Genomic DNA, 60,973 nt, shown 5'->3' on the forward strand with positions numbered 1-60,973 from the left:
AAAAAATGCATGAAAACAAAAAGAATTGCCTTAGAAAATTCACATGCAATAGGACATGCAACTGTAAAATGCGACGAATAGATAGATAGATAGATAGATAGATAGATAGATAGATAGATAGATGATAGATAGATAGATAGATAGATAGATAGATAGATAGATAGATAGATAGATAGATAGATAGATAGATAGATAGATAGATAGATAGATAGATAGATAGATAGATAGATAGATAGATAGATAGATAGATAGATAGATAGATAGATAGATAGATAGATAGATGATAGATAGATAGATAGATAGATAGATAGATGCATGCCAAGTATGAGATGTTAGCGTGCTCTGGTTGCTCTTGTCCTGTTGAGCACATTACACACAGTCCAGGTGGAGCATATGGTCCTTGTTTAAGATGCCCTGCTACTTTATATATCTGAGCTAAAGTCTGTGAACACTTGAGCATCTTTTCTTTGCACCTCAGAGTGAGTCTCCACTTCTTGTCTTTCTCTTTTACAGACAGATACTGCTTGGCCGTTACATACAGCTCTTCAACCTGTCAGTCAGCTAAACTGTCTCTTAAACTTGGAAATGACTGACAGGGGCGTACATTTAAAATCATAAAGGTAACATTAACATTACAGTTTATTCAGCCTCAGAGAGTTTGACAGAAATACGACGTCTTCAAAACTCACTCCCACATTCCGTCTGTGGAATATTGAAGGAATGTTTCATGCATTCCATGTACATTCTCCCCTCCAGACCCGCAGACTTTGAACAGAGTAGGTATGTCTGTGTTTTAAGGAGAACCGACGAATGAGTTCAGGCTAAAGGGAAACAAGAAGGTCACCGGGTCAAGGTTAAATAAAATGACCACCTTAAAAGTCAATAGCAAGTCCTACTTTTTTGGCAGAGGCAAATAAATCTTCCTGCTAGGATTAATACATATTAATCCTATAATATAATAAGTTTTATTTGGGAAAATGTGAAAATCTGGTTTTGCATATCAACTTGCACCGTAAAATATTTTTTCCAGTCCTAAAAAAATCTATAAACACAAGTTAAAATACACTGCAAAGCAAAAATTCTGTATTTATAAAAAATGTAAACGTATTTATAATAAATCTGTATTTGATCTATTGTTCTCCTATTTTGAAAATGTGAGAGTAAATTATTCTATTCCTATTCCAATTCCTCATCCTTAAAACAAGAGAAAATATCCTTTGAAACAAAGCTATTTTATTTTATTATAGAGAATTCATCTTGAAATATTCTTTTTTTGGGAAATGTTTATTTTTTTATAAAATGACAGGTTTTTAGGCATTGAAAAAGGTTTCACTCCTATAGCGAGCAATGACTTCAGTTGTTCGTTTTGATGCTTTTTCAGCCTTTCTGGATCTTGACAGACCGAGGTCACAATAAGCGTTCATTTCATGGAGAAGAGCTGCGCATTTCTCCAAAACATCTTATTTTGTTTCGTCCTGAATTGGAACAACATGAGGGTGAGTAAATAATGACGCAGTTTTCGTTTCTGGATGGACTTTCCTGTTAAATTAATGCATGCATTACGGCAGTCCTATGTAAAACATGATCTCTGTCAAAGAGAAAAGCGATTTGACTCCTTGCAGATGTTAAAATCTAAAAACCGTTAAAATATCTGTATCTATATCTGTAAGTCTGTCTGTAAATCTCTGATTAGATTGAGTACCAGGCACTTCAAGGCCGTGGAGGAGAGCTTCCTGTCTCAGTACATCCATAACAGCCTCAAAGGAAAACAGAGAGACAATCCAACAAACGAGAACCAGCAGGGAAGCGGGCTCCCCGATATCACGGCGGACCCAAGGCTGACGGCGAGCTTTGAATCCAGCCGAGTTACGCTGATTGGACGAGAGCTCGACGGAGATGTGTAGTGCCACTGCCTCGTGGCGTGCCTCTGCATCTTACCCACCGCATCTGGTGCGTATTTAGCGGGATGTCATGAGCGCAGCGGCGCCTATCCCCCCTCCGTGCTCTTTCAGCCCGCTTATCAAACACAGAGCCGATTCGAGAGTTCACAACCTCGGGTTCGAGATATCAGCCTGCGCGTGTGCGGGACGCAAGGTTTTAGGTGCTCTCGAATGGCGCAAAATGAACATGGTATCAGATGGTAACATCATGCTACATTCACATATACCTGATATATATCTGAAACATCACATGATTGATAAATATTGCTTTGGCATATACCTCGCTAATGAATGTTTACCATATTCATGCACCATCACTTATAAAAACATACCATTACAATACATATATTACTTTTTAAACAATATAACATGTTATTACTTTTTTTGTATTTTTGGGTTGCACGTAGTAGTAGACATTATTCTAATTATAAGTAACTTTGCAACTACATATAAACTAATTCTCATTGATTTGTAACTACATGTCTACTAACTCTCAGAGTAGACTGTTAGGGTAGGTTTAGGGTTAGTAGAATAAGTTGACATATACCTGCAAGGCTTCTTATAATCAGTTTGTTGTGTGTCGTGGGCCAATTAAAATAAAGTGTTAGAAGATATTAAAGAGACAGTCTACTTATACTATAATGACTTGCTAGTTGCAAAGTTACTTACTGTTAGGAGATTCTGTAAAGTGGAATTGCGAAATAAGTGGTACTTTTTTATGGGGACTGAGTAACATGATGTACGTACATTAAAGTATGATATGAAATATTATGAATATCCCCTTTCATTGTAATACCATAGTGATTTACTAATATGTTTATTGAATACCATGATAGTGCCACACGGCGCCTTGTTCAACAAAAAAACAATTGTTTCCATCATGGTACCACAATATTTTTTGCATTTTTCACGACTCGCGCGACTTATTATGTTTAATCATGGAGTTAAATCATTACCAAAAGTTTTTGTGTCAGTATGTCAATATTTATCAGTATTTAAACATAAATGCATTTGAAATGGAGAACTTGCGCAAGCAGTGAGGAGAAAACCGAAAGAAAGATCTAACTACATACAAATGGACTTCTAAAGCATGTTGTAAACAACCCTCTTAATAATATTTGGAAGGAACAGTAGCCCAATTACCCATGAAAGCTGTTTGTTTGTTCACATCTGCTCATTTTTCAGTCTAATTCCTGCATTTTTTGTGGAACATTTGCTGTTTGTTATAAGACAAGCCCATGAAAAACTGCAGATGGCGAGTCACAAGACGTATTTGATATATATATATATACGCTCACTCTTTCTACTCTTTTTTTCCACAGATCTTTAATGATACCCTCAACTTTATATGATAAAATAAACAAACCCGACCTCAAAGCTGCGGAGAACAGGAAGGAGATCTGCACGATCCAGGGCGCCACAACCACAGCAAACTGCAATCTGTATTCCGCTGTGTTTGGAAAAATAAACCCAGATCTTCTAAACCATCTAAATATAGAGGGACGAAATAGTCAGGCTAAGGATTGCGGGTTGACGGAAAGGTCAAAAGTGGAGTCCTGCCTCAGGTATGCGTCATTAAAGGTGGAATACACGCAATACGGCGTCCTGAAACGAGCGCAATTACTCAACAGCTGAAAGGTAAATTGGACAGATGTTGGTGGAGATCAGGTGACGTGGGCAGGGAGAGCATCAGGGTGTTAACCGTGAGTTTCCATGAGGCAGAGAGGAGGCCGGCTCTCTTTCAGAGGCAGTCTTTCAGGCAGATGTTACGGAACCTGTTCCTTGTCCAGATGCATTGGCAACTTTTGGCTCTCTTCTCCCTTGTTTGTCAGACGCTTATATTGACGTTAGCTGCGAGAAAACGAAGTGGTAAGATCATATCTGCTTTTCGACGACAATGCTTATTTGCAAAGTCATCAATTATACACAAAGTAGCAAATACTAGTTTATGGACATGTTGCATTCACAGAAAAAAAAGGTACGACATTTGTCACTGGGTGGTACCGTTTCAAAACCAACTAAAAAGGACCATTTTTGTTCTAGTATGTGCTCTTTAGATGTAAATGAGACATGAAAAGTGTACCGTTTTCTGAGAGTCCTTCATGATGTTCTTCAAATTCTTCTATATGCGCCATGGTAGTGAAATTCTTGTGCTTTTTGGTAATGGTAATTTCAAAATATGTACCAGTACCCAATCTCGCATGTTTACGTTACACAAATGTTGATTTGTTTCATGCAAAGTGTAGATCCGACTCTCATATCTGATTGGATGAGCCAGATTCAAACTGGTTTAAATTAGTGCTGGGCGACGATTAATCGCGATTAATCGCATTATATAATATTATATTTGTGTGTGTGCTGTGTAGATATAAAGACACATGCATACAGTATATATTTTGAAAATAGTGATATTCATATAATTAGTGTTATAAATAAATATATTTAATATATAAGCACATTTTTCTCATATATATATGTACATGCATTTGTTTGTATTTATACGTACACATGCATATGTTATGCACACGAAAACATTTAATTTGGATGCAAATAATTAACTGCGATTAATTGTTAGTTTAACCTGTGTTCCAAATATGAGAAAATGGTTGAACTGTGTTTGCTTCCTCTAAAAACTGACCGCATAGCCGTAGGTGAACACAAAGCATCGTCTCGTAAAAATTACTTCTTGTTTTATTGCACCAAGATGTCTGAAATGCATGAGTTGTAGTGCATCAGCCACATCAAGGGAGGATTTGTCTCGTTTCTGCACCTTTTCTTATTGCTGGAATTATCTGCCAACTTTAGTTTAACAAAGGAGGTACAGAGGTTTAACTTTTTTCTGATCTATTGTGTCATCTATTTATTTAATACTTAATTAAACTATTTTAAACCTACTATTAACTATATCTACTAACATTATTTAGTGTAATAAATGAATAATTGTGTTTTATTCTATTTAATAGAATTATAATGTATTTAATAATTAGGAAAAGATTAATTCATTCATGTAGACCTTTGTTCTGCAGATGACACACAAAGGTTGTGAGTTTTAAATCAATGTGATTTTTTTTTGTTGCGAATGCATTATTATTTTAAAGTAATGTGAGGATTTATACAATACTTGGCAACCACAATATTTTCACTTGCAGAGAATTATTTAGATTTTTTTTTGTGTGTATGTAGATTTATTGAAAGTGTTTTCAGCATTTAATGACAGTAATAAGTGTATAGAATTGTAATATCACACATTTCTGTTTTAGCTGATGTTATTTGGCATCCTGTTGAAATAAGATAATTATAAGAGATTCGTCAGCATCAGTTCAGTGCTGCTAAATATAGGATTTCGGTCATAAATTACTGTGATTGATTGCCATCTCCAGATTGCTGTTGGAGTTTTTTACGATCCCAAAATATATACTGTAACAAGACAATATGTTTAGTTTAATATTAATTGGTGCCAACCTAAAAGGAAATATGTTTATTGGGAAAATCACAGAGGTCGTTTAACTCAAACTTGGGGCTAAAAGCCATTTGGATGTATTTTGTAGATACAGAGGAAATAGTGATTAGCACTAACTTTGTCGCTATATTAAAAATACTTTTCATACAGCAAAATAGTCATTAGCTGCATAAATCTACACCGTTGATAAAAACCCCCAGAGACACAGGTTTGTCTTTACATGCAGTGACATGATGGAGCAGGAAGATTTTGAAGTGCACTAGACTGTTGTTAGGAAAGTGTTGGAGATGTTTGTTGCTGTTTAGTGCTTTTGGCACTTTTATATGTTAGGCATATTTTAGCTAAGACTGTATGAAAATTTTCCAAGTATCATTTGCTGTGGGGTGTTTATCCAGTGGTTTGTTTGCATTTAATTTTGGAACTTTATTTTAGTACTATTTAGTGCTATTTGTATAATATCACATGCTTGTTATTTCATATAAAATTCCATTTGCTATAGAACTGATGTCGACTCAATGAATGATCAAGTGTTAGACATCCATACCAGTATCAGCAATGTCACAGTGATGTTCTGAGCCTGCAATCAAAACGGAAAAACAAAAGTGAAAATGGTATTGCTTTTATCAAGTTTTGAAAGACAGTTATAAAGTCAATGCGTATGATGCTTTATCTGTAATGTGGCTTTAGAGGTGCACAAAGAGTGGATCGTATTTATGTGCATAGTTTCAGCAGAACGAGACTGAAATATATACCAGTTGGAAATAAATCTTGATGCACAGTGGCAAGATAAGTCGGTTTATTTACCACTGATTTTCCAGAATAGTCACAAGGCATTAGATCTAATTTATGCTGGCTGAGACTTTACTCTGCTTCAGTATGTGTTGCTTTAGGTATTGATTTTTTTTCCATCAAAAGAGTGACTAAAACACCTTCATGTTATGCTTGGAAGTAAATCAGAGATGGTTATATTCTGCATCTTTCTCTATCTATCTATCCATCTATCCATCTATCTATCTATCTATCTATCTATCTATCTATCTATCTATCTATCTATCTATCTATCTATCTATCTATCTATCTATCTATCTATCTAATGTAAAAAAATACAAAGTATCCTTGTTTTGTAAGACTTTTCTTAATATAACTAACCAATGGTGTGCTTACACAGTTCTCAATTCTCAATTCTATACTCCATCTCAGAGCATGTTCAGTCACGGTTGTAGAAGTATCCGGCCTTCGTTTCTCAATTGCATTTTCCCCATATTTTCTTCATTTCATTTGATTGACATCCGTGCAGAAAACAGGGAACAATATATTGATGAGAACTCAGCAGAAGCGTCTCTGCACGGTTCACCGACGTCGTTTTAGACAGTGGTGTCTCTCTTTGTTTCCCTAATGAAGGACATGAAGATAAGAACCATCTGGCAGTTTCCTCACATCTCCCCCCAGCGAACCCTCTCCAGTGGCTCAGCGTGACACAAACACACAGACAAGAGGCTTCGGTCTCCAGTCTCTCTGGCGTTGGTCAGATGTAGACATGCATGCACTCTGTACATTAACAACACATTTCATGAAAAGACTGTCTCGGAGAGTAAACAGTCATTTAGCAGATGCTTGCTTACTACGACAACCAAGTCGTGGAGCGGTCCAAGGGATATGTGTCTTGCTTTTAGATGGTGGCGGCTCATATCTCTTTCTTTGAAGGTATTGAACCAGTTACTTTATTTAATGGCCCTGACCTTTAACCACTGGGCCTCGAATGTTTTGTGGCACCCTAATGGTTTAAGATGTGGAGATGATAGAACAAAACATAACAAAAAGTGTCCGTAACCAAAATGCATAATATACTATTTAGTCATTTAAAAGTTTAAACAAAAAAAAAAAAAAATACAGAAATGTATATATTTTTAAGATTTACAATTTTTTTTTTTGCATGAAACAATTGTATTATTTAATATTAAATATTTTTAAAAATATCAATATATGTGGTATATTATATCATATATATTATATAATATACCATATATATTTAGTGCTTAATGCGCAATTAATCGCATCCAAAATAAAACACACACATACATTATGAAAGTATTTACATGTAAATGCATTTATATATTTATTTTCTTATATTTGATATTATACGAAAATATATTTAATATATACACATATTTATTTTAATTAAATATTTACATGCATGTGTTTGAATTTACATATGCAAGAATTATGTAAAGAAAAACTTATTTTGGATGTGATTAATCGGATTAATCATTTGACAGCACATATATATAGATATATAAATATATAAATATATATATATATATATATATATATATATATATATATATATATATATATATATATATATATATATATATATATATATACAGTTGTTATGATTTGCCTAAATTTGATTTTTACATTTTGAATTACTCATTCATTGCACCAAATGTACGTAAGCATGCAAATCTCGGCACCATAATACTAGGGTGTTGCTATGTGGTTTCTAGGGTAGTTGTTAGGTGGTTGCTCATGTCAGATGAGTCTCTCTGACAATCTGCTTTCTAGAGAAAATCTTAAATCTTGATTGCATCATTTATCACAATTATAATAATAATGCACGCATCAAAGTCCAAATCATCCGTTGCTAAAATGAACACTGCAGAGTTTAGTTTAGCCTTTTATTAAGAAGCACAGCCCGCAGAGATGACTTACAGGCTGCGTCCCTTAGCATGTTATCTCCAAACCCTCAGATGTCAGTGTAATGTGATATAAATCCCGACGTGCAGCCTTAGACACGCTCCCTTGCTATGCTACATTTCCTGTTTGCTAACTGCGATGAAATGCGTTTCAGAGAGCTGGCGACAGGACTGCAGGAGCTGCCTGGAGTGTTCGAAGGAAAATGGCTGCCTGCGCTGTTCTGAGCGCCTCTTCCTGTTCCTGAACAGAGATGGCATGAGCCACCACGGCTCTTGTGTTCACTCCTGTCCCTCCGGACACTTCGGCCTCCGAAGCAAAGATCTCAACCGCTGCATGAGTAAGTCCATCCTAGAAAATAGTTTGTTTATATCAGTTAATCTACATGGTCTCATGGCATAAACGCACCTGGTTGCACTTTTAAGCGAGACACAAGATGCGTAACAACAAGTACATGTTACTGTAGTTTCCAAAAGAAATGAACGCTAGAGGCAGTAAAACTCAGACACCTTTTTTTTGTAAAAGGAAGTTGAAATGACATGGTTGCATCAACAAATGTGTTTTTATATCAGTTTTGCATTCGTTAACACTATATTCCATATATATATATTTCCATATGATACACAATACATAACTATATCAACATAATAAACATGTGCCAGGGTTCACATATTGAACCTGCGTTTTAGTGCCACTCAGTGGACATTTCTCTTGATTATTAGTTCATTTGTTTATTTTAAATTAATTTCAAATCAATACTAATAGTATAACATTAATATTTTAACAATTTCTACTTATTATTAAATCATTTTTAAAAACATATATTTTACTATATATTTTTTTTTACATTCACATTGTCAAATGTGTAAGAAAATATAAGTAATATAAAATTGTACAACTCGTAACAATTGTGTAAAAAAGCCTGTGACAACACCACACACCTTATGTAATATCATAATCCTCATACGTATTTCTCCCAGAATGCAAAGCTCCGGAGTGTGAGAGGTGTTTCAACAAAGACTTCTGCACCAAGTGCAAGGGAGGATATCTGCTCTTCAAAGGCAAATGCTTCAAAAACTGTCCAGAGGGCACATTTCCTCAGTCCACAGACTGCGTTGGTAAGCACTTTGCTCATTTTCAGACCTTCTTTAAGATCTTATTACTCTGCTGAAAGAAACCTATCAGTCATGTTTTATTTGAAACGATTGCATCAAGATGTTTTCTCGTGTGTGGCGATGAAAAGTATGGGTTGCGTTTACCAGGGTATTTACATGCCATTAAGTTGATGTTGTGCAAATACTTAGGAATTATTGCCACTTGCTTACTCACACAGTAGCTTTGATACTAAGATTAAATCAAGTTGAATTGCATTCATTTATAGTGCTTCATGCAATACATTTATAACTTTTTACATTAAACTTTTACATTTACATTAAACTTTTCCCCCCGACATGGACTTAAAAATAAACAAGAAATATTTAATCTCACAATTTGGACTATTTTTCATGCAATTGCAGGTCTCACTTTATATTAGGTGGCCTTGACTACTATGCACTTACATCAAAAAAATAAGTACAATGCACTTAATTGTGTTCATATTGTACTGCAAAACACTTTTGCTCCTATTGAGTTGGGATACGGGTAAGGTTAGGGACTGGTTTGGTGGTATGGGTAGGTTTAAGGGTGGAGTTGTATTATAAATGTAAGTTAACATAACCTAATATAAAGTGGATCCTAAGTTTATATCTCTATTAGATTTTTTTATATCATGTTATAATTAAGTTTCCATGCAAAGCTGCTTCATAGTAATGAAAATGAAAATAGTAATATTAATGTTGAACAGTTCTTCATTAATAATCAGCTATGGATTGTGGTTCAGTAGTGTTGAGAAAAATCAGGAATAGCTCGCCCAAAAATGAAAGCTGTCAGTCAAAATAAAAGATATTTCACAGAGTAAGTAAAGTGTTGCCTATCTGTTTGTACCCCAGAAGGATGTGTGCTCGGTATCTTTGGGTTTTGGGGTGAATGGAGCCCATGCCAGCAAAACGGTCTGAGCTGTGGTGTCAGATGGGGGCAGCAGAGCAGGACCCGTGAGTTGTCCAGAAACATGCCTGGAGAGACAGAAGCGCTCTGCCCGCCTCAGACTGAGAGCAGAAAGTGCAGGATGAATAAAAAAGGTCCAAAAGGTGATTCCTATTTTTAATCGTTCATGCCAATTGCTGGATTCAGCTGATCACTTTAAACCCTCGCTTGTTTCCACATCAAGCCTCTTTCTATCATTTTTGTAGCCACTCACACTACACTCGCGTTAACCCAAACGCAAGATCCAAACATTGTCACTATAGAGAGCTGAAATGCTTCCTTGACTACATTTTTGTTTTGTTTTCATTTGATGCTCTACTGAAAATCTTTTTTTTGTAGCAATCTTCATTATCACTGACGGATCAAATGTCTGGTGGCATCAAGAAAATGAGGCGTGATATTTTCTGCCACCTTCAGTTACCCTTAATGACATCGATGTGTTGTGGAAAGACTGCATGACGTAGCTTGCTTTTCTGCCACTATAATACCATTGCTGTCATTTTCATATGAGAAAACACTTTGGAAAGACATGCTTCAAAAGTATTTAGGGGAAAACAAAAGCTATTTTTTTTACATGCTTAAATGTGCAATACAAAGAACACTGCGTATGAATAATGCAGTGCGCTCGGCTTGATATTAAATTTATGTTATGCTGGAAAAAAATTATATCAGTTGTGACTTTATAGCGACTCATAGGACTAAAAAAACATTTGAACTTGGATTAATAAGTGGCAAATAATATTAATATTATAAATAGTGATAGTGGTATAAAGCAAAATAATATTTATGAAATGTATAAAAATCTTAGTGCTATCAAACAAAGCTTTTGTTTACATCATAGGTATTTGTGTGTACTGTGTATATTTAAACACAGTATGGATATATATATATATATATATATATATATATATATATATATATATATATATATATATATAAATATATATATATATATAAAAATTAAATATATTTATACAATGCATGTAAATATATAAAAAAAAAATTAATGTATATTGCATGTAATATATATAAAAAATATATATATATATATATATATATATATATATATATATACTGGATGTGTGTTTATTTTTGTATAATTAATAAATATACACATTACACATACTTAAATTATGACAGCAATTCATTTTGACAGCATGAAAAAATAAGTTTATGCTACAATACTAAATAAAAGTTTAATGCAGTATTGTTTAAATTTTGGTTCAGTGTTAATTAATTAATACAATTTTAAATAAATGCTGTTCTTTTCAGAATACTGAGGGGGATAAGCCACATAAATATTATAGTTATATTTCTGAATTTTTTTCAGCCTTAATAATAATGATAATAATTTCCTGCGCAGAAAATCAGCTCATTAGGATCATTGGACACGGTCACTGAAGCCTGGAGTAATGATGATGAAAACAAAAAATCAAATAAAAAAATGTGTTATTAAAGTTATTATATTTACATTTAAATTACAATAATGTTTCACATCATTTCAGTTCATCACCATAGTATTTTTAATCAATGATGTATATATACAGATATTCTTACCAACCCTAAACGTTTTAAAGGGTAGTGTATATAATATAAATCCAGAGAAAACACATTAGTGAAGCAGAATTCAACAGAAAGTCTACTCAAAAACAGTATTTCTACAGTTACCATCCACATCAGATGTTCTCCATCAGTATCATTGTGGTTTATCTCTGAAGTTGACACCTCAAAGACTTACTGATGGTGTGACCAATGAGAACCCGATGAATTAATTTAGTCCTAGGATGTCCTCTAGATTAACACAAGATCATTTCCTTTCTTCTCATGTTTCCTGGTGTTCAAGTGTAGCCCTGAGAGTTAATGAAAGTCAGGCAGCACATCTCAGCACGGCTCACAGCAGTGTTTTCGGTTACGACCCTACAAGCGACCCTAACGTACCTGCCTGAATCTTGACACGCAGACCTCTGATCTTAACACGGAGACCGATGCCGGTTGCGGATGATTCAGGGCCGGGAATATCAACTTTTCACTGTCAAAGAAAATGAAAACGCTAGGAAGCTTTGATCGCAGCAGGTAAAAAGCAGGGCAGAGAATATCAGCAGATAAAAAAGACTGGAGAGCCAACCAAGAGGAGAAAAACAGGAAAAATGATGGCCAAAGTGGCATTCTTGCCAAAGTGTGGTGTTTTCCAAACCACAGACCCCATTCCTTAGGCCATAATAACTGTTTACTCCAGTTTTATGATGCTCTTATTATGTCTCCTTTAAAAAGACAAACATGGATTATGATTTGGTTTTAGCTAACAAAAATGTTGCATAAATACACTTAAGCACCCAACTCTGCACATTATTTGTTCCGCTTTTGCTCCAGAATATTTTCTTTTCGTCTCTTTTCTGAGGACGGCAGTACATACCACCCTGAAGCCCCTCTGTTGCTGATTTTGAATCTTAAAGTCAAACCAGACATGAACATTTGAAGTACTGTAAGGAACTCACTGAAGCATTCTCAGGTTATGAGCTGTCTTTTGCATGACAGTTAGAAATTGACCACTAAAACACACACACACACACACACACACACACACACACACACACACACACACACACACACACACAAAATCAGTATGTAGAATTAAAACGAAGGCATTGAAAGTCAACAGCTCCATTTTATATAAATGAATAAATTTGTTTTATTATTTTTAAATCATTGCAGTGCAGATTTAAAAAGAAAAATTAATTATTATTAAAAATAATTTATATTTATAGATATATATACATTTATGTTGACAGTGCTGCATTATTTTTGTTGATATTTTGTTGCACTATAGTGTTTAAAATTTGTAAGAATTTAATTCACTTATTTACTTATATAATTGTATTTTATTTTATTTTATGCCATTTAATTCGGATGTTTTTATATTTCTTTCTTTCTTTTTAAATAAATGACTGTCACCATATTCTAAGAAGAAAAACATATTTTAGTATTTTTAATTAAATGTAATAAAAATGTCACTCTGGCTAGATTATGGAGTTGACAGACATATTGAAGTGATTAAAATGTTTTTTTTAATACTTTACATCAATAATGAAGAATATGCATGGCTATACTGCCTACATTATTTAACTTAAATATGATTAACTGCTTTTTATGGTTTTATCTTTACAGAAAAAAGGAAAAATGTAAGGAGAGAAGAAAGAAGAAAGACACAGAAACTGCTGAAGCTCTTTGGAAACAAAACTGTCACAGAACTTCCATGACGAACTTAAAAAAAAAAAAATTATATATATATATATATATATATATATATATATATATATATATATATATATACACACACACACACACACACACACACACAGTATAACAGTTTTCATAAATTTTTATCAAAATTATTTTGTATAAATATTTGCAATATTTTTGCATCAATTTTTACAATTAATTTTTTTAAAGATTTGCATTAAGTTATTATTGTGATGTATACTAACCCTGTATTTATGCATTTATTTTATTGACAAGTTGGGAGGGTTTTCCCCAACACTACCCCCAGCACAGTGTGGCTTAACAAAGACAAGATCCATGCTGGACTATGACACTGTGCATTTCCATCTGATGAATAACAGACAAACAGCTTCATGTGGTTTGAGCTGCATCTCCACAGCTTTCTCAACATGCCTCAGGCTCTTCTGTGTTTTCTGACTACATACCCTATATTTGCACTTCTAATTGCATTAGGAATAACAATGTAAAGAACCGTGTAAAGAGATGCCAAGACTCCATTTATTTAGTCTCGAGCCATGTGATTGGCTGTGGACATGTCATGTGACCCAATGAGTGGCACAGATTTATTTAAAAAAAAAAAAAAAGTGATACATTTATATATATATATATATATATATATAGTAAATATATATAGTAAATTGCCATATTGTGCATACTTTGTATAAACAGTTTAAATTAAAGTATAACATTGCATTATTTTCTATTATTTTCATTGTCTCCTTTTTTTCTCTTTTGAAACTGATTATCGTCCCCCTGTGAAAAGCGAAATGTATTACAGCATGTTGCTTTTGATTTGAGAAGGATGAGAATGTTCTGATTTGAGCGTGATTTATTTGCGCTTGCCTCCTCAGTATTCTCTCAGGCCGCTGAAATGTATTTACTGGAAAAATCACAATTTTGCTCGCTAAAGCAATTAGACCCAGAGGGATTCGCTTTTTTTTTCTCAGGATGAGGAGTTATGAAATTTATACAGAAGAGAAAGGAATAATTGTTTTAAAAATGGTCTAAAAAAATAAATGTTGAGGTGTACTGCAGATGATTCGCTATCATACGACATTTTATTAAATAAATAATTTTTGATAAGAAACTGTATTCTTATAAAAATGTATCTATAAAAATTTAAATATTGCTTAAGCAGTTTGGCAAGTAAATGCCAATGCTGACTAATAAGACAATGGTATTTCTTACAATATTTTATAATTATTATTTTAAAGATTGTGACGGTTTTTTTCTTAAATAATAATTTAAAAGTGGGTACCTTTACAATAGTGATCCATAATTCTTTTAATATTTAATTTTCTTTGTTAAAGGACCATTAAGAACCCTGTAACAAATGTTAAATACACAAAATATTTTGATTTGTTTTAGTTTTGGTGTCAATAAACTAAGTAAAAATGCAAAAATGCTTTCTCTTATACATGATAATAACCATAAATGTGTGTTTCAGCTACTGAGATTATATATATATATATATATATATATATATATATATATATATATATATATATATATATATATATATTATTTATTTATTTTTTTATATAAATATATAATATATTTATACTTTGCTTCCGGTCTTTGATAGCAGCCCAAATCAACTGGGTTACTGTATTTTTGAAAGAAAACATTTCTTACTTTTTTGCATTAAATAAGAATTAAATAAAATGTTTGCGCATGTTTATGTCTAAAATAAAGTGACATTTTTTTCATAATAAATATTTTTATAATTATTATTATTGTTCTACACATAATTTAAACCACCATTACTGCACCAGCCTCTCTTCTGTCGTTCTTCCATTTCCATCCTCTAGATGGTAATGTTCACCTGAAATATAAGTCTACAGCTACACATTACAGCTACAGCATTAAGTGAGCCTTCTATTAAGAACGGACATCGCATGGGCTGTTTTCACGTCTCAACAGAGGCACACAGTTCAGAGGTCATCCGCTCAGCGCAGGGTCACCAGCTCTCAATGAAACTTCGCAACAAACCTTAAACATCTCAGTGGGGGTCCCAGAGAAAACATGCCAAATGCAATGTGAAGTGACACTTTATATGATGTGTTGTGAGCTTGATGCTGTGAGAACAGCATCCAACCTGACACATGTCTGCTCAAGAATGCAAACACACTACATATGATTGAAGCACCTCTGCTTGAACCGTAATTAGTGCTGTTTGCCAAGAGAAGCATCATTTTTGTAATCGCTAGTCAAAACTTTCATGCTACAAACATGCTACAGTCTGTAAGTCACGTTTAAACAGGTGTCTCCTTGTGCTTTAAGTAATCCAATCGGATGCCTTTAACACTGTAACCCTACACACTCCCACCGAGTGTTAACTTTCAACAGACAGTTCTATTAATAGTCCCCTCAATATAATGAACATGTTCTAATTTAGGTTTAGACATTGCTATATGATCGATTGCTGGGATATTTTGGGGACATTTCTGATCCCGTGATACCATTCACCTCGAAAACAAAAATATGTATTAATTATTGTAATGCATTTCATTAAAGTTAATACTGCAATGATAATAAATAATGAATTTTCTGGTGTCAGTCAATGGTCACATGACATTCAGGTCAAATATATATATATATATATATATATATATATATATATATATATATATATATATATATTTTTTTTTTTTTTTTTTTTTTTTTTATTGTAGTTTTATTTTGACAATTTTATTTAAAAATACGTTTTTACATTTAAAATGTTTAAATGTTAATCATCAGCATTTATATCCCACAGCATTCAAGCACTAGCTTGCTAACAACTGTGGTTTTCAGTCCCTTTTTTGATACATTCAAATTAGCACAAAAAATATTTATTCAGATTCATTCAGGTTCGTTTAATGACTTTTTTGTCGATTATATCGTTACTAGTGATGCAAAGTCCGATATAGGCTCAGTGAACGCACTCGCACACAGATGCAACAATGCAAAACCTCTATTGGACTATGGGAATATAGACATTCGCAAATTATCATCATTGCTCACCCTTGTGTTGCTTTTAGGGCAACATTCTAAAAAATGTTTTCCCACTGTCAAAATGCAAAGTGCGAAACAACCCCTGTGGGACAGTGTCAGCTTTGACCTGAACAGACATCAATTGCTCGCTGCCCTTTTTTCAGAGGTTAGGCCGTTTTGGTGTTTGTGTTTATACGCACATGTGAAAGAGAGAATGCTGCGGACGGCGTTCATGAACCGATTGTGCTGCAGTCTTTAAATTAAATTGTCTCCCTAGGGAGAGAGCGCTCTTAGCTGCAGGAAGTTTCCTACTCAAAAGGAGGATTAATGAGGGAAGTCTGAACACTGCGCAGACCCCAGACCCTTACAAACTCTGACCGTAGTTAAACATGCCCTCTCAAACCTCGCATGCTCTCCTTTCTCCGAAGAGACCGAGGCAAATTCGGTTTCTGTGTTGACTATGCTAACGTGAATCTGAAACGTTGTAGGTAGTCATTTAGCAGAGCTTTTTTTAAATTCAAAGTGACGTGTGCGAATTAAAAAAAAAAAATCTAACATCAAGCAGCAGCATGAGACTCAAAAATCAAACTTTAAAGGAATAGCTCACCTTAAAACCTTCTTAAAAATTAGATAAGTTTATTCATCAGAACAGATTTGGCAAAATTTTGCATTACATCACTGATCCTCTGCAGGCAGTGAATGGGTGCCGTCAGAATGGCAGTCTGATAAATGCGTTAAAGTAACCCACGCCACTCCAGTCCATCAGTTAACATCTAGTGAAGGGAAAAGCCGAATGTTTATAAGAAACAAATCCATCATTAAAGAGTTTTAACTTTGAATCATTACTTCTGGCCCAGACAAGTCCATAATCCATAATCACGCTTCCTCCTGTGAACGCTGACATTGGTTTTATATACGTTTCGTCACCGTCTCACTAGAGCAAAAGCAATATAAATCAGAATAAACTAAACAAATCCCTCTCTGGTGTTTTGTGGACTGGAACAGGGAATTACTTCAAAACCATGTTTAAATAGTCATCACACCCACCGCTCTGGTGAAATATTCCTCTAAATGTAAAATTATACTTTCCTTAGCATAAATATTAATCTTACTATTTATGCAAGCTATTTAACAGCCCCCTTGTCCTGCTGAGATTGTATTCTGCTATGCAAATAGTGTGTAATTTTGCTCATTTGTTTTGCATGATATTGTTGATAGTGTAATGAAAACCTTATACTATACGACACAAACATGGCATTCTCTGTAAATCACGCATTGACTGGTGGTCACATCTTTCTTCTCAACTGTCCTATTTTTCCCTGACGTCAATTTATAGTGTTTGTCAGGCTTCCTTTTTTTTTTTTTTTTTTACATTTTAGGGCCTCCTTTTGAATCACAGCATTAAAAAAGATGTTTTTGGCTACTGTATAAACATGCATTTACCTGTGTTCTTAAAGGTACAGTATGTTGTATTGTGCAGTCAACCCCTTTCCCTTAAAGGAAACAGTATTATAAATGTTTTACTCCACTTTAAATTGAACTGGCATGATTTCAGATGCTTTATTTATCATACTCAAATGCAATCGCCATCTACACTAAATATCAGAGAATCTAGGCTAATTAAAACAGCCAATAGTCTCGTTTTCTCATACAGCATATATATTAAAATGCTCCATGGTTTCACAATTTAATCGTAGCTGAACATGAGATGAGAGATATTAAACATGTTCTGCCTTTCCAGGACACTTTTATCTCATATGCTGATTACTATGACACGTTCATTGTTTTAAGATCAACTGAACATATGTAAGGGTAGCTTTTCCACATAAAATTAACGATTTGCTGAATGATATATTAAAGGACATATAATGTGTGCAACATCACGTATAAATTGCTGATAGAGCACTCCTCCAGATAAGATTGATTGCTTTTTCATTGAAACTGTTTATATTTTCTCTCTCGGTATATTTAGAAGGTCATTCCTTAAACCTTAAACACATTTCTCGCTGGCTTGCTTTTTGAGATTGCAAATCTGGTCCATGTTGCCAGCTCCAGTGGTCACTCCAAAGGAAACAAAGCTTGTAGGGAACGTGTTTACGAGTGGTTCTGATTTCGTAGAAACGGACTCCAATCTCGTAAGAAAAACAGAGATAAGATAGGATTTACGCAGACCTTAAACACAGCCAGAAATCCAAATGGCAACACTCGACAAGTAGTTTAAACACGCCGGCCTTAATTTGTTTAAGAGGACCTGATGGAATCGCAACAGGAACATGTTGATTGTTGGCTTTCGGAAGATAATTGCGATTCACAATCAAGTACCTACTGCTCGATAAAACGGCACCAAAGGCTAAAATAAACAAAATAATCTAAACGAGTTATTAAGAAGACGAGCCTGAGGTTACAATTAAATTACAACAAGTTTGCGTTGTCATGGGAACTGAGCGCTGTGTTTATGTGAAGAATCAAGCACGACACAAGCGTTTGCTGATGACCTTCTGAAGTTGCCCCTCTTAAAATGTTCAGAAACCAAGACATCCAGGCTAGAGTTCAAGCTCATTTCTTTCTAATGCATGTGTTATAGTAAAAATCTGGTTCTATACTAAAAAATAAACGATGAGAAAGACAATAAAAACAGTAAAATAACACTAAAAAATATCAGATGTTAGTGTCTTATTTCCGTTATATTCTCTTGATGAATAACACTTTTGTTTTGTTCTCCATTTTTCATGAACTCATAGATCTGAGACTTTTTCTATGTACCTGTTTCTCTCTAATACTGTTCACAAATTTGTCTAAATCTGTGTTAGTAGGCGCTTCTCCTTTGCAGAGATAATCCATTGACCTCTGAGACCAGCCACCTGGAAATCTGCTGCAACAATTGCTTTGCATTACCAAAGAATTTCTGCATCAACGGTCAGAAACCGCCTCTGGGAAGCTCATCTGCATGCTTAACCTAGATGCATGACCGACTTGAGTGGGTGAGATCCTGAGGCACATTGTTGTACCATTCACCCACGACCATCACCTCAGGTTGAAAGCTGAATAATGCATGGCCAGCCTAAGGAACACCTGTGCAATTATCATGCTGTCTAATCAGCATCTTGATATGCCACACCTGTGAGGAGGATGGGTTATCTTGGCAAAGGAGAAGTGCTCACTTCACAGATTTACAGATTTGTGAACAATATTTGAGAAACCGGTCTTTCGTGTACATAGAAAAAGTTTTAGATCTTTGAGATCTGCTCATGAAAAATGGAACTTAACTGAGGGTGTAATTCATGGGGTGGTTCGTTTATTACATTTTTACTTCTGACAATTGTATTTATGCTTAAAAAAGTTTTTCAGTAATCCAGAAGTAATGGAACACCCTATTGGGATGCAAACTTTGCAAAATACATAGTTACTCCAGTGCCTTTGGCACAAGTACTTCCTTAAACGTGCACGAGAAATTCTTGGCTCTCCATTCTGTTATAATGCGAGAACATTCACTAAAGGTTTACTCCACCGCAAAATGAAAATTTTGTCATTAATCACTTAATCACTTAATTAATCAACCCACATGTTGTTCCAAACCCGTAAAAGCTTTGTTTGACCTCGGAACACAATTTAAGATAAAAATTTTTGGAATAAAACCAGGAGTGTGACTGTCCCATTGACTACAAAGTAATGAACAATGTCAATGTCCAGAAAAGTATGAAAAACATTGTCTGAATACTCCACATGCCATCCATTTGGAACAACCATAATGTTATGAAGCTATATGAATGCTTTTTGTATGGAAATAAAACCAAAATAATGACTGTATTCAACAATCCGGCACATAAAATCATCGTAGCGCCATTTTGACCACACTCATAGTATATTTATTTTAGCGCCACACTTATAGCATCCACAGATCTGTGTCAGCACCAATGGAAGAACATGCATTTTACATGTGTTTATGCTTTAATTTGTACAAACAGCATATTTTACCATTGTAAGTGTTGACTGGATGTTCTCCAAAATGGTGCTTCAGTGTCGAATAAATTTGTAATTTTTGTTTTATTTCCGAACAAAAAGTATTCTCGTCGCTTCATAACATTAAGGTTTAACCAGATTGAGTATTCAGATGATGTTTTACATACTTCTCTGAATCTTGACAGTGCGTTTTACTTGGCAGTCAATGGGACAGTTGCAAGTCTCCTGGTTTTCATCCAAAATACCTTAAATTGTTAATTGCGAAGATGAACAAAACTTGGGGAAACATGGGGAAAGTTGACTAACGACAAAGCATTTATTTCAGTGTGGAGTATTTCTTCAAGGCTAAAGTGAGTTATAATTTTCAAGGACAAGAAATCTCAACGCATGTTTTAAGTTTTAGCATTAGGTTTCTCTTCTATCTCATATCTCACCTTATAAGTTGTCACATATAATCATTTGTGGAAAACCTGTCCAAAGCCAGTCTAACTGCAATGCCACCAAGCCTCTGAAGAAGTTTTAGGTCAAAACCAAGGCTAAGGCTTCCCCAAGAGTATTAGACCCCATACATGATTAAATAAGCATGAAAATGTGATTGAAAACACGTTCCAGTTCTCTGGCTGCAATCATCACCTTGACTTGCTGCAAGCACAGTGCTGAAGATAATGATTAAAAAGCAATCCAAAGCAATTAGCCATATAGCTACTCTGTTTCAAAATATATCAGCCAATTTGTCAAGATTTCATCATATCTGAATGAGTGGGCCAAATAGCGTCCAGTATATTGAACCTTCTGAGAACTGAGATATACATCAGGGTATTGGGTGAATAATTGTTTGGGTTTCCGTTGGCAGTGAAATTGGACTTGCATATAACGATAAGCGATCACAAAGTAGAGTTCAGCTTTAAGACATATTTACACATTTCAAGATCATCTTACCTAAACGTTTTACGGTTTACAGCTGTTCATTAAGCTAAATGTGTTTATATTCAGAGTGCATGAAGATTCATCACACTAGTTTTGACCTGATGATTTCAGTCTCATTGGTTCTCATGTTTTTAAGCAAATTGGGATCATATGGGTTTCAGAAGTCTTTGACAACAGAGCACAAGCCAAATGGGCTTACGCTTTATTGGCATTATCTTGCTTTTGTCGTTTTCGAGCTTGAAAGACTGCTGTGAAAAAGTCATATGGGTTTTGAAGGTGAGTAAATGATGACACAAATCTAAATTTTGAATGAAATCGCATCAAAGTTTGCTCAAGGAATAGCTCCAGAAATTTGCTTAAAATACAGCCCCTGGCTATTTAAGATGTATATGAGTTTGTCTCTTTGGAGGTATTTAGTATTACATGACTTGTTCACCAATGGATCCTCTGCAGTGAATGGGTGCCGTCAGAATGAGAGTAATAAATCCACATAACCCACAAGTAATTCACATTAGTTAATTCATCAATTAATGCTTGTGAAGCAAAAAGCTGCACATTTATAAGAAGCAAATCCATCATTAAAAGCTATCGAGTTTAAACCGTTGATTCTGGCCAAAATGTGGATGGAGCCAATAATCAATAAAAATTCTTCCTCCAGTGAGACAATCCATCCCCTGTTGTCCTTTTAGATAAAAAATCAAACATATTCACTTAGATCTATAAACAGTCCTTGATCTGTGCATATTGTATTTTAGTTGTATTTTTACCAGAAGCAATTTAAAGTTAAAAAATGATGATCATTAAATCATCCTTAATGATGATTTTCTTTATTATAAACATGCAGCATTTGCTTCGCAAGCTGTTCATTGATAGACTGGAGTGATGTTTTTATTATCTTATTCTGACGGCACCCATTCACTGCAGAGGATCCATTGGTGAGAAAGTCATGTAATGCTAAACGCCTCCAAATCTGTGCCAACAAAGAAACAAACTCAACTACATTTTGGATGGCTTGAGGGTGAGTACATTTTCAGTCAATTTGCGTTTATTGATTGAGCGGTGTAATTCTACCACTTCAATAAGATCCCGCTCCATTTCTGTCAGCCTAATGAAGGCTTTTAATGCACTTCCATGGGCAATCATAAACGCTACTGAATCATCGCAGGGGAAGTGAATTAATCATCCTTATCATCACACTCAGACAGGGCAAACTGAGAAGTTGTCATACTGTTCTGATGGTTTTATTTTCGTAAGGCTTCAAGAGTGAGTGTGTGTGTGTGTGTGTGTTTGTGCAGGTGGAGAACATTACTGGGAGAGTGAGGCACGTCTTGACCTAATCTTTGAAAATGAGGGCAAACAAGAGTGAAAAAGAAAGCTCAGTTTGCCAAAAAAAGGTATAATTACGGTTTATACATCAGTATTGTTTTCAGTTTGTCTAATCTTACAGCCATAAATGCTGTCTGAATAAATCCCCACACGTGTTTGTAGGAGAAATTGCCAATATGTAAGCAAATATCTACTTAATTAGTTTTCAAATTTCGCCATTTATCACCTTTGGAGTCCAACTAGAGAAACGAGTGCGCTTGTATCTGACACATGGTGGCAATTTAGGGAGTTTCTCTAACATTTTAGCTGTATATTTGTGAGGTAATTCCTTTGAAACCAGGATCAGTACAACAAAGCTTGCACATGCATGCGTGACCTAAATGTCATATGTGCCTCAAAATCACTGTTGTGTTTCAACAAAGCTCGCTTTGATTCGACAGAGGCTGAAAGAGCGAAATTAACCTTTAGGATCATTAACTATTATCATCATCTGCACTGTAAACAATGTCGTAACTTGGAACCACGAACGCATGCATGATAAATCAGCGGTTTACTGATAAATTATGCAGCCAATTTCTAGTTGGAAGCTGGCGGTCCCTTTAGGCATGATAAGAGCTTTTATTATGAGTACCAGCGGTGTTAAAGCAGCAGTGTCAGACGTCAGACCCCCAAAAAACACAACATAACATTTCCCCCAACAATTACTTTGGGTGGGAGTAGTTTGGGTCATGTCTCGAAGGGTTACGTTTGCCTTCAAAAGAGAATTTAGTATGTATTAATAATAATAATTGTTATTAATATTGTTTTTATTATTATTATTATTGTATCTTTTTATTATAGTTTTTATTTTAAATTTTCTTAATTTTATATTTTATCTCTCGAAACACAGATAAATAATAATAAACAAAATGCAAGAGCATGAAATAAGTAAAATAAATAAACAAAAACATCTAATAAACATAAAAAGTTTAAACATATAACCTTTAATAAATTTACTTCCAATTTGGTGAACAACTCAGGGTGCAATGAAACTAACAGAAATACGTAGAAAACGAAAAATGAAATGAAAATAACGTGTAATAAAAGAATAAAATAAAAACTATACTACATTAGAAAAGTCTTGAGATCTAAGATTCAAATACATTTTCAAATAATTATCAGATTTAGAATGCCGATAAAGTTAAAACAGAATGAAATTAAATTCATTTTAAATTCTATGTCAGTGTAGTTTTTAATAATACTTTCGCTAATACGAATAGATCAAATGGGGTATCTCTTATGTTAAATGATTGAACATCAAATGACCTTAGTGAAGTAATAAGCAATATTTGAAATTGATGTCCAACCTTTAGAAGGAAGTTTACATAAAAATGGCAAAGGGACATCGGTGAAAGCGGCTTACGTCACCATCTAAACAAAGCTTCAGGGCAAGAGGTCCTCCAGACACCAGAAACTCCAACCAATCACATTACTCCAGCAATGTCTGACAAATCACATTTGAGTATCCATTTAGACTCTTATCTCATTCTTGACCTGTACATCAACCCTTTTAATTGAATTATTGAATATATTTTCTGGGCGAGAAAAACCATATTAGGCTCATTTCTACCAAATCAGGTCTCTATGATTAATTTACGTCTTATATAACCGTCCCGTAGATTGCAAACAATCTACACAATTAATGCAATTAAACGCTACAGTTTGAGGGATGACAGGGGCTCCATAAAAGGACAACACAGGAACTGTCCAGAAAGATGACCGTGAGTGAATTTTCAGGGCAGATGATTTCTGACAGGGAGCTGTTTTCTCTTCTCTGGTCTTTTCTGGTCTGAATTAGGCTCTTTTTATTGTTGTAAAACAAAAATTTTACATTAGGTAACTAAATCCAGCAGCCCTGACTGAATCAGGCCAACAGCCAAAGCAGTGCTCATAAACTGCTATTGTTTTGTATAATGTGACATTTCCTGATTGAAGAATAAGTGGGCGGCCGACAAATAACATGAACTTTTGCTCAGCATCAAGATTTTGGGATAAAGTCATCTGCATATGTAAGGGAAAATATTTATTTTATATGCTCTAAAATGTTCACCAGGTCAAACTCAAGTACCATTCGTGGGCTTTGTGTGTCCCCATGACTTACTACTGATATAAATATTATTCACATTATTTGGTATATTTATAACAGTGAAGTGAGAAATGCAAGGTATCTTTTAACTTATAACATATATTATTTTCAGTTAGCATTTGGCAGTTGCAAATTGCATTTTGCATTTCTTTGTTGAACTGCTGTTTGCATTTTTATGTGCTTGTACAAATATTTTTTATTTTTTACCACATTATGCGTTATGCATTATGCCACATTACTTTGCAACAGAAGTACGTTTCTTTCCTCAAAAAAGCAATATTCACTGAACAGATAAATATGGGTTAGAATTAAATTAACAAAATAGAAAATGAAAGTGCACAAAAGGCTAGTTTCATGTAAAAATGAAAAAAAATTCTTCATCTATTAAAAAGCTCTGTTTTAGATGGCGCATAGCATGTTATATTACTGGACACTGCATGGCAACCAAACAGTTTATTCCAGTTAAACTACATAACAATTATTGGACATTAAAATGTAGTCGATCCATGTCAATATCAAAAGTTCAGGATTACATAGACGCTGGAAGTGGTTCAGAAACCCTGATCCGTACCATAAAAGAGCTAAGTGCCAAGCACATCACATAAAACTGAGCTGGATTTCAATAAAACACAGCTACCCTTGAGTGGAGGAGAGCTATGCGCAACGTGTGAAAACAAACATCGGATCAATCCGGCCGTGGTATTCCCAGAGGAAAGGTGAACAGCTACGTGTAAAGTTTCACCTTCAGAAAAAGGACCCTTAAGTTTGCATAATTGTGAGGAGCATTCTGGCATTGGCTCTCTCTATCGCGTGTTTCCCATGAGAATGATTTCAGTCGGGGCAAAGAGTCACTCGGTTTGACCTCTATCCCCAAGAGCACAGCCTCACCACAAACTGAACCAAAATAAGAATTATGTAAAAATAAACAAGTGGGTAAGGGGCATAGTGCATTAAAAAGTCTCATGAAAAGTAACATCAATCTGCAGCCTGAAATAAGCCTGCGAAAACCTTATCTGTAAGCTAATAATACATTTAGAGCCACAAACTAAATTTTTGCCTGCCTACCTTATCTATCTATCTATCGTAGTTGGGCTAATTATATGCATATTGGTGATCAAAAGTTCCCAAATCACCTTAGATAAACAGATAAATGTCAACAGGCTTTTTTTGTTTCGCAGCTAAATCGGTAACACCTCATTTTGATAATCCACTAATAATGAGAATTAGTTGTCAGTTACTTAGTAAAATATCTGAAGTGGACAATCAAAATCTATCTATGTATGTCTTTCTTAAATGCCAATAGTTACTGTAATTTTACTATAATACTGTTTTTGTGCTTCCTAAAGATCAATGTGCAATTCTGCATGCTTTTTCTACTTCAACTCAAATTCTGAAATAGAATTTACAAGGCGTTCTCCGTCCATTTCTCAATGGTGCGCGTCCTTTTTTATTTCTAAAGAGAGAATTATGTGGAGAATTTGTCATTAATGAGCAAAATCGGACCCATAATCGGTTCAGAACAGCCTTAAACGGGGAGAAGAAACTCTCTATCCCCCAGGCCACGGGGGTTAAGAAATACTGCAGAGGAGACGAGAGACAGAACGTGTGCTAATAGACCTCCCTCAGCCTCCCCCCGCTCCTCCACACACTCCCTCGCTCCCAGATAAGAGGGCAGAACTCTCTCACTCCGGTCATTTCACACACCGCTCTGGGATAGGAAGGAAAGTTCTCCTCTTTTGTTTACTTTTCTCTCGTGTAAAGAGCCTACAGATTGGGAGACTCATTGAGACGGGCCGTCTCTGCTTCTCCTTTGAATTCTTTCATTGCCTTCTTATCTATCAGTGAGAGTGTGTTGTGGTTACTCAAGGCTCAGTGCCTCTGTCCATTTCTTCAGGGGAGCCTCGTGAAAACCAGGAGCTTGCAATCCAACTGTGAAGAGAAAAGAGTCGAAAAAGCCTCTTCATCTTCATCCAACCATGCGTTCTTCCAACAAAAGAGTTTGAACTACTGAGTTGGCACCTTCTCTTGACCGCAGGTGGCCTTTGCTGTTGCTCCCGCCGCCATGAGGTTCGCCAGAAGCGGTTGGCATCTGGCACTGCTGCTGGCGTCCGTTGGCCTGGTGAGTTCCGGAAACGGGAACGGTCAAGGGAGACGCGGGGGAGGCGAGAGGCGGAGGAAGCTCCACCGCGTTCAGCACGGCCAGTGCAGCTACACCTTCATCCTGCCGGAGATGGAGAGCTGTCAGGGGGGAGCGGGCAGATGAGCGGGACCAACGTGGTTCAGCGGGACTCCCCGCCGGCGGACGGCGAGTGGCCCGTTCAGAAGCTGCAGCATCTGGAGTCGGCCATGGAAAACAACACGCAGTGGCTGCAGAAGGTGAGAGTCGGCTCATAATGAGACACAGGTGACTGACGTCATTACGTCCTTCACTTCCTAAAACCTGGCAGCATTTCAGTCAGGCTGCAATGCTGCCTTTAGGTTATGTCGGGAATTATATTTTACGAGTTGCACTGCTTTTTGTTACTTTTTTTGAAAACTACTTTCCCGCCATATGTAAAATGAACAAAAACAACCTGCAAAGTTTTAGTTATTGTCTCTCAAAAGAAAAAGTCAACTCGTTTCATGTCGACGTAAACGTGAAATATCAGCATAGTGCTCGCCCACTTGGTCTTTTCGTGTTGGTCTGAATGAAAATGAAAAATCAGTCTTTGCTAACTAGGTACTGCTATTGTAGCGGTAACAATAGCAGTTATGCCGTACACAAAGCAGCACTTAAAGACGTGATGAAAATGAGACCAAATCGGACCCATCACAGCAGATTAGCATCATGCCAAGGAAAGCATTAAAGCAATCATTAGGGAGTCGTTGAGTAAATACGGTAAAAATCAATGCATATTATAAGAAAATTTAAGTGTTTTTTGACCTTGCATGCATGTCAACCTATAGTTTGGGACTCCCAAAACCAAAACATTTACCTTTCAGTCCCCATAATAGGGGTATTTTAATTCTCAACTTACCAAGTCTGAGGAATGCCTTTTGGCAGAAGCAATTGGTATTTATCATTATAAAGTTAAAATTGTTAGCGTTGATGGTGTGATGTAATTTGTACACAATTTTGCATACTGATGAAGAAGAATGGTGGAAAAGCTTTCTAGAAAATACTAGACAGGCTCGTTCAACAAAACTACACTTCCCATCATTCTGTATGGCAACACTGGAATGTCAAAATGCAAGATAATACATAAGTTACTCACCTAATGTGCATCTTTTGGTGCACTAGCATGAAGTTGAAGTTGCACTGATGAAGATGTGTTGTAATGCTGCCAGTATTTCAAGTGTAGGTGTAATGTTGTTATCAAGTCGTGTTGGGAATGGCTGTTTTAATGACTTGCAGACACATTTTTCAGTCCTCAACTTTCCAAGTCTGAGGGATGGTGATAAAAAAAAATCATGGCGGATGCAATTGGTATTTATCATAATTAAGTTTAAATTCTTAATGTTGGTGGTGCAATTTAGTTTGTACACAGTTTAGCGTACTAATGATGATAAGTAGAGGAAAAGCTTGCCAGAAAGTACTACTCATTTAGCTGGTTTATAAGGGAACAGGCTCGTGCAACTACACTTCCCATCATACTCTCTGTCCATGTTAGAATACTAAAATACAAGCTAAAACATAAATTACTTACCTAATGTACATCACAAGAAAAGCTACTGTAATGCTGGCTTCAGGTCATGTTGGGGGTGGTGGTTTTTATGAGTTGTGAACGCATTTTTTAAGCCTCAACTGTCCAAGTCTGAGGCAGGATGATTAAAAAATTCACAGAAAAAACAATTGGCATTTATAATAATTAAATTTAAATTGTAAATGTTGATGGTGGAATGTAGATTGTAAACAATTTAAAGTAATAACAAAGAACAACAGGAAAAAGCTAGCCAGCAAGTGTTGCTTTGTTTTTCAGAAAAGTTGACCAATATTCTAAATATTTTGAGACCTTAAACACTAATTATGAATTTAAAACTCAATAAGGCAGCTCAAAAACTGCATTAGTCCATCGCGTACAGACTAGAAAAAAAGTGTATCAGAATTTAATTATGTAATATAATTACCACAACACTATGCTATGTATTCTGCATTCATTTCTAATCAAAAATACAATTATTAGCCTTTTGTGTAAAGTGAAAAATGAATTGTCTAAATACAAAGTTGATTTAAAAATAAAAAGTAAATTGTCCCTGTGGTTGAACATTGGTGTTAAGCATAATAAAATAATTAAAATAATGACCAAACTGCAGATTATATGATGCATTGCATCATTTAACAAATTATCGTCATCAAACCAAATATCGGTCAGAGCAAACGCTTACACCCCTACTTCAGATGTAAAGACCTGCAGCTCATTTGTATTCAGATGGGTGAACTGTTAGGGTGCGGACGCTTGCCAAATGGCCAGATGTACTTGATGGCTGAGCTGATTTGAGAAGCTGAGCGATGCAAATACATTTATCAAAATAGAATGGAAGAGGTTCTGCTTGAATACTCAATACTGTACGGTTTCCAAAAACACAACCTGTTGAAAGGCGACTAAGCCATTTGACAGATTCCAAGACCTCCAATGCTTTTGGAACTGTCATGTGTGATTTCCATTAACAGGACTCTATTTGCAGCTTCAGCTAAGTGCATTGACTAAGCACCGTTTCAGACATCAAAGTGAGCTTGCAAGAACTTTCGCATCTGAATAAATAGATGAAACACTCACTTCAGTAATAATACAGAAGTGGCAATTAAACAGGAGCCAGATGACAAAACCAGAGAAGCATTTGATCTGCGTAAGTGACTGCATAGTGATTTATTACTCCGTTCAAATGTGAAGAATGTGAGTTTTGATTGGCACTTCAAGGAACCTTGCTCAGTGACATTAATTGAGCTAATGAACAGATGAAGTGCCGCGATGTAGAGTGAAAGTTTTCCGTGTGTGTGCATGTTTTGCGTCTGTGTGTATGTATTCAGCGCACCACCCAAGTTGACAATCAATACGGCTCAAAGGGAGACCTCCTCACGAAAGAGACGCGACCCTTGGCTTTGTTTAAGAAGAGGTCAGATTGCGATAAGAGTCATTTAATTATAAACACTTGCTGCTTTTTTTTTTAAAAATTGGTGATAAATAAAATGGAGCGCAAATTACTTAAAAATAGGTTTATATTATTCAATAAATCATTCAGTCAAGATGCAAATACAAAAATAAGTAAATTAGCTTTCTCAGTTATGCATTTACACAAAGTTCACACTATTTCAGTGTCATTTGTAAGAAATACAAAAATTTGGGTGATTTTTTGATGTTGTAATTTTTGATGGAAAAGAATATATATATATATATATATATATATATATATATATATATATATATATATATATATATATATATATATATATATATATACACACACACACACACACACACATACATACACATCGTAAAAGTGAATATTTGACATTATTAAAACAAAATATATGTAACAATAGATTAACAATAGATAACAATAGAAATACTACTTCAAACATGAATTACAATAATATATAATAATAATTAGCAATTATATATTGCACACCCATGTATATATTTAAGAAAAAAATGTAAAAAATATATTAAATATATACATATATTTACATTTAAATGCATATAAATATTTTCAAAATATAAACTGTATGTGTGTGTCTTCTCAGTACAAACACACATATTTTCTGTAAACGTATTTGCATATATATAGCTATTTAGCTTGTTCAAAGGAATTTTTGTTAGTATATATATATATATATATATATATATATATATATATATATATATATATATATACAGTACATACTAACAAAAATTCCTTTGAACAAGCTAAATGTGCTTGAAGGTATTCTGGAAGTTAATTAAAATCCTTTGAGGGCCTGGTACATGTGTTGCTCTGGCTGTATAATTGGCCAAAATGTTTATGGAGGAGGAGTGTTTAGTTTACTGGCAAATGACTGAAACTAAACGGATATGCCCTCTTAAATTGCTCCTGTTGCTCACCCCTTACCTGATAACTGCATTCACTGGGAGACGTGCCATGTATCTGACTCCATTAACAGGAAAGAGAGGAGAGGGGAGGGGAAGGGGGTGTTATATGGAGTATAGGAGTGTATGGAAAGCATGAGGAGCCATTTGAAGTCTTTGCTTATTTTTTGTGTAATGGCCGTAGACCAAAGATCTCCCTGGAAAAGAGCTCTTCAAAGGCCAAGGGATTAGCGATTGTACGTCCCATTTAGAGCAGCTTGAGATATGGCAAAGCCCCAGACCCCTTTGAGTGGGAGCCTCACTGGATGCTGAATAACAATAAAAGAACCTCCAGAGCATTAAGCCAAAAAGCTGAATTCTGAATTGAACCTTCTACACTTCTATTCACATGCTTTTTGGCTTAATGCTCTGATTGGTATGGAAAAAAACTACGTCAGAGCTAAGGGAAAAGAAGCAATTGTTAACCTGAAGCTGCGAACACATCTTTATTAAACAGCTTTTTAGCTCTTTCAAAAAATGAGCGCGCTTTTATTATATATGCTTTTGTGGCGGGAAAATAGAAGTGACTCTTTCTGCATGTTACATCGTTATACCAGATGGTGGTGACAAGTGACTGTAATTATGAGTGATTATTTAAATCATTTATTAACCAATTCATTCATAGTCTTACTTAGAATACATGGTAACATTTTTTGACCAAGACCCGCCCATGATACCGTTTGACTGACATGTCAAACAACCAATCATAGTTCAGCGTTATGTTTCACCACAATAACTCTCGAGAGTATTTTAAAGATTCAATGCCGCAAAATTTTAATATTTCACATACTTTCATAAATTCAGCATTAACGGAACATTAACATATCACGGAAATCCTTTATAATTCAACCAATCCGACGACAGCTTTGAAAATCCTGAAGTGTTTCCAGATAAGTGTGCCATATGCATCAGACGTTTAGCCCACGGTTTGTGGGTGATGTCTGAGGGTGAGACTTATTCATTCAAAACAGTTCATTCATTCATAACCACACACTACACTTGTTAAAATGAGCATAAAATAAACTATATATATTTATTAACGAAAACTGTGACAATCGACAGTATTTAGACTACTAGAATATAAAAAAACCCTTTTCTAGTCATCTAAGAATTCCAAAAATAAAATGCATTGTTTTCACAAAAAAATTATTACGTAATAAATGGCACAACTGTTTTCAGCACTGGCAATAATTATAATAAATCACCAAATCAAATTAAAATGATTTTTGAGCGATAATGACACTGAATGACACTTTATTGTTATTATTTATTTATTTTTAATACACTACAAGTTCAAACTGTTAGCATGATCTTAAGACTGTAATCAAGATTTATGCTTAAATCAAATGTTTAAATCCCAACTCTCCTTAGTAGGCTGCATGGTTTAAGGTATGATTCACGTCTGTAGTGCAAATTGTGCAGGACAACTACACACCAAAGTTTAATCCTTATCGTTAGGGGTTTGTTCAAATCCCTAACCCTAAGTTTGAGCAATAATAATAGTGAAGCTTGCCTAATTATTGGCAATGCAGCACAATGCCAATGGTCAGCAGGCCTCATAACTGAAACAAGACCTGCAATCTGGTAACAGCTATGCATTAATCACTCAGCAATCAATGCTCTTTTCCAAGGACGCTGTAAAAACAACATTTAGAGCCAAATCTAGGCCTGCTTTAAGCTGTTTGAGCAAAGGTGGCTCAATTATTACTTCGTAAAAGAGCAGCGTAGAAAATGCTAGAAAGTAAATACTGAAGAAGACAAGAGCAGTAAAACTTCTCAGCATGTGACTGGTTTTAATACGCACTGCTTCTCCTAATGCAACATCGCATTAACAAGCCTCCAGCGTCTTAGCTAATAGTTTTTTTTGTTCTCTGGCCTATTGTGCGTATCATTCCTCGGTGGAGAACTGAGAAAGATAGACGGGGCAGAGCAGAGGATGGGAAAACACAAAGCCCGCTGAGTTTACAATGTCTCGGCACTGTCTTTAATGAGCCTGTAAAACGGCACGGTTGCAGGGCTTCCTTGGGAATAGATCGAGGGCCGAACGCTGATTACTGCCGCTATCGACGTGCCGAATCTCATCAAACGCTCACTCAGCGCACATGTTTCTCTCAGGAATGTTCTCTAGGAGCTCAAAATAAAAGTCGTACCCTTGTGGGAGGCTCACAAATATGTTAGGGAAGCCTGAGAATCGGAGCTTGTCGCATTGATTGTGACGTAACGTTTCGAACGTAACGTCGTTTTCGAATAGCTTTCGTGCATGATCTGTAAGAAACCTACGATCGAAGTATTTCAATGTCCGCTTTGAACTCGGATCTCTGCAGAAGTCCGGCGGCACAGCGAGACACTGAGTTCGAATAATACGCACAATGTGTTAAATGTGTGCGTTCCTGTCTCTTATAAATGTCTTCTCTATTTATGCCTGCTCGTATATTGAGTTTGGCTCAGATCACAGCAGAAGGCTTCGCTTTGTTAAACAAACATCGCGCTCGTGTTTATCATTCTTGGGGAAGTGTCTTTGAGAGCAAAGAGAGATGCGGGGCTTGGGGAAGAGCTGGACATGGGCTCTCTTGTGTTGCTTTCACTGACATCAGTCAACATTAGGAGATCTCCCCTGGAGCCAGAACTCCTACAGAGCGACAACCGCCTCACTGATAGAGCTGAACTTCACAGCCGCTTTGGCACCAGCGCTGTATCTACTGAACACATTTAGCTGTAATTGAAATATTGCTGAAATGCTGCCACAGTTCAAGACCCTAAATTGTTGCTTTGCACCATAGTTATTTTATATCTCATACAATTTCTGTTTTATTTCTTGTCATTTTGATTTCATATCTCCCAGTGTGACTTTTAAAGGGTTAGCTCGGACAAAAAAATGCTAATTTCGTCATTAATTACCATTGATGGTAGTCCCATTGCTGTCTGTGCAGGGTCAAAGAGCTCTTAGACTGCATCAAAAATATCTTAATTTGTGTTCTGAAGATGCATAAATATCTTTTGGGTTTAAAATGGCATGAGGGTAAGTAACAGTGAGTGACAGAATTTTAATTTTGGGGTAAACTAACCCTTTAATAATTAAAATTGTAAAAACTATAACAAATAAGTCGCATTGGGAGATGTAAAATAACGATTTATAAAATAATCAAAGCAATATCACAGTTATCTTTTCTATTTAGAACTTCAGAACCATATTTTCCGTTTTAGTCTGAATAAAAAATGCATTCTAAAAGTAGCAATTTTACTTTTTTCTTTCAGGTCTGTCGTAGCAGCTGCACATTGATCATGTGATCTTATATGATAACGTTAAGGGTTAAGGAATAGTTCATCCAAAATAAAACATAGTCATTGTTTAGTCATTACCCTTAAGCTGTTTCAAGTTCCTTTTATGAAGAAAATATCTTGAAGAATGTTAACCGAACAGTTGACATTGACTTCCAAAGTATTTTATTTCATGCTAAGGAAGTCAGTGACTACAAGCAATTTTTTGGTTATCAATATTCTTCAAAATATCTTTGTTTTGTGTGTGCTCGACAAAAGAAAGAAAGCTTGGAGCAACTTTATGACAGAATTAATTTTTTTTGGCTAAACTAAGTCTTTTTGTGTTGCATTTGCAAGTGCGTGTGTGTGTGGTTGAACTAGTGTGAGTCTCCTGACTCAAAATAAGATTTGAAGACCAATTATGGAATATGGAAGCAAACAACTGCATTTTGTAGAATTGAAAACACAGTGTTCTTGGCTTGTCCAAGAGGATCTCATCGTCCGTCCTTGAATGTACCCTGACTTTTACTGTTCCCTTTTGCACAGCAGATGCCATTAGAAACAAAACAAGCCTTTCATCAAACGCAAAAATCCATTTTTAAACCATGATTCATCTTTTGGCCCGTTAAAATCTTTTTAATTGATTATATTCTGTTACATTTGTACTAATCAGAAGATACAGCATCGTTTTTCTTCCACATGTTTGATAAATGTGGTATTGCATTGATTTTTATATGTGAATATTGATGTTATTCTAATTCGTGGACTTTTTGACATGCATTTAACTACACAATCATGTTGTAATACCTTAATCCTAGGACCTAATCATGCATACATCCTGGAGTTTGTCTTAGTAATGATAAGGGACCAAAGCAAACATGGTTCCAGTAAGTCTTAGGCTGCATTCAGAGTAATTTAGAGACACAAACTCTGTTCTTCATCTTGCATCACAAGTGTCCTGAGACATGTGCTTAAATCAGCACTTCTCATTCTTTGCTCATGTGTATGCATATACGTTCAACATCATCTCGCTCATGTAAAAAACATATTTTTTGCAATTTCAGATGGCAACACTGCATAAAAATCTGACTGTAACATTAGATTATTTCACCAGCAAGGAATAAAAGAGATTTCATTCCTCTCTGTGATAGCACAACAACATGTTAAAAAAAGCTTACCGCATTAAAAACACAGTAACATATTGTGAACCAAAACTAAACTATTCTTTCATTTTAACATGTTAAAGTTAGCCTGCATTGAAAATGAACCTCAAAAAGCACATTGCATCCCACACCTGGAACTATAGCTGAATCTAATTCCAGACCATTGGCTCCTTCAACCGAGTTGGGCAGATTACAGATGAGTGATTGGAGGTTTGCTGTTTGTACTTATGAGGCAAAGGGTTTTGTCTTGGGTTGATCAAAGGCATTTTTCGAAGTCAACTCATACTAACCGGTAGCAGCAATTTACCCCCGCCACCGAACCCACGTGCATGTAGCGCAGCATTTAAAACTGTGATAACTGTCATACTCAATTTCCTTTAAAAGGCTTTCTAATAATAACATAAGGACAATATAATAAATGTGCATCCTGTTTTAAGGTCAAATGCGGAGATCACATGGAAATAGATGCTTTCAACCTATCCCGTCCCCACTTGAGAACCCATTAGTGTTGCAACTCTCAACAAGCACAAAAAAAAAGAAAAAGCCTCAAGTACTGGACCATCTGTTGTGCTTTTTCTCTTACAGTGTCTTCTTACACTGTGAAGGACTTTTGTATAAAATTTCAGTTTGGGCAGATTCAGCCAAAATATCCAACAGCACATTACACAATTGCAATAATCCATTATATGGAATAAAAGTGATGCTTTTACAAGAGATGCTACAGACGGGGCTACTTCGTTCTCCAAACACTCATAAGTTTCCATGGCTGTGCATCATTAACAAACAAACCATTTAATTTATTAATATCATTAACGCCTTTTTCTTTATTTTAATTTTAAAATGTTTCAAACATTGCATGTTCACAAACACAGCAAATGTGAATCTAATAAACTCTAATGTTCTGTGATATTACATACTGTCAACGCCCATCCTGTTGCATTAATTTGTAAAAATCACTTTGACGACAGCAGAACATTAGCTTCAATCTGTCATCCTCATAAGAAAACTTATCAATCTACCTTTAATAATTCCAAGATGTTTGGACCACACGAAGCCCATTTTGGGTAACTGGCAAAATATTGGTATAAAAATAAAAAGCAATTCCTGATCCTTTAATCTCAAGTGTTTCCAAAAGGAAAAGACTGTAAGTGGCTCGTACAGTATATTACCCGATCGGCCTTTTTACCCTGCCTGGTGTCGTCTGTGGTGGACGTTCCTCGGCCCTAAAGCATTAGCCCTCAGTTTGTTTGTTTATGTTAGAGAGAAACCTCAGTTCTCGCTGCACAGCTGCACTCCCGTCTGCCACAGGGTCAACAGACACTTTCTGATTGGCTGCAGCTCCGTCTCAATTGCAAAGAAAACATGGTTGCCTTCCAAAGGAGCAGTGACTTTGATAATCGTAATTGATGGGAGAGACTGGCTCGATCAAATATAGTCTTAACCCTTCCACCTCTGACTAATGATAGGCCCGGGATTAAAAAATACTAATTAAGCAAGCAGCAGTTTTTGGAGTGGCTTGTTTGGGGTTATCTCGTCTTGCCGTAGGGACTTTAATGGAATTACATAATATGCTGATTAATTAATTGCACTGGAGCATATTTGACAAGACAAGGGGGTAGTGGTTTAAAAGCATTAACTAGGACATTAAGGCCCGGTTTCATAGACAGGGTTTAGCCTAAGCCAGGATTAAGATGTAGTTCAAGTCATTTTCATTCACATGCCTTAGAAAAGAAACATTACTTGTGTGCATCTTAAGACAAAACAAAGGCAAAACAAACTGTTTTACGATCAGTCAATGCAAAATTTGTTTAGTTGAAACAGCTCAGATTTACATTAAGTCTAGGACTAAACCTTGTCTTTGAAAACAGGGGTATATGGGTAAAGAGTAGCTTTAAATGTCAATATTGTTTGTGTTCATTTCATATAGCTGAACAAGGACAATCTATTTAGCATAGCTTGATGGCCAGGGTTTGTTTTTTTTTTGTTTTTTTTTGTAAATTAATGTTAAATTGACTGCCCAAATTTTCAATAATTTCCCAAAATATTTTTCACATTGATCATTCATATTGATATAATTGTTAACTAAAAGCAAAATGAACCTTAAAAAAACAAAAACAAAATAACTTAACAATTAAAGATATATGGAGTAATTAAAAATAGAGCTAAATCTTAATATCAGTAAAAAATCAATTGTGCTGTGCAAGTCCATGATGATGATCAACTTTTGCACTTCACACGGTTTTATTTGTTTAGCTGAACATCGTGCACTTCACACTCACGTGATGAATGGAACAACCCTTAAGCGATTAAAACAAACAAGGTCCTCATCAGTACTGACTAACATTAACGATTCAAACCCTAACAAATCAGTGACATTACACAAACAAACGCATAAACTGAAAAACCACCCTTCTCCGAATACAACAGAAATGGTTGCACAACATCCTCTAAAAACTAATAACAAGAATTAGCAGTGAACCTCAACTGCGTTGCATCATCATCAACTGTCACAGTCCAGTTAAACAAATCGAATCTTCTCGGTTGATTCAGTTCAGAAAGCCAAATGATTCATTCCCGATTCAGCAGGATGGGATGTTATCTGTAATGCCAGTTGCGGATCGTTTTCAACCTTATCTGATTGCATTTCCAGAAATGGCGACTTTGTACAATAAAAGTGTAAAATATGACATGATATGATATCTGCTATTTCCTTTGCTTACGTTCTGGAGAGGATGATGGATTGCTTTCTTCCCTAAAGGTCTGCTTGGCAGATCGCATTATCAGATTGTGCTGTAAAATGTACATGTACTTTGACAGGCAAAACGTATATTTAACATCTTTTAGCACAGCTCTGGATTTTATATTTGTTTTCAGTAATCTTTGAAGCTTCACCAGCTGTGATGGCTTTACAGATGATAAAGCCATAACCAAAAGCCCAGCGTAATCATAAATTTGACTCCCCACAACCGTCTTTGGCTTATTTATGAATTCTGAGGAGAGAAGCTAATTCTGGTGTTTAATACATCAGGGAATGATAAAAACACAATAAAAATGGCTGTTATGTATGAAAAAAATGTCATTTTTAAAATATAATGATGAACCGTGACATTTTAATTTATAGATGCAGAAGACCAGGGCTAGTCGTCACGTCATGCGTAATTCTCTCTCGGTTCGATTCTTCACTTGAATTACTGACTACAGAAAAGCTCATTTTCATGGTCAGGGAAACATGCGATGTTTTCTTTGTTCAAAGGCCACATGCAGCATTAGTTTGTGTGGCCTGTTATGTTTAACATGAGATGCCAGCAGGTGGCGACAAGCGACTGTTCAGGAAGTTTTTATTAGCGAGTCATTGAATCATTCATTCAACCGATTCATTCAAATGATTCAGGAATAAAAATCTCTTTTGTTTAAAACTATTAAATTCATCAAAAACTGACAAATAACAAGAAATGATGTGACTATAAATGTAAGTTACTCAAATTTAACTAACAGATTATAAACTTAATAAAACAATACCACCATTGTCTTTAAGACTCTGTTGTTTAGAACTACATTACGTTTGTGTATGTGGTATTTCTTAAATGTTGTGAAGGAAAAAAATGGAAAGCTATTAAAATGCACTTTAAGCAGTGGACCCTTACTGGGGTTTCAGAGGCAGAAGTTAACACAGGTTGGTAAACCTCTGCGGCGGTGAATGTAAAGTGAAATATATATTTTGAACGAATATAATTTTACGTTTCCATTCATTGCAAAAGAGAGAAAGATCGCAGATGCTCCCTAATAAGCCATTATTCAAATTAGTCATAATTTAGTATCAAGGCAAGAACACAAGCTCTAATGTTACAGTTAAGTGTAAATTACACTTAATGTTAATATTTTAGGCTACTTACATCGGTCCTTCTCTGTGTGACAACTAGCCCCGGTCTCTTTATACAGCGTCAGTCTGGAAAGATTGTGGTAGTAATCAGTGTCAGTGGGAAGAAGTCAGTGATGTTGAAGTCTCCAGTGGCTCTGACAGTGGGGCGTCTCTCTGCAACCACGCTCATAGAATTAGCAATAGGATGTTCTCAGACCGGGAGGCTATTTTTGGGGCATTCGGTACAAGAGAATAGAGACTAGATCTTTGTGTTCTTTGAAAGCTTCTCTGTGTTTTTTTTTTGGTGTGTCTGACCTCCCTCTGAAATCCTAAGCAACTGAGCAGTGTAAAGAGAAAGCTGGAGATATTCCAGACTCCACACGAATGTATACGAACATGCACACAGGGCTTTCTCTTTGACATCAGGCTAAACACTTTAGCCACTGAGGGACACGTAACATCCCACTCCTTCCTTTTCGGAGTATCCGGACTCTCTCTGGACACCGCCTGTGTGATGAATGTTAATCATAGGATGAAAACACGCTATGCATTATTTGATGATAAACGAGCATGTAATTGCTGTCTGAAAAACTTTGAGATTTTGAGAGCATGTTAATACTATTCACTAATTATTTTAGCATATTTAGCTGTCAGAGGGATAAGCTGGAAATATCCCTGTGTCCAGTCTATTTGCACATTCCTGTCCCGTCACGGCACACTGTCATAATGGATTAGTGGCCCACTGCCACCATAAACAGCCCAACCATCAACACAGTCATTTTTATGCACTGTTAATTTCCCATTTACAATAAACTGACACTCTGAGACCTTTATGAAAAGATCTAGTCAAGGATGCCTGTAGGAGTTTCTATCATAATTTCGAAACAATCTTAAAGGGACTTTTCTTGAAGTTTCAATGTAATACAAAATAAAAGTTATTTTGGACACACCATTCCCAATAGGAGTATTATATTTCAAAATCATGAAATACAACATTAGAAAGCATTCTTTCAGCATTTTTATACTCATTTAGCTTGTGTATTTTAGGATTATTCTCATATTATAATAGAATATACCATTAGTCCAACCTAAAATGAAGCAGAGCAAATGATGACAGATTTTATATTTTGTGGTGAAATATTCCTTTAAGAAATATTCCTTTAAGCATCATTACTCCAGTCTTCAAAGTGACATGATCCTTCAGAAATAATTCAAATATGCTGATTTCTTTGATTAATTAAAATAAAAATTATATTTAAAATATTGAAATATATATTGAAAATAATAATAACAATAAATAATAATAATAAAAAAAAAAAATATATATATATATATATATATATATATAGAAAAATCTAACATTATAAATTTTTACTATCATGTTTGGTAAAGTTATTGTGTCTGTGCTGAGTAAAGTAAAAGTTCCATACATGTATTCATAGACATACATTTATTTATAATATATATATATTTCTTCAGTCAAACCCAGGGCCTGTAGTGCTTGGCACGTTGAACTACAAGAACAGCAGTATTTCCAGCCTGTATTTCTTTGCTATCTTATTGGTCCCTTTAAGATAAAGATAATAGAAATTCCAAAAGGAATCTTTGTTTAGGAATTCCTTTACTAAACATTCCTGTCCTTCTGTTTAAGATGCTTTCCAGAGATCTGTGAGTAACATTGACTGATACCTCTCCAGTAACAGACCTGATGGACTCTGCATGAACAGATGCACCCGTTATGACCTTTGTTTTATGTCCTGACCTCTGTACAAAGAAACGTAGGTCTCAAACAGGAGAATGGAAGCGTGCATCAAATGCAGGTCTGTTGAATACATTGGCTTTTATTTCCGTGCAATTTTGGTTAATTGGTTAATTGGAAAGCAAAATCTCTAAAAAGTGAAATTATATAGAATAAATTATTGAAAATATTTATAAAAACTCTCAATGATACCAAAATAACACTGGTAATAAATGGAACCCAAAGTGTGTGAATGCATTCTGTATCTGTTTAGATAATCATGACTGACATTTCTGGCTTCATTTAGCTTTTTTGTATGATTGATAGACAGGCAGAACGAAAAGGCAGAAAAATCAATATGCCTCTTTAGAAAAATTGAGCAATTGTAAAGAGCGAGTATAGACTCAACAGCACTGGCTTTATCCATCTGCTTTTAGTTTAAAAGCGAGATGTGTGAGATGATTGTTGCAGGAATGATTCCCCTGCGGGTCAGCCCCGCTTCTGCTTGCTTTGGTCCCGTTTAAGCCACAGTTTAGTACAGTTGGTCCAAGAATCAACACAAACCTTCAAGTCGAAAAGTCCTTGTGACCGAAGCAGACCTGCTAAACTGAGCTCACATCCAGTCGTGTTAATCAGGTTAGTCAAGTTATTTGTTGTGCCCTTTGACCCTGAGTTTCTGTCTTACCACACAGGGTCACGCTGAAGCACGAAAGGTCATGTTTGTCCGGTCAGCAGTGAGGCATGCTGGGGTATTAAAGCGGAAAGATAACATGATAAAATTAAACCAGGCAGCATACAGGGGTCCGTGTAAATATCTGGTCTTCTGAACCGTATTTCTCACACCTACAGATTTACTAAATTAAAGCCATAAAAGGACGTACAAAACGTAATATCCCAGAATATTAATAAATGGAAGGGTTCTTACAGGGCTCTGCAGCTGGAACATTTTCCGTTTCGTCCCAATAAAGACCAGAAGACTTTTTTTGCGAACGTGGATCACTGTAAACAGAATAAAAAAATATTTATGCAATAAATGTTTGTAGAATGATGTTATATTTGTGAAGACTTGCGGGATAAACACATTTTGGTTATGGGATGTTGTAAAGTTGAGCAATGTTATAACAATGGCAGATTATAGATAGTTTCATGTATTATTTGTAATGAATGCTGTAACCAACACGTTAGCTGAGTTTTAAATGTATATCTGAATAAAAAAAAAATGCAATATTATATATTCCGAGATCATTGGTTTTGGGTCATTGGGACAATGCTGACTTTTTCCCTCACTTTACAATTTCACAAATCAATATATTTCTATAAGAATTTTGAGTTTGTTTCAGAATTAAGAAGAAAAAGTCAGAACTGTGAGAAAAGTCAGATTTTTTACGTATAAAGTCAGAACTGAATGATAACAATTTGCAGTTATTAGTTATTGTTTATTAGGCTTTCATAGCAATGTTTTCACTTTATTATTACATTTCTGTTTTACATGTTATGAATAATACGTAACTATACCAGCAACATTAATATTTGTTTCTAAAGTTCTTGCATGTCTTTGGATTAAAAATGCATAATAACTGTTTTAACTAGATACCACAAGCTAAAATGATTTAATTTATTTCAGTAATTATTATTGAACTAATTTGATTCATTTACTTATTTCACTGAAAATTAAATATTTAGTCTAAATACATTTATTCTTGCACACTGCATTTTGTTTCACATACTTATAGCAAAAAAAGTATGTAGTATACAGCTTTAAGTGTGCACTAATATTCATATAGACACATTTAAATGTGCATGTATAGTATACTATTCCATGCATTCAGAAAAATTGTTAAAAAATTGTGCATGAGTAGTATATTAATATATTGACTACTGGTCTCCAGTGTATATACTGTATGTGTGAGGTCACAGCTAAAGACAGACCCCTGACCACCTGTGCCTAAATCAGAGTTTTTATGCTTGTCAAAACAGGCAACAAGTTTACATATTTTTTATAAGGGGCGGAAAACCCTTCTTGTGTAGACCACACAGATTTTATGGAAAAGACTCCTGAAGGACCCCGAGACAGAATCAGCACTTTCCTCAGTGTTTCTATAGCGCCTTCCGCCTGAAATGCATACAGAAGATCAGTATCACTATTATCATGTAAATTGTGAAAATAATCAAGATACACGTTCCCTTTCACTCTAACAAAAAAAAAACAGCTCCCCTCTTCAGGTCATCTAACCCCGTCAGACATCATTTTTCGTAAAATCTGGTGCGGTGACCTAGGAAAGCACTAAAGTGAAAAAGTATGCACTACAGTTATAGATGAACATGGCTCTTCCTTTCTCAAAACTTATTTCCTAAAGCTGCCAAAATGAACATAGCAAAAAGACTGTCAAAATAATTGACTTCTGGCAGACTCATATTAAACTATGAACATGACTGATAACTTAAACGGCCTGGCTTATTGGTGCCTTTCACAGCAAGAAGGTCTAGTATAATTTTATTTTTTTAACTTGCAGATGAAAAATATTGAGAAACAGCACTGTATAGTGAACATAAATGCCAAAATATGTTTTAAATATATTAAATTAAAGATTTAACATGTTTTGATAACAAGTCTTAATATCTTATTTTATGTTGCTTATCAAAAAAATGATCTAGTTTAGATTAAGTTATGGGATATGAGTTAAAAAAATGCTTTGTTCAGCAAAGATGCATTAAATTGATCAAAAGTGATATTTCATAATATTTAATAGTGTTTTGTTGTATTTATAATCAAATAAAGCAGCTTTGGTAAGTATAAGAAGCTTACTTACAACACTAAAAATACTGAAACATATTACTAATCCTAAACTTTTGAAAAGTATAGTGTATACATAATATTGATAACGACGCATGTTCCCAGCCCTGTGTTCAGAAACCTCTATCTCCATAACTCATTCATTGTCTGTAATTAATTACAGAACGGTATTGAGGCTAAAGTCTCTCAGAGGTCTCAGAATTAAAAATAATCTTTGGGGTTTCCGGGCCTATAGCAGTGGACGTCCAAGCAGATCCTGACAGGAGGGAAAACAGGACTCAAGTTACACAGCCGCTAAGATCTGATCGTCATACGAAATGCAGAATGACACAGGCTAGTTCTGACATTGATAAACCCTGTTTAGAATGAGAGCAAGAAACGTGGCCCAATAAAACTATAACGTTCCCATTATAATTCATGGAGTTGTCTACACCGCAAACCGCTGTCTTTCTGTGTAAACACGGCAAATCTCAAACGTTTAATGAGCGAATACAATCAAACGTGTTAAAAAGGCTAAACATTGACAGCGATTTTCCAGCGTGTTTGTTTAAGTTGTTTTACTCTGTTACACTTACATAAAGGCCATAGTTCACTCACAATTGAAAATGATGTCAACCTTGTGTCGTTCTGAACCCGTAAGACTCTAAAAAGCTGAACTTTATCAGACAGTGTTTAACTGGTGAAAGTAAAGACTGACCGCACACGTCAAGCAAGATTTTCATCGAAAAATGTCAGTCTTTTCCTCACACGAAGCTGGCGTTTGATTTCAGAAGACTTGAAATATAGTGCATACGTCATATAGGACCATTTTATGTTTTATTACACTTTGTCAGGCCCTGTGGCCATTCACATCCATTGTAGAGTGAAGAGCAGCATGAACATTCTTCAAAACGTCTTATGTTTCACAGGAGGAAAACAGCTGATTTGTGTTTTTTTGGAAACAACAGAATAGTGAGTAAATGATGACAGAACGTTTGGCTGCACTGTGTGAAAGTGAAAGTTGAGCACATGTGTCAAATAAGAGTTTCACAGAAAACGTCACTGTGTTTTTTTTCACACAAAGATGTCATTTGACCTCAGAAGATGCAATGATTTTAGATGTTAGTGGCCAGAAAACTAGCTGCCAAGCAACATTTCTTATTTTAATTTAGTTTAACAACGTAAGAAAATAAATAAAACTAAAACTGAAATAAAGATGAAAACTAAAAAAGCACAAAATGAGTAACAGAACAAAATGAAAAAAAGGAACAAAAATGAATACTAATTAAAACTAAAAATACCAAAAATGAGTATAAAACTATAAACAAAAACTACTAAAATGACAACACAAAATACTTGAACTTCTGCAAAAAAATGTACAAGAACTGAAAATATAAAAATAAATACTGATTGAAAATCTGGAAGGAATAAAGGAATACAAATAATAAAAAGCACACAGGTTTGAAAACGACATTACAATGTTTTTAATTTTTGACGGCACTAATCTTTTTAGAAATGTACATTTCCTGCTTTTAAACACATTTGTCTTGGCTTTTGAACATTTCTGCGGTATCTTTCGTGCAGAATAGTATGCTTCATTAGCCTTAACCAAACATTTTTCTTCGTATTTCCCTCTGTTTAGAAAGAGATTTGAGAATTCTCTCGTCTATTATGCTCAATAATCCTCGTTAGGAAATTAATACCTTACTGTAGCTACAGGAATCCTTTCTAATAATCCGCTGCATTCCACCAGACAGCCATAAACAAATTCTGTGACTCACGTCTGGGAGACTTTGCAGAACAGATTAAAAACTAAACATTATACTGGGCCTGAATCGGAGAACGGGCGGCAGGAAGCTCCTGATTGTTTTGTAGGTTGGATGGCTAGTCGCGGTGAGCGGTGGGTGGTAGAGAGCTCCAGAGACGGTCTGGATTAGATGTGGAGATGTAGACGTCCTGCAGGGAAAGATCTGCATGCTCGGATGTTTGCCTTCGAGTTTGCTTTGCTACTGGTTTAATGCGAAGGTTAATCAAGTAATCTCTCTGGGTCTTTCTGAGAACATCTAGTGGTGGAGATTGACTTAAACTGGTTCTTTTATTTAGAAAGACAGCAGAAAATGGCATTCACAGCTTATTTAACTTCAGTAAGGATAACAAAATGTAATATTTCTCCATTGGGAATGGATTGCATCATAAGAAGCAGTGCCAGACCTGAATGTGGACGTGTAGGACTTTGACGTCAACCGATATAGAAAGTTGTTTCAGAAAGTTATTACATGTTGAACGTCTTTTCTTTAAAATAACATGCACTGATGAAAAAGACCAGGAATATGTTTAAAGAATGTAAATATAGAGTTTACTTTGACTTCATGTTGACTTAAGAGTGTAGCTTTTTCATCATTTTGTTGTTGAATTAAAATGTAAAATAAAAATGTAATGGATAATAATAAAATTGCATACATTTATATGTATGCAATTTTATTATTATCCATTACATTTTTATTTATAAATTATTATAATTTAATAATACATTTTTATAATATATTTTAATAATACTATATCTTATTTAATAATAGCATAATAGTATAAAGGGCCATCAATACATACTTACTGGAGTTTATGCAGTGAGTGAAGTGTGTATATATATATATATATATATATATATATATATATATATATATATATATATATATATATATAAAATAAAAATACATTAACAAACATGTTACTTATAAATACTGATCTAATTTATGTGTAACCAAAAAACGGTAAATTGTTTATTAATCATTGTAAATTAGTATTTGTCCTCATTTAACCCATACCATAGTTATTATATATACTAGCTGCTCAAAATCTGTGCTTTAAACACAAAAGTTATAGGTTTAAACCCCAAAAGGGTTGATCCATGGTCTACTACCAATGTTCCCTTGAGCAAAACACTTAACCCCAGGTTGCTCCTTAAGTGTCGTATAAATCACTTTGTCAGCTAAATGACAAAAAAGTAACTAATTTTAAAACGATGAATGATTGTCATTGTGAGAGGCCATCACAATACACTTACTGGAATTCATGCTGCTGTGTTTTTGAAAATGACGTAATCTGCATGAATCTTCATAAAGCAAACAACCCAACACAATGGTTCTGAAGTGATCTCTTATAAACATCTGCGGTGCATGTGAATGATGATCATCCGTGTCGTGACTGCATGGAGATCGCCGTGACTCAGCAGAAAACATCTCCGAAGAGCATTAACCCCACATCGGTAGTGTTTTACAGTACTTTCTGTAAGGAAACATCCCAGGAAGCTCCAGTCAAAATGAGATGAAACATCTGGTTTTGGTTTGCACTCGTAAAGCTGATCCAACTGAATCCAGATCAGCGTTCCCAAGCTGGACTCGTCCTATGTGATTTTAATCCAAGGCAGGAAGCTCGGGTCAATTAATCGGTCAGGGCACACTGCGTCTTTAGGGAGTCAACAACAACAGAAGAAAACCCAACCTTTGCATTCCTGTTTACGTTCATTAATTTTTGTAAACCGACCATCATGTTTTAATTATGACTATCATACGCTCTTAAAGGTTCTTTATTGGCATCTGTGGTTCCAACCGTAACCAAATAAAGTTCTTTAGATTTTGAAAATGTTCTTCACACTATGAAATAAACGGTTCTTTTGAAGAGCATTTCACCGTAAGGTTCTTTGAGGAACCAAAAGTGGTCACCTTTGAAACTGTTTTTAAGAGTTTAAGCAGAAGCTTTCATGTCAGGGATATTGATATTGTTGATATTGAAATATCACTATTATATATTTCGAACACAGTCTCTACATCAAAAAGCGTCTTCATTCTCCATGTAAGTTCTGACGGACCACATCAAGAGCATTGCTTTCCCTCAGGGTTTAACCTGTTTATTTCCATTGTGATAAAATTATCCTTCATTAGTCCTTCTCTCAGAGTCCATGCAGTCTTGGTGATGCTGTATTTATTTTTGCAGAGCTTAGAGTCTTTTGGGACTGAGAGGGTCACTATACCGCACCTTTGCCTGGCACTAGATCTTCTCCCAGAGGACTTAAAACCCACTGGCCGGGGAAAAAACACTCGGTTTGATAAACTTTCCTGCTTTTGAGTGCACACTGTTGAGTGCTTCACAGAAGGGAGCACCGAGGACACATCACAGCTGCAAAAGGGGCCCTCGTAAACACCCTTCTGAATCTTGAAATGACAAATGGAATTCTAAACCGACCATCATGTTTTAATTATGACTGTCATACACTTTTAAATCTTCACTGAAGAAGCGTTAAAAGAGTAGTTTTTAAAAATGAAAATTCTGTCATCATTTACTCACCCCCAAGTAGTTCCAAAACCTGCATGAATTTCTTTGTTCTGCCCGAACAGAAAGGAAGACTTCCATAGTAGAAAAAAATACAATGGAAGTCAATGGTGACCCAAAAAGCCTACAAAATCTCTTTCTTTGTGTTCGGCAGAACAAAGAAATTCATATAGATTTGGACCTACTTGAGGGTGAGTAAATGACAGAATTGAACTTTTTCTTTCCACAAATAATTTTTTCAGGAAAAAAAAAAAAAAAAAAGGTTCATTAGATTTGTAACATTTTCTTCCCCACTGAGAAAAAAATATATACTTTAAGAATATTTTACTGAAAGGTTATTTGGTGAACCAAAAATGGTTCTTCTAATCGATATTGGTCCTGCTGCAAAAGGAATTGCTATATGCTATATTAAGCCATATGCAATATGCTATGTTATTAAAATTCTCTTTGCTTTGCTCAACAGTTAGAAAACTACATCAATCAAAAGTCGGGAATAGTGCATTTTCAAGCTGATGCAGTTCATAACCAGACGGCCACTATGTTGGAGATCGGCACCAATTTACTCACCCAGACCGCCGAGCAAACCAGGAAACTCAATGTGGTTGAAGCCAAGGTAATCAACCAAGTATTGAGTCTAGAAATGATCATACTCTTTTTTTGGCTGGAATAATTGTATTATTTTGAGGTACTAGATTTAGATTTTTATGAGCTTTAAGTGCTAATCATCAAAATAATTTTATTTTTAAATGTTTTGCTTTAAATGTACTAAATCTAATATAATGTGAAACTTTCACACACATACACACACACAAACACAAACACACACACACACACACACATATATATACATATACATACAGTATACATATACATATACATACATATATTTCACATTTTGAACTAAGTTGAAAAAATGTTTTTGCTTTTACACAATATTCTTACACAATATTTTTGAGATGTACTTGTATATGAATGTAATTTTATTGTATATTATTGTATTCCACTTTAAGGTTATGAACCAGACATCAAGAATTGCAATTCAGTTATTAGAGAATTCATTATCAACAAACAAACTTGAGAAGGAGCTCTTAACACAGATTTCAGAAATCTCCAAACTTCGAGACAAGAACAGGTAAGACTTTTTAACAAATCTGTTTATTTCTTACATTTATTTCTGTTTCGAATGCAGTCTATCCTATAGTGTTTTGTCTGTGTATTCAATCTTCTGCATTCATTTTATACCTCCATGCTCATACTTTTTGTCAATAACTCCCTTTATTTTTGTGCCCTTTTTATTTTCCCTATGATACTGAACAAGAAACATCAGACAAAATGATGTTTGAATGAATCATAACTGAGCACTGCATTATGCAATTGTGCTCGTTACAAGCGCTGAGCAATGAGATCCGTGCAAGTCATTTTTTGGAGTCAGATCGCATCTGCATCTGCACGTTCGCACAGTGTACAGCAACTGTTGTCACTGTTGTCGTTCACAAAGCAATATTTTCCCATACTCGACCAGTCGAGGAGCACAGCGGGGGTAAAGGCTTTGCGAGGGGAAATAATCAGCAACTTAATTGATTGTTTGTAATGTTTAATAACTACGGAGTAAGCACAGCATACAAAGCAGACCCCGGGCAAGTTTCCTTTGCACACTTACAAAGCCGGACAAAGGGTTTCCCAGAAAGCTTTGTACTTGGCTCTCGCTAGATTAAACAGATAACGCTTGTTGTCATTCAACTTTGACGACCAATTGAACTGTGTTGCTAGCAATGTTTTGGTAGCTGCATGGGGGCATCAGACGTAATTATAACGGACCGCTACGTTACAGACGATTCAATATTTCATGTTTCCCGTACGAGTGAGAACAGAGAGTTTTCGACCTTTCCAAGGCGACTTACGGCGGTGCGAGCGAAAGTGTTCGTAATTGCTCCCAGAATTGATGCAGGTTTAGCGAGGGTCAGATTCATAGTATAATAGCAGCAAACAATTGCTCAGCATTGTGTACACATTACAAACCCTGGCAAGGGATTTTAGCGGTCCTTGCCAATCGATTGTGCGAAAACTATTTGTGTAATCAATCATGAACAATTTATAAACATAAGCATCGAGAACCGCTGGCAACCAAAGCATGTTTAATGACTATCTACTGTAATTTAGCAAAGTAAGTGTCCAGTTACATGGCTCGATGGAGTTTTGATTTGCTTTCCAGTTATTTTCAGCCTCAAACCCTCGGGTGGTGTTATTTTTCTGCGCTCGCACACACACACACAACACACACAACACACATGCTCGCTAAATCACACACAGATTGAAGCCGGCAGGATTTTTTCGGAGGAGTTCCTCAGAAACTCGTTTTTGTTGCCGTGGCTCATTGTTGCACGGCTGTAAATTGTTTTGACAGCAGGCTTGAGTGATTCAGTGGCATCTCCTCCGATCCAGACACTAAATCACAAACCTATAGTGCTGATGGAAATACTGCATCTCCATTTCCTGAAGGCCCAGAGTGCAGACTTGTTTCACCTGACGCCGCAAGCCACTAGACGGGAGCTAGCAAGAGCTAGAGTAACAATCTAGCAACAATTCGTCATTTCGAGATATATAACGCCGTATGCTCAAAAAGCTGAAAGCCTGAAAACACAAATTTTCAAAAACGGAATTCAAAGAGCGCATTTCTGAAAACGATACCATTACCGAACTACTAAAACATGAATTTGTGAAAACGCTCACGTCACACGCACGCGTACTGTGTTCAGTCCAGTGTTTGTAGTGTTTCTTTGCAAAGTGAGATAAATACCAGGGCTGCCGACAAATGTTCAGGAACAGTTGCTAAAGGAAGATCAGTTTATTGCTAAAAGTTGTTAATGACGTCATTGTGTAATCCCAACGCAATTGTCACAACATCAAATCAGTGTTTTATATATTATGTATTTATTTGTAAAATTATATGCATAAGATAATATTAAAATCGAAAAAACTGCATTTTTAAATACACTGAATTATTGTACACTTTTGAATGGTAACAATTTTTAGAATAACTAGTGATACAATTATGCATTTAAGCAGTGTGTTAGTAGTAAATATGATACACTCTAAGAAAAGTCAGTAAAAATCGTTCATTTGAGTTACAGGGTTATTAGATAATGATAATGTCTGGAAAATTACTAGTATCTTTTCCATTTTTCTTACAGTGTGTTAACTGATCAACACAAGCTAGAAGCTACTAATAAATTGTATCATAAGTAAACAATTATTCAGTTTTATTATTATCATCAAACTGAAGAATTGGGAATAGCAGATAGCTCAATGCATGTGATGTGTACGGCTAAGCATCTTTAGTTTCCTTTTTTGTGTAATTTGGATAGAAAATGTGTGTCCTTTAAATTAACTGAATTTAAATGAGTCACTTAGCAGATGTTGCTAAAATTTGGCAAATAAATTCAAAAGACTGCTAAATTTGTTGCTAAGTGCTTTTGGAAGAAAAAGTTGTTAGGGTAGTCTGAAAAGTTGCTAAATTTAGCCAAAACATTTGGTATGCATAATGTTGCGCTTTTAGTAATTATTACAATGACTAAATCATTTTTTACTTTTTTGACAGCGTTAAAAAACACACACATACACACACAATTTATGCAATAGTTTGCAATTCCTGAAGTAGTAGCCCAAGGTCTCCATTTTACATTTATTCCTGTTCAATCTAGGAATCTCAATCTGGATATGCTTTGAAAAAGTGTCTTTTTGACTTGACTTATTGGTGGACTCCCTGTAAACTAAAGCATTATACATTGTTTCCACCAGTCATTTGGAGAGTAAAGTCTTAGTTCTGGAGTCGAAGCAGAGGACGGAGCTGGAGGACATGAGGGAGGAGAAAGAGCGACTGCAGGACCTGGTCAAGAGACAGACAGCTGCCATTACAGCTCTGGAGAGACAGCTGAGAGCGGCCAGCACTAACAACTCAGCCCTGCAGAGACAACACCAGCAGCTCATGAAGTCCGTGCACACACTTATTGGCATGGTGTCTTCTGGAACAGGTAAACAAAGGAGTTGTTCATCAAAATTTGGTAAAAAAGTACTCATTCCCAGGCCATCCAAGAAAGGTAGATGAGTTTGTGTCTTCATCAGATCAGATCTGAAAAAAATATAGCATTGTATCACTTGCTCACCAATGCAGTGAATGGGTGCCGTCAGAATGAGAGTCCAAACAGCTGATAAAAACATCACATTAATCCACACTCCAGTCCATCAATTAACTTGAAAAGTGAAAACATGCATGTTTGTAAGAAACAATCCATTAAGTGTTTTAGATTTAAGTTGTTTGTTATGGACAAAAAAGTCTCTATGGATCATTCTCTATGGTCCTCACACATTAAAATGCTCATTATTGATGTATTTAAGCAATGGTTTAAAGCTTCTAAAAACATCTTAATAATGTGTGATGATGTTAACTGATGGACTGGATTGGAGTGGTGTTGATTACTTGTGGATTATTGTGACGTTTACTCTCATTCTGACGGCACCCATTCACTTCAGAGGATCCACAGGTGAGCAAGTGATGTGATCTGAAACATCTGGATTACCAGAGGGATTGTTTTCAGCATGTTTTCATTTTTGCATTGACTATTACATAAACACATTTAAAATCATCATCATAGATTGTGGAATATTAACTATTATTTTATATTAATTAGTCTACCTCAACCTAGATTGTCTATCAAGCCATAGAAGTGCATGATGCTGGCCCGTTTTACTTGATCGTGTCGTATGTCATATTATGAAAGATAAAGTGCATTTCCAATGCCATGTCATGTTGATTTCAATGTTTCGGTTAGATTCGTCACATCGCCGAAGCCTATCGCTGTCTCAGAGAATAGAAAATGACTCAGTACCCAGTTAGAGTACAAAGTAAGGTTACTTGTCTGAGATGTCTGATTCTTGGGCTTACCACAGCTTTTAAATCTGGTGGCAGATTCTTAACATGACCTGAAAGTTCTGGTTAATTAAGTGTGACACTAATGATAAATCGAGCAGCCGTGATTCATGGAGAGAGAGGGGATAAGCTCTCGCTGGTGATGTCTTTGGCAGCGTGCTCCCGCGTCTTGGATGAAGTTCACATGCGTCACAACACGCACTGATAAGCTAAATCAAGACTGCTGCATTTTATACGGACAGAAGACATGTCAGTTTATAAACGTCTGCGTGGAGGTTCACTCGAAGAACCAAATGTCCCAAATTTTTAAAATGAACTCTCTCTCTCAGATGCTTGACAAACAAACACATTGTGTTGAATGACTCATGAGTCATCCCGAAACTAGACCACTACGGACTTCATATTTGAAAACTTGAGGTCATGCAATTATTATAAATCTTGTTCTTTTGACAACAGACACATCTTCTTTTTTTTTTGTCACACTGTGTGGAACAGAAACCTCCATCATATTAATCTGTTATTTTCATATAATTGAGATACTAGTATAGTTTTTAGTAATATTCAGGGTTTTTTTTTATTATGTTTATTTAGTTTTATTTTTAGTATCATTTTGTATTTCAGCTGTTTTCTTGGCGACTAGTTGAAGTATTTTATTCCAAGTAAAAAATAAAAGTATGGTTTTAGTTTCCATGTTATTTTGGACATCATTAGTATGCTTCTATAGTATAGAATATTATATTTTACATTGTCATTATAGATGACGGTTTAAAGTAATTTTGTCATTTTTGCCTTTATGTTTATTTCAGTTTTAGTCATTCCATTTAGAAAATAGCAAAAATAATGATATTTTTTTAGCTAATGTTTAGTAAATGTTCTTTAATAGTTTTAGTTGAATTCAACAAAACTGAAAAATTAAACGAATCAATTCTGAACCCCAGAACCTCTGTTTTTTTCCTTACAGGCTTCTCATCAAATGAGCAGCACTTCAGAGACTGTGCCGAGGCCTATAAATCCGGTCACAACACCAGCGGAGTCTACCACATTTACATCGGAGACATGACCGAGCCAACCAAGGTGTGGGATGCGTTCTTTCACAAGTATGAGGAATCGGTGTGATGTGTCTTGGCTGTGATATACAGAACGAGGAATGTAAGCGAGTGAGACTGAGATGTTTCATATGCTTCTGACAGGTCTTTTGTGATATGGTGACAAGCGGAGGTGGCTGGACGGTGTTCCAGCGCAGGGCCAATGGAAGTGTGAACTTCCAGAAAAGCTGGAAAGACTACAAACTGGTGAGTGGACGTAAGCATTGCAAGATTGCATAACATTTCATTTGCCAAAACAGCTAATTCCATTTTTTGGGGCATGTTTCAAGCAATGTTAATCAAACTGCAGTTGGGTTGTGTTGATTAAGTAATAATAAATGAAACAAAAACTTCAGCTTTGATTTCCTTTTACTTTCCGAATAAGATATCACAGGCTCATGAAATTCGTCGAAATGATCCGTCCTCGATCACTTTCAGCTTTGATGGAAAGTCCTGTCCAGACAGGCAAACGCGTGAATTTCTGACATGTCACATATTTTGGTAGGGTATCTCACAACTGAAGCAAAGTTACGAAGAGACTGCCCTAAAGTCAGTGCTTTTTCCCTCGTTGCGACTGTGTGGAAACAGTACTTTAACTTAAAAATGTATTGAAGCAAGAGATAAAACAAAAAGAAAGAGATATTTTTTAAAAAATGCCTGGGAAGTGGACATTACCTGCTTTTTGACATAACATGCTTAGGGTTCAGATCGCGCTCTGCAATCAGCTTATTTTTTAAAAAAACGTTTAGCGTTTTTTGTAAAATGAACTCTTCATTTACAGTTGGCTGTTGCAGAACTCGTCACATTTGTAGACAATGATGAAAATCCCCATTGATTGTGTTTAAAGAAAATAGTGACATTTAAGAAATGTTTTTTCTGTCTGTGCTGGGAAGACATGATTAAAAGTTTGGCATTATTCTGATGACATAGATTGAAAAAGCAGCCAAAGCAGGATGAAGCAGAGCGGCTAAAATTGTAAGTGACAGATTGGCGTCATTGGCAGTAGCTGAACTGTTTGGTACATTCTGTATATAATAGCGGCACATTCTGCTGATATTTTAAGTGCTTAAATATGCTGAAATGGATTGAAAACTGGCAGTTCTGTGAAACTGCAGCAGTGAAAATCAATACTGCAATTTCTACATTCTGGTTAGTTAATCTTGCCAAATATCATTGTGAGCCATTGTTTCTATTAAAAAACTTTCTGGGAAATAAAAGACAGACAATGTACCTATTTTATTTAAGCTGTATTGTATCTAATGCTGTGCTCATTTAAAGCTGGATATGTGATATTCCTGCTCGATATTTAACCAAAAGTTGTCCAGTATTAAAGAAATAGTAAACCATGGGGTAATTTTCATTTTCGGGTGAACTGTTCCTTTAAGAAGATGAAGTAGAGATGATCATTGCCTTGTTTCCACAGGGAGCTTTGACTCACTGATGCGTTTTATTTGCATTGACGTCTGTATAATTAACTACATACAAACATATGTTTGAAAATTTCCAAACCTACGTTTCAAAGTTCAACTTCAAGTGTCGTTTTATTGCTTTCCCAAATAGGATGTTTGAATTACTGACTTTACAAGATGTATGGAAAGCAGCACTGGTTGCATTATATGTTGTTCTCGCAGGGATTTGGAGATCCTAGTGGAGAGCACTGGCTGGGTAATGAAGCTGTTCACCTGATCACCAGTCAAGCCCAGTACTCCCTCCGAGTTGAACTTAAGGACTGGGAAGAGAATGGCGCGTATGCTCTGTATGATAAATTCCAGCTGGCCGGGGAAAAACAGCAGTACAGGTATCGGACAAGACTGATATTAACGATGTTCAGCAATATGTCCATCATTATCTAGCAACGTCCACATGTTTTCTCTTTCTCCAGACTCTTTCTAGGGAGCTATAGTGGAACAGCAGGACAGCAAAGTAGCTTAGCGTCAAACGGCACAGGCTTCAGCACTCGGGACGCTGACAACGACAAGTGCGTCTGCAAGTGCGCCCTCATGATGACTGGAGGTGAGCTACTACACGTGAACACATCTAACGACAGAACTATTTAAACGCTAAGTACTTAAAAGAATAGTTCACTCAGAAACGAAAATGTGATGCTCGGGGTCATCCGAAGTTTAGATGAGTTTGTTTCTTCATCAGAACAGATTTGCAGAAATTCAGAATTCCGTCGCTTGCTCACCAATGGATCCATTGCAGTGAATGGGTGCCGCCAGAAGTTTCTAACAAAACGCAGGTTTTCCCAAGATGTGAATTGACGTACAGGAGTGGTGTCTATTACTTGTGGATATATTTATCAGCTGCTTGGACTCTCAATCTGACGGCACCCATTCACAGCAGAGGAAAGCAAGTGATGGAATGCCACATTTCTCTCATCTCTGTAATATAGCATAAAAAGTACTATTTTTAATAATTGCAGCTGAGCAATTTAAGGTAATAATGCAACACACTCCGACAGGCTCTCCTGAAATGTCCCTGCATTTTTGGTAAAAACCGATTCATTTTAGTGGATTGGTGTATTCAGACAGTTAATGAAGCTATTAAAAAATGCTTAGAAGTTTGATTCATTTCATGTTCAAACAGTCATATCATATCAGCCAATACAGATTGTTTCAAAGCAGCTTCACAGTAATAAAGAGGAAAGTAACAATCAATGATGCTTACTTTTTAAACTGTAAAGCAGCTCTGAGAAAGGCTCAAGCTCAAGGTTTTAATGTCTGTGTAAAGTTATCAAACTTCTTCAATTAATAAAAAGTCTTGTTGTCATTTGATAGTGTCAGTGCAGTCAAATAGATGATAATACAGAATATTGCTTATTTCGAGAATATTATTCCAATAATTTAGCGAAATAATGTTTTGTAAGATTTTGCTGTGATTCAAACTTCCTCAGCTATGTTGCTTTTCGCCTCTTTAATTGTATTAACCCGACTGACAACAACATGAACAAAGACCTCGATCTTAGATTATAAACAGCCCCGTCACATTATTTGACGTAAAATACTTGTTACGTAAAAACTAATCTGATCGTAGATAGGCACTCACCGGTGCTTATTGAATGCAAGCCATCTACATTCATATCCTCTCAGTCACATTTCTACTCTTGTGGCTTGGATGCGAAGCCCGAAACGGTCATGCAAAATCCTTTTGATCCTCTCCTAATCGAAGAAAACGCAAGCCCATCGCAGAATTATGTAAAACACGTCCAGAGTTCAGACCCGCGTTCAACGCCCCGCTATGCAAACAATTTACTCTATGGCTGCACTCGACTGCAGATCCCACACCTCTGGGGTCCAAGATAAACAGTTTTTAATAGCATGCATTGCGATTGATTTTGAAAGTTGTTGGAGTTAATTACCGTCGAAGCGGCTGGAGACCTTGGAGTGCCCTTTATGTTTGCATTTCAAATGGTAATCAAAAGATGGAAAGATGGATCCATCTGTGCGGCCCGTCCAAACTAAACACACGTTGAGGGAGGTGATACTGATTTAATCAGGGTTAGAGAGACGGTGTCCTCTCTGAAGAGTCAAAGTCTGTTTTTTATTGAAGAATCACAGTTTGCTTTGACAGGTCTTGCTGAGACATCAACCGCACAGTGGGAATAACATACCCTTTGAAACACTGGTGGACTGCGGAGAGAAAAATAAAAAGACACGATATAGAGGAGAGAGATGGGTCAAGGGCTTTGATTGTTTTGAGGAGATGTAATTTTTAAGCCTGTCATCATTTGCTCACCCTCATGTAGCTCCGAAACCAGTTTGACTTTCTTTATTTTGAGGAATGCAAAATAAAATATTTAGCATAATCTTTATTTTTTAATTCAGTGAAAGCATGTTGTCTTCAAAGAGTCTTCAAAAAGCAGCATAAAAGTACTATAAAAATGCAAATCCACTTAAATTCAAATTAAATTGAAAAGTTTTCTAAAGCAGTGATTTATTGAAAAATATAACACATTTTATTTCGTAAAATATTGAAACAAGTGTACACTTTATAAACACTTAGTGCAAAATAGATTCAGTGAATGAATGAATAAAACATGAATTCTTTATTTTAATTTGTTTTAAATATACTTGTTTGTTTGTAATTTGCTTTTGTCATTTTTCTATTTTTGTAGGTTTCTAGTTTTAGGTTTGGGTCAACATACTTTTATTTCAGTTAGTTGTCAAGGCATTTTTATTTGTTTTGTTTTGTTTTATTTAACAGTAATACTTCTGCCCAAGGCCAAAAAGGAAACGCCTGTGAGCACTGTGCCGTCGATAGAAAGTATTTATCTCAGTCACTTTTTATTTGTGGTTCTTTCAAGGCTGGTGGTTTGACGCTTGTGGTCTGTCCAACCTCAACGGAATCTACTACGCCGTGGGTCACAACATCCGCAAGCTCAATGGCATCAAGTGGCATCACTTCCGAGGACCCAGCTATTCTCTCCAGTCCACTTCCATGATGATCCGTCCAGCCGATTTCTGACGTGAATGCATTAGCATCGCCGCAAGCTTGTCACACCGACAGCGACGGGACTTAAAGCGCTTGCTTTGCGACTTCGAAGCAGCAGGGTGGAGACAAATAAACATGTAATGGATGGACAATGGTGTTTTTACTGCAAATCCAAGAGCTGGAGTGAAGAAAAGCGACAACTATGCCACAATTTTCTTTTTTTCCACATGCAAACGCTCTTCTCCTTCACAGCTGCTCATGTGTGGTTTATAACCTGAAACCCTCTCGTTGATGGTGACTCTGACGGTGTCAGGTCATCCACGTGACATGATGTAATTCCAAAGGAAAACCTTCCGAACTTAACAAATCTGATTCTGGAACTGTTCTAGATGTTCCAGTGGAATAATCTTAATTCCTAAGAGGTTGTATTCTATTTTGTAAAAGATAATGTCTGTTAAATACTAAGAGACCGCTGACTAGTTACATTACCATTCAAAGACTTGAGGCTGGTTAATGTTTTTGAAAGAAGTCTCTTCACACTATTTGTGTGTTTGTATGTGTGTGTATATATATATATATATATATATATATATATATATATATATATATATATATATATATATACACACACACACACACACACACACACACACACACACACACACACACACACATTCTCAGTATTATTACTCCAGTTTTCAGTGTCACATGATCCTTCAGAAATCATTCCAATATGCTGATTTGCTGCTCAAGAAACATTTTTTATATTATCAATGCTGAAACTGTGCTGCTTAATATTTTTGGTGTAAATCAGATTTCTGAATATCAACAGCAGTTATTCAAACAGAAATCTTTTCTAGCATTGTAAAAGTCTTTACTGTCGCTTTTAATCAATTTAATGCATCCTTGCTGAATAAAAACATTCATTTCTAAAAAAAAAGAAAAAAGAAAAAAAAAATCCAGTCTCCAGACATTTAAATGGTAATGTAGCTTATTAGCATGTCAGCTGGTTAGTCTGATAAATTGCATAATTGTTTGTATATCTTTAATAACTGGATTATATATATATATATATATATATATATATATATATATATATATATATATATATATATATATATATATATATATAGATAGCATCTCTTTCATATTTCAGTTGTTTTAGCCAAAAAACATACTCTGCTCAAGCATGTGAATGCGTCATAACTCATTTATTGAGACTAAATTCTATTCATTTAATGTGTGCTACATTCTTAACATTGCTGTATGGGTGTTATTTAGTGGACTTGAGCTTGCTTATGGTCTTAACAGCGCTACATCTAAAATGTTGAAATGAAAATCTTGCTGGGCAAGTTATAGTCGTGTGTGTTTTCAATTTTGCTGCCTTCTTTAGTATATATATATATATATATATATATATATATATATATATATATATATATATATATATATATATATATATATATGTTTCATGAAAGAACTCATAGAGCAATAGAATTTGTCCACTCGCATAAAGTATGTTTCTGGCCTCATAATTGTTGTGTGATTTGTATGTTTTGTATGTAAAAGAAAAAAGATGCTATATTTTGTTTACTAACGTTTTAAGCGTGTTCTTTGTGACCTGTTTGTGACCTCTGTGACCTGTGTCCAATTTCAAATCTACATTGTCATTTGTTTCAGGAGGATGCACTTTAAGGAGTACAGTTAGACAGCAGATACGCTCATAGGAGCTGACTGTTCCTACAATTGTACAATATGAACATATTAGTTGCTGCTGTGGTATATACATTAATTCTTTCTGACCATAAACCTTTCAACATGCATTATTACTCTCTGACCGCGAACCTTTCGTCGCATATCTTTACAGTTTGATAATAACCCCTGCAGATCAGTTCTGGAGGCAAACTGGATAGCAGCTTTTCAGCAGGTCAAGGTTTATTTTACTATTCTGAACTAAAAGTTGAAGACGCCAAAGGCTTTCCTGCCTTTTCGTGGTTCGAGCTTCCTAGTTCATACAGTGTTTTTATTTAACTGAATTCCAGTTTTCTGCCAAGTACAGCAGGAGCATATGGAAGACATTCTCTTTTGATCAGTCTTTGTTCACTTTGTATGTCAATTTGTCATGTCAGATATTCATTTATTTTATTGTTATTATTATTTTTTAGTTTTGTTTTAAGAGGTCTACATGACCAATAAAGTGCTTCTTATATAGATTTTGGTGCATTCTTTTGGTTGCACGTGTCTAAATTTGTTTAATACTGCAACATGATATAATATTTCACTGGAGTCAAACAGTTAAAATGTAATTCATTTAATTATGATTGATCTTTAATTAACAATCAAACTGCACAGAGATATAATGCTAGCAGGGAATGTTCTCAGAACTTGTAATCTGGTAATTAATAATATAATATATATATATTTTTTTTAAATGTTGCTTGTTTCAGAATGTTCAGAGAGCATTCAGAAGTAGCATTTCCATAATGTTTAAAAAAATGTCCCTATTCTGGATTATTGAAAGGTTCATATTTTGGTTTTGGGAGCCGCAAACAACAGGT

At 35.5% G+C, this 60,973-nt stretch overlaps 2 protein-coding genes across 2 annotated transcripts; both read left to right on the forward strand.

The window, feature by feature from the left end:
* The first annotated feature begins 3,704 nt into the window (after window positions 1-3,704).
* rspo4 (R-spondin 4) lies at window positions 3,705-13,433 on the forward strand. Its single transcript, XM_043242488.1, has 5 exons — window positions 3,705-3,809; window positions 8,252-8,434; window positions 9,075-9,212; window positions 10,083-10,280; window positions 13,342-13,433. The coding sequence occupies exons 1-5, from the start codon at window positions 3,731-3,733 to the stop codon at window positions 13,431-13,433; spliced, it is 690 nt and encodes a 229-aa protein (XP_043098423.1). The 5' UTR covers window positions 3,705-3,730.
* A 13,022-nt stretch (window positions 13,434-26,455) lies between these two features.
* On the forward strand, window positions 26,456-59,039 carry angpt4 (angiopoietin 4). The gene is given in 10 exon segments (XM_043242973.1): window positions 26,456-27,014; window positions 27,017-27,145; window positions 48,433-48,582; window positions 48,980-49,101; window positions 51,768-52,000; window positions 53,858-53,970; window positions 54,087-54,188; window positions 55,613-55,779; window positions 55,864-55,994; window positions 58,288-59,039. Coding segments are annotated over 10 exon segments (1,491 nt in total). The 5' UTR covers window positions 26,456-26,831; the 3' UTR covers window positions 58,449-59,039.
* The last annotated feature ends 1,934 nt before the right edge of the window (window positions 59,040-60,973 follow it).

Source organism: Puntigrus tetrazona, chromosome 6, assembly GCF_018831695.1.
Source record: "Puntigrus tetrazona isolate hp1 chromosome 6, ASM1883169v1, whole genome shotgun sequence".
NCBI classification, from domain to species: domain Eukaryota; kingdom Metazoa; phylum Chordata; class Actinopteri; order Cypriniformes; family Cyprinidae; genus Puntigrus; species Puntigrus tetrazona.

Excerpts from the sequence above, each read along its gene's own strand:
- rspo4 (XM_043242488.1), top strand. The coding sequence starts at position 3,731 with ATGCATTGGCAACTTTTGGCTCTCTTCTCCCTTGTTTGTCAGACGCTT. Across the intron at positions 3,810-8,251 it reads AGCTGCGAGAAAACGAAGTG|AGAGCTGGCGACAGGACTGC; the intron begins GTAAGATCATAT and ends AATGCGTTTCAG. Across the intron at positions 9,213-10,082 it reads TCAGTCCACAGACTGCGTTG|AAGGATGTGTGCTCGGTATC; the intron begins GTAAGCACTTTG and ends TTTGTACCCCAG.